Raw genomic sequence first — 72,089 nt, 5'->3', positions numbered from 1 at the left:
AATAGAAACGATGCTTTCATATGGAGCAAGTGAGAGAGTGAGAGAGCACCCATGGATGTAGGTCTTCTTTGGACCGAACCACATTAAAATATTGTATGTTCAATTTATTTTTTTCTTTTCTTTTAATGAAAATGTGAAGAACTCTCATAACTGTCCATGAATGTAGATCTCCCACTATATAAATCACCACCATAGTGTGATAGAGTGCTATAGGTGTGATACCAGTTTCTCATGCTCTCTGGAGTTCAAGAGTCCTGCTCACCTTTTGACTTGACAGCTTGGGCTCATCGAGGATGTTGATTGGCTGAGAAAAACATTGATAACCCACCTCCATCGAAGCATCGTTCGGATAGACAATGGCCGCTCCTTATAAGTGGTGTTCGCCCCGGCCCTTTACTCTAACAAAAATGCCTAAAAGTAAATGCAATTGGCAAAAATTCGACACGATCCAAACAAAATTACAGTCAATCGGTCAATTCTGTCATCTAGCCTGGGTCACTAGCAATGACAGAGATATCAAAACAATGAGAACATGAGAGAAGTCAAGGAAGAATAAAGGATGGAAAAACTGAGATCGAAGGGTCTGATTCCACCGCAAGGTCGGAGATCGACAGCAATCGCACCTTGGCATCGTGTTTGTGTCGCTTCTCCCCTCCTTTGCTTCTTAGGATTTGCGTCATCTTCTGCTTCTTCTTGGGAACAATCAACGGCTACCAGTTTGGGGGAGATGGAAAGGGCTAGTTGGGGTAATTTTCAAATCTTCAACCAAATCTTTCCCTCCAAATAAAATATTTCAATTTAGGTTGGTCGTGGGTCCCACACGACAGGTTGGGTGTTAATTAAATATCTTTGAAAATCTGGGCAAAGGAAAATCTTGCGATAAATTGGAATTTTTGTTTTCTTTCTCAAAAAAACTTGAGAAAAATATGAGTATATTTAAATTTTAAAACTATATTAAAATATAAAATTATAATAAAACATTATATTCTCAAACTAGACGATATTTCAATTATTGTGTTCTCGATATTATGTTAGTTTTTTAACAACTCACGGTAAGATGGTGAGACTTTAAAAAATGGGCGATATTTATGACTATGCGCTAAAGCTATTAACAACCCACGTTTTTTTTTGTTTTGAAAACCTCTCATAAAAAGTACATATTATCATAAAATTGTGACATAGCAACAAAAATGTTACTTCATGGAATTTTTATGATATCGCAGTCTATTAACTGTTCAAAGTGCGTTCCTATAAAAAAATGTATTTTAAAATACGTGTCAAACATTTGCATGCTTTACGATTTTTTCCAAAAAAATTGTGAACATTGTCGCTATGCTTGTATCAACGGCATATGACCCAGATCGAATCTGAGAAGCCCAGATCGAGTATAATGAAATAGGATCCAAGTATTATATGGATCCCGAGTATAATTTAAAAATTTTCATACTAGACCTAGATCAAACTTGAATTTTTATTAAATCTACCATTTTTCAACGTCAAACCTTGAAGTGTAATGTGATTGCACCTGATCACTCAGGCACACCAAAAGTGTGCAATCACCTTGCACCTGTGATACTACCCTTACTGAAAAGATGACTGAAGTACAAGCTGGATCAAGCCGAGTAGGACAGGAACGGGTGGACAGGTTCAGTTGAGTGGAAGGACAGTATGAGCAGTATGAACCGAATAGTGTTAGTCAGCCAGAATAACAGTGCAGCGGGTCAACAGTTGAGAGCATTCAGCATGTGCAGCAGCCCAGTTCACGGTTTCAGAGTTGAAGATAAGGTCGTCACCAGAAGGATTCGATACATGGGCCGCCCAAAGTGGTTTTGGCGCTATTAATGTATAGCTATAAATAGTTTGAGTTCTTTCTAAAATGGGAGTCAGTCATTTTGTAATCTGGAGATTCGATTCAATAAAATTTGAGGTGTTGTTTTGGCTCCATACTTGGAGAAGGCCTCCTAGAGAGGAATCGACCTCACTAGACTTGTCATCATCTAGTGAAGGATCCATCTCAATTCCAACAATCTCATTCACTGTTTTATTGATCTAAGCAATATGATCAGACGAGCAGTTCTTTCTATCTCACAGTTGTCGATGATCACAACCGATTATGATTTGTGATCCCTGACGACAAGTGACCGATGCATTTAGAGTCGTCTGCTCTAGATCATCGTGTACTCGACTTGCAGATAAGTGCATGATAATCAGAGTTTTGTTTGTATAAGTGCAGCTTCATACTTGTTACGCAGGTGATTCACTCTCAGATCTGCAGCCAAGGAGTGATGTCGGACCATCCAGCGAACGAGAGATCGGTTACATTTACTCATTCACCACCAGTGAACTCGAGCACTTGCTCATTCACTGCTAATCGGAACCAGCTAAGTGCATAAACACTTAATTGATTTCCTGATTGCTTAATTCTATCTTAAATTTGTTTCCCCTCTTTTGACCGCAAAACGTGACAACTAGCCTTTCTGGTGCACTATTGAATGTAGCAGATCGTGGAAGCCGATCAACATAGCCGAATCGCTAAGACCGATCTTAATTCATTTTGCTATGAGCCTCACTAACTAACAAACTTCTACGTGCGGTTTCTTGTGAATTCTGTAACTAAGCGCATTGTGCGCGAGGATGAACTGACTGAAGCACCTATACGTGCTCAGTCCTTGACACCTGCGAGTGTCGCTTGAGATAAGAGTTTGTAATATCTTGTAATTCTGGTACAAGAGGCATGTGGCGGTGAAGATCCATAGAGCGCACTCTAACACCTAAGCCTTCCTCTGAGTTGAAGGTGCATCACAAGTTCGAAACTGTCAAATTAAAAATGAGTTTTTTTATTAGCATGCCAATTGCACATAGCTAAAAGACAGTGGCACACTACCAATGGGGGCTCCACTTGTCAGCTAGTGCACTTTAGCTTGTGTTGGGACGTTGCAGGTTCAAAACCCAGTGGTATAGTGTAACTGGTAGGCTCTCTAACAAATATCGCGAGAATTATAAAAAAACTGGCAATAAATTTCCTGAAAGTTTAAAATGGCAATTTTTTGTGAGACTTTCAATCCATGACAAATATCGCGATATTTACCATTTTAGCAGGTATTTATAGTGAGATTTTCATTTTTAAATGTGTTTTATTTATATTTTTTTATAAAAAGTAAATTTTTATATATTTTTTATTTCCGAAAAAAATATGAAATTTATGAAAGAATTCAAAATCTCCCGAGTTTTTGACGTTTTAAACTTTTGTCACTATGCTGGTAGGGGTCTGCCTAACCCAACTTGCCTTTCAAGGAAAAAAAGGACAGTGGCACACTATCCTTGTGAAGTTTCTCGTTAAGAATAGTGTATGAGAGGACAACAATGGAGTAAATTAGAGTTTCCTATAACATTGCCTGCTCGTATAGGATCTGATCACATAAACAAAAGAGTGATGACTTGAATATGCAAGTAGGGCTGGCAACCGAATATGAGGTGTTCAAGCTGGATCGGCTCTTTTTTGCAGCGACTCGAGCTGAGCTTGAGCTCATGACAAAGCTCGATTTTAGTGATCCAAGCTTTAGTTGGCTCGTTTATTGAAAAAAAAGAATACTTCGGTTTCAAACATAGAATAGGATTTGAACTCTAGACCTACTGAGGCAAGTCAAGCTGACTCGTTTAAAAAAAAACAATTTTTAGAGAGAGAGAGATTCAAATTAAAAGGCTAATCACGTAACATAGAGAAATATGAGATGAGACCTTCCCTACAGGCACTCGCATTTGCAGTCCACGTTGGTGGGACAAGTACCTACCTGATCGCCAAGCTCATTATAAAAGCTCTGCTCGTGGCCCCCTCGAGCTTTATTTTTTTGAATTTATAACCCGAAGAAACCGCACCGGAAGACTGGGTCACGCTGGTTCAGTTATGGAGTTCCCCAAGCATTATTTGGAACTCCATAAGGATTTCCAAAAATAAAGAGTGAAAATTTTAGAAAAAAATGCACAGGATCGGTCCACCAATTTGGAGAGAGATTGTTTTGGTTGGAGTGGAGGGTACAACAAGATAAAGAGCAAGAGCGAGAGGTTATGGCAGATCAGGTGCAATCACATTGCACACTTTATAAGTATGCCGCGGAACCTAATCTGCCCTTAATCTTCTGTTGGGTCCCAGGCTGTACTCCAGAGATGGAGGGCAGTCAGGTGTGTGATTGCACCTGATCTGCCCTCAAGAGAGTAAAGCTCTACGACTACGAGCGCTCCTAACCATAGTGACAAATATAGCGAGATGTATGAAAATCTCGTGATAATACTGCAATAAATTGGCTAAAAGTTTAAAACTGAAATTTCTCGTGAGAATTTTAAAATATAGTGACATTTATGAAAAAACAATAAATACTGTGATTTAAACACGATATTTAAGTTTTTAACGAATATTTATTATGAAAAATCATGTGTTTTATTTTTAAATATTCTTTATTCATATTTTATTATAAAATTTATTTTTTATTGTCAAGATTTTTCCAAAAAAATGCGAGATTTATGAAAAAATTCAAATTCTCGTGAGTTTTTGAAAAACGATATTTTGCCATGTTTAACTTTTGTCACCATCCTCCACAAGTGACGAGTATCAAACTCACACCGTCCTTCAAACTGGAAGGTCTTAAACTGATCCACCTGGTCAGTTGTGTGGTGTCCTTGTTTTCTTTTTTTAAAGGCAAGTTGGGGTTTAGTGTGACCCCTATCAATTATACAATTATACCATTGGGTTTTGAACCGTTGGTGTCCATGCGAGCTTTACCAAATGAGTTAAAATGACAAAAAAAGCGCAGGCACTACTTCCAAGTTTTCTTGGAGTGTATTTTTGCATCAATTGTTACCTTTATTAGCCTTCAAGTAGTATGGATATATTTGTGATTTTGAGTTTCTCTTAAACGAGACAAATATACAAATTATATACTTAAGGCAAATTCAATTATAAAAAAAATTTTGTTGACTCTAATGGGTTTGAACACGAAACCGAGGCTAATTCATTTATTGTTTCTAAGAGTTTATTTAGTCAATAAATACTAATCATAACAGCTAGACATGACAAAGACTAAGAATACTTAAGTTAGCAACCTTTCCTAGGTTGACTTGGCTTAATCACTGCATAGTTTGAGGTTAAGATCAAGGTTTAGGGGGTATATATATCGAGTTAGAATTGTGATTAATATATGGTATTGATATTTTTAAAAGTAAATAGTTTATAAATAAATTACAACATGCAAGTAGTTAATAAATAAAATAATGGTTTTAGGTGGTTTAGACAAAGTTGGGGTTGCCTTATAGGGTGTGGTTCAATAAATAGTTTATAACTTCATAGTCATTTGAACATTGATTGGAGTGCTCATTTTTTAACATATCAATAGTTCACATTAAATATATTATTTTTTGCGTTTGCTTGGCCAAAGCTATGGTTGAACTTAGTTAAATCTAAAATAAAATGGCACAAAGTATAATTATATCACTGCATGTCATGCATATTTCTGTTCTATGATCTTAACATCATCCTAAATATCAACTAGAAAGGCGCTTAGGCCAGCCTATCTTAAACAAAATTCATGAAAGATGACTTGATTACAAAAAAAATAAAAGGGTCGATTGATTTTTGTGAAATACGATGTATTGCATGAAATAGTTTTTTTTTATAGGCAAGCTGGGGTTAGGCAGACTCCTACCAGTTATACAACGATACCATTGGGATTCGAACTTGCAACGTCCCAACACAAGGTGAAGTGCACTAGCTGCTCCTACCAAACAAGCGGAGGCCCCCTTGGTTATTGCATGAAATAGGTGATCATGAAAGGAATCATCAAGCTGTAAACTGAATAAATTCATGAAATAGTTTAAAAAAAAAGGAGGCATCAACATATTTTCCATAAAAAGTTTGACAGGGAGCAAGGTAGGTCAAGGGAAAACCCCCCATCAATGACTGCACATTGTAGGGCTTGGTAAAACTCTTCGCTCATCTTGGATCATGTGGTAAGAAACCCACTCCATGGGTTTTAAACTCATGATGTCTTGTCAACTTGGTGACTTTAACAAGAGGGAATCCTTGTTGGCAAAAAATGTTGTTTCAATTTGATAGAAATAGAGAATATGTGTATGACGTAGTTTATCATCGGCAAGAGTTTAATTTATTAAAGACCCAAGGGGTTTGGTGTAGTGGGATGGGGCCTAGGCCGTTTGACAGGCAGCCTAGCTAGGTTCAATTCTCATGGGCAACACCCCTGCGTAAGCTGAAGCTTGGCGACTCTCTGGGGTTAAGGGTAACCCCTCAGAGTTTTATGCTGACAGGACAGCGATAGTAAGTACGGCAGGCTGAGCCAGCGGGGTTAGGTCTCTGTGCCTGGGGCGGTTTCTTAGAGATAAAAAAAAGAGTTTGGTTTATTAAGAACTTAAATTTGTTGAAAAAGAATACAGTGGGAGCCTAAGACAGTGACAAGTTGTGTGATCCGTTAAGAGGAATTAATGTCACCAATTTTAAGGTTAGGGTTCTAGTCTTGCACTACCACTTCTTAAGCCATTAAATCACTGACCAATTTTATGGTTAGGGTTCTACTCTTGCACTATCACTTCTTAAGCCATTATATCACTGAGACACTGTTTGATATGCGGGACAATCTCGCCGTGAGGACACTGTGGCCCATGCAGGACTACTTTGTTCCTGCCTGCTATAGACAAATGCCACCCGGTTTGTTCAGTGCATCAAACGCGCTTTAAAGACACTTAAGATGGCCGAACCATCACAAAGTGGCAATAAACATGGGGCATGCAACAAAACATTGCTGATAGGCAACAGAATAACACACCACTCTTGGCATTTTGGCAATGGAAGAGTAGCCAAGCACCTCCCACGAGCAATGGATTTTATTTAGAGATTATATCATGCCTTGCATCTCAGCACCGGCACTATGGGAGATAACTGCAAACAATAGGGTTTGCTGAACTGCGGCCAATAATCAAAGATTGCCGCAAGGAAGGATAAGCTGCAATGAGATTGTACACTTTTGGTGTGCTGCTGCACCTGATCACGCACCATCTGTTGTTGGGCGCCACAGCTAGCAGGCTATAATCCTTAAGATGGAGGGTGATTAAGTGCAGTAGCACATTAAAAATGTGTCATTAGATTGCACCTGACCATTTCAAGGATGAAGTCAATGGGAAACTATCTACAGTGAACAGAGGAGACTGAACGTGGAACTTTACAGTGTGGGATACTGAAACAGGGCCATGTTTAGCGTGCCACCTCTCGGTCCATAATGGAAAGTCAGGACCAATTAGTGGTTCCTCCTCATAAAAAAAGTGTAAAACGAACCAAAATTATATTTTAATATGACTGATGCATGTTATAAGTCAATTAAGTTATCTTTAGACATGTATTATATATAATGATTGTAGTCCTTAAGCATAATAAAAACTAGCATTTACAATTTTCTTATATTTATATGGAAAAACCGCCCTCAGGATCATAAACCTAGCCGTGCTGGTTCTGTCTGTCATATCACTGTCCCAACAGCATGAAATTATGTGGGCTTACCTCTTTTCCTCAGGAATAGGGATGGCAGTGGACTTGGGGAAAGTGGCCCCCCGCCCGCCTTGCCCCTTTTGGACCGGGGATGAAGGGTATGAAACGGCGATGGAGGCGGGGACGAAGGTTAAAATCCATCCCCATCGGGGATGGAGGCAGGGATGGACGTACCCTTTTCCCCACCTCATCCCTGCCCCGCCCCACCTCATCCCCGTTTGAACCGGGAATGGAGGACATGAAACGGGGATGAAGGTGGGTGTGGAGGTTAAAATCCATCCCTGACGGGGATGGAGGTTCTAATCTTGAAGAGGGGCGGGGGTGGAGACCTTGTCCCCCGCCCTGCTTCCATCCCTACTCAAGAAGTCGCTAAGTTTTGACCTGCACAAGGGATGATGCCCATCGAATTTGAACCTAGACTGTTTGCCTAGTGGCCTAGGCCCCATCCCACTATACCAAACCCCTTTGGGGCTGTCAAAAAATGTAAATGAATAGTTAACAACGGAGAGAAATCCCGTGTCCCCTTTCTCACATTTTTTTATATTTTTTTGATTTATTATTTAAAGAAACCAACTCCGCATATGTATAACTGTTTAGTTATGCACTGTCGGTCCCAAGCCCGGATAAAGGAGGAGGGTTGCGGCAGGCCTGTGACAACCAGCATAAAAACTTAGTCATACCCTATGAATATGAACCAATATGAGAATTTCGTTGGGGCGTTCTCTACTGAGCGACGTGTTGTACTCTATAGGCCCGGAGGTAATGATAAATGAGCAAGGGTTGCTAGGTCGTTGCTCGAAAGCGATGCGTCACACCGGCGCCCGGGTGTGGTGTCAAATAGGCAAAGGTTCACTCACTTTGTTGGACAGGTGGGGGTAAAGAAGTTAGTCAAAGACCATAAAATTAGATTAGCCACTTTGAACATAGGGTCTTTAACTGGTAAGTTGGTAGAGTTAGTAGATGTTATGTGTAGGAGAAAATTTGATATTTTATGTCTACCACAGACCAAATGGGTAGGTGAGAAAGCAAAAGTGATAGAACCTTGGGGATATAAGATTTGATATACAAGAATAAATAGGAATAGGAATGGAGTAGGGATTGTTATGAGTCGTGAGTTTATAGATAATGCAGTTGAGGTCCGTAGGAAGGGTGATAGAATTTTACTTATTAAATTAGTATTAGGTACGGATATTATTAATATTATTAGTGTTTATGCACCTCAAGTAGGTTTAGATGATTCCATTAAGCGTCAATTTTAGGAAGATTTAGATGGAGTAGTACAAGGGATATTTTATGGAGTAAAGCTTTTCATCGGCGGTGACCTTAATGGGCATATAGGCATTAGTAGGGATGAATTTGAGAGTATTCATGGAGGCTATGACATAAGAGAAAGAAACAAAAGTGGAGAAAGAATTTTAGATTTTGGTTTGTCCTATGATATGATCTTAGCAAACACTTGGTTTAGGAAGAGGGAGTCTCACCTAGTAACATTTAAAAGTGGGGTTGATACGAGTCAGATAGATTTTTTCCTACTTAGAAAGAGAGATAGGGGTTGTTGCATCGATTGTAAGGTTATACCGGGAGAAAGTGTAGCTACACAACATAGAGTCTTAATTTTAGATCTTAGAATTAAACAATGCCGCAAAAGGGATAGACATAGGATAGATCCTAGAATTAAGTGGTGGGCACTGAAAGGAGCTAAACAAGGAATGTTTGTAGAGCGGGTAGTTAAGGAAGTTGATTGGTGTCTCGAGGAGGATTCAAAACCAATGTGGAATAAGATAGCGGGTGTCATGAGAAATGTGGCTAAGGAGGTATTGGGTCAGTCTAAAGGCGGTGCACCGCTAGGTAAGGATACATCGTGGTGGAATGAGGATGTCAGATTAGCTATTAAGGTTAAAAGAGAGTGTTATAGAAATCTAAGTAAGAGTCGTGATAATGAGAATTTAGAGAAGTATATGATAGCAAAGAAGGAAGCTAAAATAGTAGTTCAGAACGCAAGGGATAAGGTATATAAGGAGGTTTATGACAAGTTGGATACCAAAGAGGGCGAGAAAGATATTTATAGGCTTGCAAAGATGAGAGATAGAAAATCGAGGGATTTCGGTATGGTTAGATGTATCAAAGATGAAACGCAAAGGGTTTATTCAAATATGAGGAGATTAAGGAGAGATGAAAATATTATTTCGATAAGCTTTTTAATCAAAGTCATGCTTAGGATCTTGGAGACTTCTCCGTTCCTTTTCATGAGATGAATCATGACTTTATGTGCAAGATTCAAAAGAAAGAAATTACAGAGGCTTTGAAGAAAATGAAATCAAGAAGGGTAGTTGGCCCAGATGGTATTCCTATCGAGACTTGGAAATGCTTGGGAGAGAAAGGTTTAAAATGGTTGACAAATCTTTTTAACAAGATTTGGCGGACAAATATGATGCCTTATGAGTGGAGGAAGAGTACTTTGGTGCTTCTATATAAGAATAAAGGTGATATACAAGATTTCACAAACTATCGTGGTATAAAACTCATGAGTCATACTATGAAACTTTGAGAGAGGGTGATTGAGTCTAGGTTGAATAAGGTTGTCATGATATCGGAGAATCAATTTGGTTTTATGCCTGGAAGATCAACTATGGAAGCTATACATCTTCTTAGACAACTTATTGAGAGAAATAAAGAGAGGAACAGAGATTTGCATATGGTTTTTATTGGTTTGGAGAAGGCATATGATAGAGTACCTAGGGGTGTTCTCTGGTGGACAATGATGAAGAAAGGTGTCTCTCCAGTACATTAGTATAATTAAAGATATGTATGAAGGAGTAGTAACCAATGTCCGCACTTGTGGAGGGGTGAGAAGCAATTTTTCTATAACAATTGGGTTACATCAAGGATATGGTTTAAGCCCTTTCATATTTGCTATAGTGATGGATGAGCTTACGAGACCAATTCAAGAAAATGTGTAGTGGTGTATGTTGTTTGCTGATGATATTGTTTTGATTGATGAGTCTAGAGTTGAGGTTAATGCTAAGTTAGAATTATGGAGATAGACATTGGAAGCAAGATGTTTTAAGTTGAGTAAGAGTAAGACATAATACATGGAATGTCGGTTTATTAAGCAACGAAGTAGTGATGAAAGTGTAGTGAAGCTTGGTGAGCAAGAAATACCAGTGGATGATTGTTTCAAATATTTGGGATCTATCATTCAAAAGTATGGAGAAATTGATAGAGATGTAAATCATAGGATAAAGGTTGGGTGGATGAAATAGAAGAGTGCAACTGGAGTGTTGTGCGATTGTAGAATGCCATTGCGGTTGAAGGGAAAGTTTTATAGGACGACTATTAGGCCCGCTTTACTATATGGTACGGAATGTGGGGCTGCCAAGAGACATCATATTCAAAAAATGAGTGTAGATGAGATGCGTATGCTGAGATGGATGTGTGGAAATACAATAAAATATAAGATTCGGAACGAGGAGATACGTAAGAAGGTAGGCGTTGCACCAATTGAAAATAAGATGAGAGAGAATCGTTTACGATGGTTTGGACATATTCGATGAAGGCCTAATGATGTTCCAGTTAGAAGGATGGAGAAATGGGAAAATATATTAGTTAAAAGAGGTCGGGGTAGGCCTAGGAAGATATGGATGGAGGTGATAGGAAAGGATATGAATGCTTTAAACCTCACCGAGGACATGGCATTGGATAAAAATGATTGGAGGAGAAGGATTCATGTGGAAGACCCAGATTGATTTTCTTTTTTGGTTCATATCGCCAACCCCAATTGTTTTGGGATGAAGGCGTTGTTGTTGTTGTTGTTGTTGTTGTATTTAAAGAAACCCTTAAAAAAAAAAAAAGCAAGCTGGGGTTAAGCAGACCCCTACCAGCTATATAAGAATACCATTTGGATTTGAACTTCCAACGTCCCAACATAAGGTGACGTCCACTGGCTGCTCCTACTAAACAAGTGGAGCCATCTTGGCTCAAATACCTTACCACATTGGCTTAGCCTGCTATATATACAATCGTCATACCAAAAGCTAAAACCTTGAAGCTAAGACCATCTCTCATAATCTACATTGGCGTCGGACTTGTTCAATGGTGGTGGGGTACCTGAGGAAATCAAACCTAGACTGCTCTTCTAATAGCCAAGGCCCAACCCCTCGTCGTTCCATCCCCTTCCTCTCGTATCCCGGTGTTAAAATCATCTTTCCAATTTCTAAATGCATGAGCATATCACCAATTCACACTATACAACTCATTTTTAATATTAGAACTAGAAACATGAGAACGCCCCGTGAATTGGGCATTTTCAGGTCACGGTGAATTTGCTAGGAATCAATAGTTGGATAATGTATTTTTTGATAAAAATATATATTATGATTTTTAAATGCTTTAATATTTATAAAAATTATGAACCGTTGTTTTTTAAAGCCTTAAAGAAAATATTGTGTATATACATCATTGATGATTCAAGAGCTGGTTCTTATAAAACCAAGCGTGTGGATCACACTCTTACCGTCAGTTTTAGATTTAAGAGAAGAGAACAAAAATCAATGAAAAAGGCGGTTCACGCGATAGTTCTCGTATTGTAGTGACTCTTTAATACCATTCCTTTTAATATTTGTTCTAAACAAAATTTACGGTATCCAAATTATCCAGCGACCTTTCATTCAATTTCGGGATAATAGGACAGAGAGGAAACGCATATGAACAGCCCTCTCCGCTCTGAAACGCGACCTTTTTCACTAGCTACAGGAAAGGACGACGAAGGGCGAGGAGAGAAGGATGGTTAGCTAACCGAACCCCGAGAAGAAGATGAAGAAACACTAAGAAAACCAGACGCCCTTCGTTTGGTCTGCCGGCCGTTTCTTAAGGGTGAAAACCGGCCATTCAGACGGCGGTGCGAGGGAGAAACTCACCATGGACGAAGAAGCTGCCGTCGACGTCTGCCGCCCTTTGGAATTCGACGTTTTGCCGCCTCCGGAGCTGGCGGAGGATGAGAATTCCGTGCTGGATCCAGGTTTCCGGCCTTTCGAAGGCGTGGACTTGGAGGAGCTCGTTCCGTCTCCCGTCCGCGAAGTCGGGGACTCGGCGGTGGAGGACGCGCCTCCGGATGTGGAAATGGCCGTCGCTGATGCGGTTGAAGCGGTCGAGGATGGTGGTGCCCCGGAGTCGAGCCGGAGCGGGAGCGGGAAACGGAAGAGGGGGAAGAAAGGGGCGCGGGCTCAGCCGAAGGCCCAAGCGAAGAGGAACGAGGAGGAAGACGTGTGTTTCATTTGTTTCGATGGCGGAAACCTTGTGCTCTGTGACCGAAGGTAACTCCTTCTCCTTCTCTTTCTCCTATTAGGCCACGCACGCCCTTCCTTTTCTCCAATTGTTTTCTTGTTTGACATGTTTTCTTTCTCTTCCTTTTCTCCAATTGTTTGCTTCTCTCTGCTTTTTTGTTTTCTTTAGATTCTGCTCGAAGGCTTACCACCCAACGTGTGTTAATCGCGACGAGGCCTTCTTTCGAAAGAAGGGCCGCTGGAACTGCGGTTAGTCCTCTCTCTCTCTCTCCATGTTGTGAACTGGAAATTTGATATGGGTGTTCTACATTTTAATTATTTTTCTGCATGATTAGGGTGATGAGCCTTCTATATGTTCTTCTGCATTTGTTAATTGCTTATTAATTTTCCATGAAGAGCGGCTGGGAGAGTCTCTGTTTAGTTGGAAATTGCAATTGCTATTTTGATCTTGATTTTGTATTTTCATTTTTTTAAACATCTTTTCCAACTGGATTCAGTAAGAAGTTAACAATAAACATGGGAGTTTATATTTTGTTTGTCAGCAATGACAATTTGGTCATTTATCGGGTCTTTTTAATGTCAGATTTGTGTGTTGCGGTAGTTGTAAAAAATTAGGACACGGGGACTAGGCCCTACACACATATAGATGTATGTATGTGCAAAAAACATGAATTCTAAATTGCTATACTTAGCAACATAAATAATTAATCTAAGTTGAAATTGAAATGTAATGTAATTGATGACAAATTTTAAAAGAAAAAGAATTCAAGTGAATGCAAAATAAGTAATAAGATCATAAAAGAAATGGATAAAATTAACGAGACAATGTTAACTGTGTGAAAAACTGGTTTTATTGAGTCCATGAAATGTCGAGTGTCATGGCGTGTTGATTCAAGATATGCATGCTTAGTGAAGTGTTTGTGTGACATAGAAGAAAACATGCGAACAGTTAAGTGTCCGATCCTATCATGGCTGATCCATGATAGGTTACACCTGGGTCATTTAAGTACTGCTCAAGCATAGATGTCCTTCCATATGAGGTATTGAACAGTAGAAAATGTTGATCCCCACTTAACCTTTAAAATTCGGATAAAAACGGAGGTAGATGCCCGTGATCTTAAGGACAAAAAAGGGAATTATATGACATACAGTTTCTTATTGTATTTTTTACAAATCAAACAGCGTTTTATCCAGTCTACTCCTACATCTACTTGATATGTGAAGATAATCTCTCTCTCAATGATGAAGTTATAATCTTTGTCATTTTGCATTTTTTGTATTAGATTAGCACTGTGGTCCTTTTAGGGTTCTGTTTTGTGGATTTCCCTTGATTGTTTGGGTACAGTGGCATTGACTGATATTGATTGTGGTTCCATCTGATGCAGGTTGGCATCTGTGTAGCATTTGCGAGAAGGCAGCCCATTTCATGTGCTGCACTTGTACATACTCTCTCTGCAAAGGATGCATCAAGGAGGCTGATTTCTTTTGTGTACGGTCAAACAAAGGTTTTTGTGTTAATTGCAGGAGATTGGTTGTACTCATAGAAAATAAGGACACAAACAAGGAGCCGGTATGTTCTTGCTAACGTTGATGTGGCTGTCACTACTTTTTTTTTTTTGTGGTGTAAACAATATAGGATATAATAATGCAATAATAATTTTTTTCCTGAATATTAAATCTGTGGGCATGTTTTCTTATCATATGCTTTGTCTGGTTTTTGCATTAATTGTGTGATAATGGTTATACTCATTGAAGATGAGTCTGCAAGCAAGGAACCAGTATGTTGCTATTATTGGTGTGGCTGGCATTACTTTTTGTAGTGTAAATCATATAGGAAACGATAATGTAACAATAATATGTTCTCTTTTCTGCAGATTACTCCTATTGTGAGCATGCTCACTTATCATATTCCTTTTTTGGATATGGCCTACTTTTTCTTCTCGTGGATATTATACTAATATGGATTTCCCTGTGTTTTTCAAGTTTTATCAATCGGTTGTTTAATCAAAAGCTTTCACTGAAGAGGATGAATTCATTCAATGTGGATAGTTTCTTTGATGGATCCTGAGAGCGTAAGGTCTCTCAGAGGCCTTGTTTTGATTGAAAATTGATTCTTGAGAGCAGGTCTTGTTCTGCTGGAAGATTTATATATATATCAATGTGTAGTGTATGTGTATGTTATACATGTGTGCGACTTAACGTTCTGGTAATATCTTGTCACCTAGGGGTTCTGTTTGTCCTATGTACTTATCTCCTGCTTTTTGAGTCTCCTACTCTTTAATAGAGCTTTTTTTCTTTCAAAAAAAAAAAAAGATTTTAGGTAGTTGTACAGGTATTGGCAAATGCTTTTCTTTCCTTCTGATTAATGTCTTTTCTTGTCAATCTGAAAAGGAAAAGGAGACAACATGAAAGGTTATTCACTAGTCCTTGTCAAGCTAGGGTTGGATGTCATCACTGTATCTTAACCATAATATCTTCAGAGGCCAATACTTTCATCTTACTGCATATCTGGTGTCACATATCTGCCTATAGTAATTCACTTGAGCAGTGTTTGTTAACAGGTGCTGCGGTTTCTAATGGATTAATTCAACCCAGCTTGCAGCTATGACCACCCTTCTGCCCATTCCCTTGAGCAGTGTTTCCTTTAGGCTTAAAGCCTAAAGGTTATAAGTTATAACTTTACCCTTCTGCCTTATCACTTTGAGATTAAGTGCCATCTAACAAACTTGGGTTTCATCCTTGTGGTGGAAAAGCATGTCCATCAGAAAAATCATTTTCATGTAAGGGATGCTCTATTACCTGTAAAAATCCTTCTTCCATAGCAACATTTGGAAGAAGGTTTTTATGGTTTTGGCAATTTTATTGAGAGAGGCCCTCTTCATTGAAAGTTTTGAAGTAGCTTGGCAACAATGAGAAGACATTCACTCTCCCATTTTCCCTGAAATGTCTTCTGGAACATGCAAATCAGACATGCCCTATTCTCCTTACCCAAAGCTTCTTCAAGTTTGACTTTTAATTGTAAGGCGAGCCTAAACTTTGTAATGTTCAAAGCCTTAATCTCATGTGGGGACTAGAACTACAATGGATTAATTCATATGTTTAAAAGGACAACATTGGATTGTAATTCATGGAAAACTTGTGCTAATCCTCATTATAATCATTCCATAAGCACATGAGAAGCAGGTAAAAGGTGTAAAAATATCTTCAAAGATGTGCACTACAAGCACAAGATCCGCAAAGGGATACATGTACAAAGACACACCAAGAACACTTGAATAAAAAGTACACAAAGGTACAAAGAGAACACTTGGAATGCAAAAGATTGAATCTATTGAGCAAAGGTGAGCACAAAGGCTCCCAAAAGAATGAGTTACAATAGTGGGGATAGACCCCTATTTATAATACAAGAGGAAACCAAAAGGAGGGGCTCCTACTAGACGTTGGAGCCCCTCCAACGATTAGAAATCTAACCGTTGGAGGGGGGTCCAACATCTCCCCCTCCTTTGACTTTTAGTCAAAAAAGTAGAAAGAAAAAAAGAAAAGGAAAAAGGGAGAAAGAAAAGAGAAAAATAAAAAGGAAAAAGAAAAAGAAAAAGAAAAAGAAAAAGAAAAAGAAAAAGAAAAAGAAAAAGAAGGAAAGTTACATGCACATTCACAAGTGTGAATATGCGTAAAATAGAAAATGATAGAAATGCCCCTGGGGCTACATAAGGATATATATATATATATATGTATGTATGTATGTATACATGAGTTGATACAATTTAACACCCTCCCTCAAACTTAGGGCGTGATGATCAAAAGTTTGCCAAAAAGAAAATTAAATCTGGGGGAACATAGTGCCTTTGTGAAAAACTCTGCCAACTGGTATTCTGAAGTCACACAAGGAAGATCTATGATTTTCTGTAAGTAGGCTTCTCTGACATAGTGGCAGTCCATCTCAATGTGCTTGGTGCGCTCATGAAAATTGTGATTTTTAGTAATATAGATTGCACTTTTATTATCACAATACAATCGTGTAGGTCCTTGGATCAGTACTCCCATATCCTGCAACAATTGATGAATTCACACAATCTCCATAGTCGTGGAGGCCATGGCTCTATATTCTGCTTCTGTTGATGAAAGAAACACCTTCTGTTGTTTCTTGCATCTCTATGAGATCAGTGATTCACCTGAAAAAATACAAAAACCAGTAGTGGAGTGACGGTTATTTGGGTCACCTCCCCAATTAGAGTCAATATATGCAATCAATTCTAAATTAGAAGACGAAGAAAGAAATACTCTCTTGTTTATTTTGCCCTTTATGTATCTGACAATACGAAGTACCACACTTATATGAACTGAAGTGACGGCATGCTGAAATTGACTTACAGTATGCACAACATGAGATATGTCTGGCCATGTGATACTAAGGTACATAAGTGATCCCACAAGCTGTCGATATGGAGTAGGATTTTCCAAAGAAATTCCATCATCACCCTTCATTTTTGAGCCCACAACTTTAGGGGTCTCGCAAATTTTTTCATCTGTAATGCCGGATCTGTCAAGAATCTCGCAAGCCAGTTTAGTTTGAGACAAAAAATAACCTCTATGAGAGTAAGCAACCTCAATACCCCTAAAATATGTCAGATACCCTAAGTCTGACTTTTCAAACCTTTCTTTTAGAGTGGATTTGATATTTCTGATTCCCTTAGTATCATTGCCTGTTATTAGCATATCATCAACATATAACAACAAAATTATAATTCCTGTATCAGACTTTTTGACAAAGAGAGCAGTGTCAGTATAACAAGAATTGAATCTAGTTTCAACCATTACTTCATTAAATCGATCGTACCAAGCCTTTGGGGCTTGTTTTAAACCATACAAGGCTTTTCTAAGCCAAAGAACTTTACCCTTTGGTATATCCATGCTAGGGGGGCCTCCATGTAGACCTATTTGTTTAAGTCCCCATTTAGAAATGCATTTTTAACGTCCATTTGATATATGTTTCATTTTTTAATTGATGCAATACTGATTAAACATCTCACAGTGACCATTCGTGCTACAAGAGCAAAGGTTTCTTCGTAATCAATACTATGTTCCTGGCTATAACCTTTTGCTACTAGCCAGGCCTTATATCTCTCAAGAGTCCCATCACTCCTGGTCTTAACCTTAAAGACCCATCTACATCCTATTGTCTTTTTTTCTTCTGGAAGACTTTAAAATTCTCAAGTTTTGGCTCTATTAAGGGCACTAAGTTCATTATCCATAGCATCTTTCCATTCTAATCTTTCTTTAGCTTCTTTGAAGTTTATGGGTTCTTCATACGAGTGGATGGCACTAAGGCAAACCCTATGTTTTGGGGAAAAAGATTCATAGGATATAAATCTGGAAGGGTTTCTCCTAGGTCTTTCAGTTCTTCGTAAGTTGCCATCTTGAGAGGGCTCACTAAAATCACTATTTCTTTCCATCGCACTTCTAAACGTATTTTTATCTCTATGTGAATATGTAATCGGTTCATTTACTACTTCTTCTACCGATTGAACAGACGGGGGAGCTTCATTATCAATGTTCTCATTATTTGTCTCATCATCACTAAAGAAATATTCATTCATATTTAGTAATTCAAATAAAAAAGGAATAATCAGCATTATCGGGGAGAGTTGTGTCCTCAAAGCCACTTTTATTTTTCAAAAAAGTGACATTTCTTGAGACGTATAGTTTATCATTTTGAAGATCATAACACCTAAAACCTTTTTGTGTTTCTGAATAACCAAGAAAAGCACAGGGAATGGCTTTAGGAGATAACTTATCATTTTTATCAGTGAAAACAAAACATTTGCAGCCAAAAATTCGTAATCTATTATAATCGGGTTCTTTTTTATATAAAACTTCAAAAGAAGATATTTGGCTTAAATTTTTAGATGAAAGTCGATTTATTAGATAGACAGAGGCCAGGGCAGCTTCGACCCAAAATCTTTTTGGAATCTTTTGAGAAATAAGTAGAGTCCTTGTAGTTTTAATAATATGTTTGTGTTTTCGTTCAGATAAGCTGTTTTGTTGAGTAGTTTTGGGACAAGACCTTTGATGAATGATCACATTACTCTATATAGCTTTTAAAATCATTTGAGAGAAATTCACCCCTGAATCTATTCTAAAGATTTGCAACTTCCTATTGAATTGGGTTTCTATCATTACATGAAAATTCTTAAAAGTGGAAAAGACTTCATGCTTATGCTTTAGAAAGTATATCCAACTGTATCTCGAATAGTCATCAATATAAATAACATAATATGAAAAACCTCTCTTAGATACTACAGGTGTAGGTCCCCATACATCCGAATGCACAATTTTAAAAGGCTTATTTAAAAACATAGATCTTGAACCAAAAGGTAAACTTCTCATTTTTTCCATAATACAATCATTACAATTGAAATTTTCTTTACATGATGTTTTAGCAAAATGAATATAAGAAAGCTTGTCAATATTTGGATGCCCAAGGCGTTTATGCCAAACATTTATATCTTTATGTTGGACAATGTTACAAAAAGAAGTTTTTGAAATTTGAAGAAACTCCATGAAATAGAGGTCACCCCTCCTAGAGCCTTCCCCAATCAACTTCTAAGACCGGCGATCTTGTATCCAACATTTATGTGATGAAAATTTTATATCACATCCATGATCCGAAAGTTAAGAGACGAAAAGCAAATTCAAATTTAATTTTGAAATAAATCTAACTTTAGGGACAAAAAATTCTTGTTTTTCAAAGTCTCAAATTCCTTTAATTTCAAGAGAAGCCCCATCCGCAGTAGAAACAAAGGATGGTGAGAGGTTTTTAGAATAATTGGTCAGTGTAAAAGCATTTGGAGTCATATGAAAGGATGCGCCCGAGTCTAATAGCCAAAGAATTTTACCTGGAGGAGAGAAGGAGGACGCAGCGGCTCCCGAGATTGATCCCTTGAGGAGTGGTTGAAGAGCTTCAATAATTTGATTTAGAGATAGATTGACATTGTTGGAGGTAGACGGTGTCTCCTCTTGGAAGGTCGTCGACATTGCCATCATCTTTTTCCATTTGGGACACGGGTTTTATGTGCCCTGGTTCTTTACAAAAATGACATGATTTTACTGTAGTCTCTTCTTCTATAATGTCCGTTATTTTCTCTTTCTCCTTGATTCTTGTTGAAGTGGGGAGGTTTATAAGATTTGACATTGCTCCCCGGTCTAAATACAACGTAAGCTCTCTCATCCTCGCTTTTAGAGGGGACGACCAATACATTTTGATTGGTTTTATTCATTCTCAATCTAGTTTCTTCTTCACTTAATTTGGTAAGAACATTTTCTAAAGGTGGAGAAGAAAAAGAAGATAAAAGAGAGGATCTAGACTGTTCGAACTCGGGTCTAAGCCCATTTAAGAAATTAAAAAAGTGATCCTCTTCAAGTTGTTTTTGCCTCAATTCGATTGCCTCTCCACTCCATTTAGGTTCAAGGAGAGCAAGTTCATCCCAAATAGCCGATAATTCGGTAAAATATTCTCTAACCGACATCTCTCCTTTATGAAGAGTTAAAGCATTTTTTTGAAGGTAATATTTATGGGACAAGTCTCTTGACGTATACATTCGTTCAAGATACTCCCATACTTGATATGCTTTCTTGAATTTCAATATATTGGCATTAATCTTTGTCTCCACCGAAGAAAAAAATCATGAAAGGATTTTGTAGTTTTTCATTTCCCATTCTTCATGCCTTTTATTGTATTCCTCAAAAGCTTTTTCTCTTTCTTCTCCGTCAAGAACCTTAATCTCCCCCTTCTCAAAGATAGTGATTTTAGGTTCGGGTTCAGGAATAGTTCCTTGAACATATCCCCAAAGACCCTTTTCTTTGATATGGGCTTCTATATTCCTGGCCCATATATGATAATTAGATCCATTCAATTTGAAGCCAAGAGAGAAGTGATAGTCCTTTTCGCCCATTAGAGAGAAGAAAAAAGAGAAGAAATGCGCACCACAAGGAGATATAAGGTCCTACTCGGTGTAGGATGCTTCTAAAATATTGAATGAAGAAACTAATCTTTATCTAGATCACCAAAACTTGATGGCATGCTTTTTTAGGCACCCAATAAAGAGAACAAAATACATGATCTTCTTTTCTCCCAACCTTGCTCTGATACCATATAAAAATATCTTCAAATATGTGCACTACAAGCATAAGCTCCACAAAGGGATACATGTAAAAAGACACACAAAGAACTTGAATAAAAAGTACACAAAGGTACAAAGAGAACACTTGGAATGCAAAAGATTGAATCTATTGAGCAAAGGTGAGCACAAAGGCTCCCAAAAGAATGAGTTACAGTAGTGGGGATAGACCCCTATTTATAATACAAGAGGAGACCAAAAGAAGGGGCTCAACGTCTCCCCCTCCTTTGACTTTTAGTAAAAAAAAAAAAGGAAAAAGGGAGAAAGAAAAGAAAAGAAAAGGGAAAAAGAAAAAAGAAAAGAGAAAAGAGAAAAGAAGAAAAGTTACATGCACATTCACAAGTGTGGATATGCGTAAGATAGAAAATGACAGAAATGCCCCTGGGGTTACATAAAGAAATATATATATATATATATATATATACATGTTATACACTGCCGGTCCCAAGCCCGGATAAAGGAGGAGGGTTGCAGTAAGCCAGTGACAGTCATCATAAAAACTTAGTCATACCCTATGAATATGAACCAATATGAGAATTTTGTTGGGGCGTTCCCTACTGAGCGACGCGCTGTACTCTATAGGCCCGGAGGCAGTGATAAATGGGCAAGGGTTGCTAGGTCGTCGCCCAGAAGCGACGCGTCACACCGACGCCCGGGTGTGGTGTCAAATAGGCAAGGGTTCCTTCACTTTGTTGGACGGGTGGGGGTAAAGAAGTTAGTCCAAGACCATAAAATTAGGTTAGCCACTTGGAACATAGGGTCTTTAACTGGTAAGTTAGTAGAGTTAGTAGATGTTATGTGTAGGAGAAAGATTTATATTTTATGTCTACAAGAGACCAAATGGGTATGTGAGAAAGCAAAAGTGATAGAACCTTGGGGATATAAGATTTGGTATACAAGAATAAATAGGAATAGGAATGGAGTAGGGATTGTTATGAGTCGTGAGTTTATAGATAATGTAGTTGAGGTCCGTAGGAAGGGTGATAGGATTTTACTTATTAAATTAGTATTAGGTACGGATATTATTAATATTATTAGTGTTTATGCACCTCAAGTAGGTTTAGATGATTCCATTAAGCGTCAATTTTGGGAAAGTAGTACAAGGAATATCTTATGGAGTAAAGCTTATCATCGACGGTGACCTTAATGGATATGTAGGCATTAATAGGGATGAATTTGAGAGTATCCATGGAGGCTATGGTATAGGAGAAAGAAACAAAAGTGGAGAAAGGATTTTAGATTTTGGTTTGTCCTATGATATGATCTTAGCAAACACTTGGTTTAGGAAGATGGAGTCTCACCTAGTAACATTTAAAAGTGAGGTTGATACGAGTCAGATAGATTTTTTCCTACTTAGAAACAGAGATAGGGGTTGTTGCATTGATTGTAAGGTTATATCGAGAGAAAGTGTAGCTACACAACATAGAGTCTTAATTTTAGATCTCAGAATTAGACAATGCCGCAAAAAGGATCGACAAACGATAGATCCTAGAATTAAGTGGTGGGCACTGAAAGGAGCTAAACAAGGAATGTTTGTAGAGCAGGTAGTTAAGGAAGCTGATTGGTGTGTCGAGGAGGATTCAGAATCAATGTGGAATAAGATAGCGGGTAGCATGAGAAAGGTGGATAAGTTGGTATTGGGTGAGTTTAAAGGCGGTGCACTGCTAGTTAAGGATACATCATGGTGGAACGAGGATGTCAAATTAGCTATTAAGGTTAAAAGAGAGTGTTATAGAAATTTAAGTAAGAGTCGTAATAATGAGAATTTGGAGAAGTATATGATAGCAAAGAAGGAAGCTAAAAAAGTAATTCGAAACACGAGGGATAAGGTATATAAGGAGGTTTATGACAAGTTGGATACCAAAGAGAGCGAGAAGGATATTTATAGGCTTGCAAAGATGAGAGATAGGAAATCGAGGGATCTGTGTATGGTTAGATGTATCAAAGATGAAACACAAAGGGTTTTAATCAAAGATGAGATTAAGGAGAGATGGAAAGATTATTTTGATAAGCTATTTAATGAAAGTCATGCTCAGGATCTGGGAGACTTCTCCATTCCTTTTCATGAGATGAATCGTAACTTCATGCTCAAGATTCAAAAGAAAGAAATTGCAGAGGCTTTGAAGAAAATGAAATCAAGAAGGACAATTGGCCCAGATGGTATACCTATCGAGGCTTGAAAATGCTCGGGAGAGAAAGATTTAGAATGGTTGACAAATCTTTTTAACAAGATTTGGCGGACAAATAAAATGCCTAATGAGTGGAGGAAGAGTACTTTGGTGCCTCTATATAAAAATAAGGGTGATATACAAAATTGCACAAACTATCGTGGTATAAAACTCATGAGTCATACTATGAAACTTTGGGAGAGGGTGATTGAGTCTAGGTTGAGGAAGGTTGTCATGATATCGGAGAATCAATTTGATTTTATGCCTGGAAGATCAACTATGGAAGCTATATATCTTCTTAGACAACTTATTGAGAGATATAGAGAGATGAACAAAAATTTGCATATGGTTTTTGTTGATTTGGAAAAGGCATACGATAGAGTACCTAGGGACGTTCTCTGGTGGACAATGATGAAGAAAGGTGTTTCTCTCAAGTACATTAGTATAATTAAAGATATGTATGAAGGAGTAGTAACCAATGTCCGCACTTGTGGAGGGGTGACATCCAATTTTCCTATAACGGTTGGGTTACATCAAGGATCTGCTTTAAGCCCTTTCCTATTTGCTATATTGATGGATGAGCTTACGAGATCAATTCAAGAAAATGTGCCGTGGTGTATGTTATTTGCTGATGATATTGTTTTGATTGATGAGTCTAGAGCTGGGGTTAATGCTAAGTTAGAAATATGGAGACAGGCATTGGAAGCAAGAGGTTTTAAGTTGAATAAAAGTAAGATAGAATATATGGAATGTCGGTTTAGTAAGCAACGAAGTAGTGATGAAAGTGTAGTGAAGCTTGGTGAGCAAGAAATACCAGTGGATGATTGTTTCAAATATTTGGGATCTATCATTCAAAAGTATGGAGAAATTGATAGAGATGTAAATCATAGGATAAAGGTTGGGTGGATGAAATGAAAAAGTGCAACAGGAGTGTTGTGCGATCGTAGAATGCCATTACGGTTGAAGGGAAAGTTTTATAGGACGACTATTAGGCCCGCTTTACTATATGGTACGGAATGTTGGGCTGCCAAGAGACATCATATTAAAAAAATGAGTGTAGCTGAGATGCGTATGCTTAGATGGATGTGTGAAAATACAATAAAAGATAAGATTCAGAACGAGGAGATACGTAAGAAGGTAGGCGTTGCACCCATTGAAAATAAGATGAGAGAGAATCGTTTACGATGGTTTGGACATATTCGACGAAGGCCTAATGATGCTTCAATTAGAAGGATGGAGAAATGGGAAAATATATTAGTTAAAAGAGGTCGGGGTAGGCCTAGGAAGACTTGGACGAAGATGATAGGAAAGAATATGAATGCTTTGAACCTCACCGAGGACATGACATTGGATAGAAATGATTGGAGGAGAAGGATTCATGTGAAAGACCCATAATGATTTTCTTTGTTGGTTCATATTGCCGACCTCAATTGTTTTGGGATGAAGGCGTAGTTGTTGTTGTTGTTTCTTGTGTTGTGCATACACTTAATTTAATCTTCAAGGATTTGGCACATGAGTTTCATAGGTTGGGAGAAACATATTTGCAGAGTAAAAAAATTGTGAAGTATATCACAAATCATTCAAAAGCTCTAGCAATCTTTAGAATTAATGAAAAATTATAGCTAATAAATATTGCAAAAACAAGGTTTGCTTCACATTATACTACTTTGAAGCACTTGCTTGATGTGAGGGAGAGCTTGAGGCTCAAAGTCATTTTAGATAAATGGAGCGAGTGGAAGCGATCATGCACTGATAAAACTATGAAAAAAAGGGTTGTTATAACAGAAACAATTGTTCTTGATGAAAAATATTGGGATTCTGTTCATTTAGCATTATTGATTACAAAACCCATATATAAGATGATTACATTTTGTGATGAAGAAGACCCTATAATTGGTGAAGTATATGAAGACATGAACAACATGTTGGGGAAAATCAAAGACAATTTAAAAGGACAACCAGATTTGTAAGAAAAAATTCATAAGATTGTCTCAAATAGATGGGATATAATGAATGTGCCTCTCTATAGTCTAGCCCACATGCTTACTCCAAAATATTACGAGTCAGAGTATCTCAAGATCCCAGCAGCAGGAGGGGTCAAACGAGTTTCTCCTCGTAAAATTTTTATTCTATCTATTTAATAAAAGATAAGATTCAAAACGAGGAGATACGTAAGAAGGTAGGCGTTGCATCCATTGAAAATAAGATGAGAGAGAATCGTTTACGGTGGTTTGGACATATTCGGCGAAGGCCTAATGATGCTCCAGTTAGAAGGATGGAGAAATGAAAAAATATATTAGTTAAAAGAGGTCGGGGTAAGCCTAAGAAGACTTGGATGGAGATGATAGGAAATGATATGAATGCTTTGAACCTCGCCGAGGACATGGCATTGGATAGAAATGATTGGAGAAGGATTCATGTGGAAGACCCAGAATGATTTTCTTTGTTTGGTTCATATCGCTGACCCCAATTGCTTTGGGATGAAGGCGTAGTTGTTGTTGTTGTTGTTGTGTGTAATGAATCAATGGTGCACGAATACAATGCCAACAAAGGGCTACACAAGTACACAACAAAACCGTGGTCTCTAATGGACCAAACACAATCTCATAAAAGACATAAGGAATATGAACTTTCACAATAACACAAAGGCACAAAAGCTTATATAAAAAAGGAATTTTATAAACCTCACACAATATGCTTTTTAGAGCATACTTTACAAGAGTATAGTGAGGCTCTATTTATAGAGCCTCACTTGAAATGAGGGAGGCAGTCCAACGACTAGTTGGACTGTCTCCCAACAGTCACATTTTGCATTAATTACAAAATACAAAAAATAAAAAGACAAAATTACATGTCAAATCCTAATGGACTGTACTAAATATAAATACTTAAAAAGACCAAAATACCCCTGATTGATATACATGTATCAGTCAAGTATATATATACAATATTTTAATAATACTCCCCCTCAAACTAACTATGAAATCACCGAAAGTTTGCTAAGAAGATACAAGAATCTGGGTATAAGAAAAACTTTGGTGAAGAAGTCCGCAATCTGAAACTCGGATTGAACATATGGCAAAGTAATCGTTCCCTTCAAATATTTTTTGTGAACATAGTGACAATTCATCTAATATGTTTTTTTCGCTCATGAAACATGTGATTGCTGACTATATATATGGCGTTTTTGTTATCGCAGCATAGTTTTGAAGGTTTTTACACATCAACACCCATATCTGAAAGTAATGCTCTAGTCCACACGACCTCTGTGGTTGTTGTAGCCATCGCCCTATACTCAACTTTCGTGAAAGATAAAGATACTTTTTGTTCTCTTTGCATCTCCAAGAGATGAGAGAATCACTTACAAACACACAAAAACCTGTAGTTGAGTGACGTTTATTGGGATCACCTCTCTAGTTAGAATCAATATAAGCAATAAGATTTAAAGATGATGAAAATGATAAAAATAACCCTTTAGATATATTTTTCTTGATGTATTGAACTATTCTTAATACTGCACTCATGTGAACCGATGTGGGTGCATGTTGAAATTGACTTGCAGTGTGTACAACATGTGCAATGTCTGGCCTGGTAACAAATAGATAGATTAATGATTCGATAAGTTGTCTATAAGGAGTTGGGTCATCTAATAACACTCCGTCTTCAACTCTCATTTTTTGCATTTATTACTTCAGGAGTATCGACATATTTTGTGTCAGTGATTCCCGAACGTGCAACAATACAACTGCAAACTTGATTTAAGACAAAATGTACCCTCTTGGCAAGTAGGCTACTTCAATTCCTAAAAAATGTCTAAAAAAACCAAGGTCAGTCATATCAAAAGATTTTTTAAGCAAAATTTTAATTTCTTCAATTTTCTTCTAATCATTCTCAATGATGATCATATCATCAATATATAAAAGGAGAATTATAAGTGAGGTACCTGTAGATCTTACAAAAAGGGCGGTGTCAGTGTAACAAGATCTAAATCCAAGATTCAATACAGTACCACTAAACCGATCATACCATGCTTTAGGGGCTTGTTTAAGTCCATATAAAGTTTTTTAAAGACGAAAAACAATACCATTTTCAATAGTCAAACCAGGGGCAGGATCCATTGATACTTCATTTAAATTTTCATTTAAGAATGCATTCTTAAGATCTAACTGATATATAGGCTATTTTCTAATAGATGCTACTGCAACTAGAGCCCTAACTGTGGTCATACGAGCTACTGGGGCAAATGTTTCTTCATAATCTATTCCAAATTTCTAAGAGTATCCTTTCGTAACTAACCTTGCTTTATATCTTTCTAGAGACCCGTCACTTTTTGTTTTGATTTTAAAAACCCATCTGCACTGTATTGTTTTCTTTCCTTTGGGGAGAGGTTGAATTGCCCAAGTATGAGCCTTATATTAGGCATCTAATTCTATTTTCATGGCTTCAACCCATTCTTTTATGTTTTCAGCTTTGTTGTAGTTAGAGGGTTCATGATATGAATGAATGGTTAGAAGACAAGTCCTATAGTTAGGAGAAAATGATTCATAAGAAACAAATCTATTTGGAGGCCTATGTATTCGTTCAGATCTTCTGACACTAGTTTTTTCAACATTTGTTGATTGATTATATCTTTCAAGCGCACATGGATGTTCTCCATTATCTCGTCTAGAGTATTGTAGGAGATTATGAGATGATTCTCTTCACTTGAGTCATTAATAGACTCAAAATTACCAATGTCATTATCAACAATTTCATTATTTGATTTAGGTAACAAATCAAATAAGAAAACATACTCAGATTTTTCAAAAGCAAATCCATTCATTTTCACGAAAAGTAACATTTCTAGAAATATAAAGCTTGTCATTTGTTTGATCATAACATCGATAGCCTTTTTTATTTTTGGCATATCCAAGAAAAACATATTTTATAGCTTTAGGAGAGAGTTTGTTATATTTTTCAAGAAGCACAAAACATTTACATCCAAACACCCTTAACCTTTTCAAGTCAGGAGCATTTTAAAAAGTTTTTCAATAGGAGATTTGTTTTCCAATGTTTGAGAAGGCATTCTATTTATTGGATATACTGCGGTGCGGTTTGAACGATTTCGGCCCAATTTTTTTTTAGAATTTCTTTTGAAATAAGTAAGGTCCTAGTAGTTTCAATAATGTAATGATGTTTTCTTTTGGAAATGCCATTTTGTTGAGGGGTCATCGGACAAGATTTTTGGTGTACAATTCCATGTGTTTTTAGATACAATTGAAATTCATTTGAAAGAAACTCTTCCCCTTAGTCGGAGCAGAAGACTTTAATATTTGTTTCAAATTGATTTTTAACAAGATTATGAAAGTTTTTAAAGCACGAAAAACTTGAGATTTGAGTTTGATGAATTATATCTAAGTATGTCTGTTAAAATCATCTATGAATGTTACATAATATGAATAACCACCTTTTGATATAACGGGAGCGAGACCCCATACATCCGAATACACTAATTCAAAAATTTCATTAGACAAGGAGGTTCTAGATCCAAAAGGTGTCATTTGCATTTTTTTTCAAGTATACAATCTTCTCATACAAAATTTTTATCTTTACAAAATTTTTTCAAAAATGAAAAATGAGATAATTTGAATATACTTGAATGCCTTAATACTTTATGCTAAAGATCTAAATTAATGTGTTTGACATGATTAAAAAAAGAGTTTTTAGGTAAACACAAGGAATTCATATAGTAAAGATCTCCTTTTCTATAGCCTTGCTTAATCAGCTTCCCTGACTGGAAATCCTACACCCAACAAGCCTTAGATGAGAAAAATACTTTATATCCACAATTAAAAATTTGAGATACTGAAAAAGATTTAAATCTAATTTTAGAATAACCCTCACTTTTGGGACAGAAATTTTTTGAGATATTGTTGAGGTTTCCTATACTTTTAACTTTTAAATAAGTATCATCGGCGGTTGATACACATGAAAAATATGAATTAATGCAATCGGATAATAGAGACTCATTATGAGTTATGTGAAAAGGCACCCGAATACAAAATCCAAGAAGACTTACCTGAAGGAGGAGATGGTGACACCATATGTAGGAGTGACCTTAAGAATTTATGAGACAGCTTCTGCTATTTGGGCAATGGTCAAGTCATTGAAGTTGCCTCCTTTCTTTGATTCTTGAGGTTCTTCACTTAAAGCGGCCACTTTCTTAAATTTGGGATAATCCGGTCTTATATGCCCCGGTTCCTTACAATGATGGCAAATGATTTTGTTTTCGTATCCTCCTCCATTATGTCGTTCTCTATTGAATTTCTTCTCAAAGTGAGATGGTTTATACGTTTTTATAAAATCTTTGGGTCTTGCCATGGCAAGGACCTCATCATTAGACTTGTGCAATCGAAGTATTGTTTCCTCTTGAAAAATTTGAGCAAGAGCTTCACTTATAGAAGGAGACGAGGTCCTATGAAGCATAGAAGACCTAACTTGCTCAAATTTCGGCCGGAGGCCATAAAGAAAAGAAAAAAGATTTTTTCTTTCTATTTGAGATCTTCTCATTTCAATAGCCGAACCTTCCCATTTTGGTTATAACATGTCTAGTTCATCCCAAATAAGAGATAAAATACCGTAAAAATCTTTTACGCTTTTATCCCCTTGTTTTGCATTACATACTTTATCTTGAAGATAATATAGCTTAACCATAACTTTTTGGATGAAGGTACTCTTTAGAAAAATCCATGAATCACATAATTTTTTAAACTTGATAATGTTGGTGGTGATTTTGAACTCTATGGTATTCATAAACCATGAGAGAATTTGAGCATTGCTCATTTCCCAATCCTCCAACTTGTTTTGATATTCTTGCAAAGCTTTCTCTCGGACAAAGCTTTGACTTGATCTCCTTCTCTCCTTGTCAATTTTAGTTGTGGTTGATTAGTGGTACCACTAACAAAACCCCATAACTTCTTACCTTTGATGTGGTACTCCATTGTCGTCGCTTACATCAAGTAGTTGTTTTCATTGAGCTTGTAGGAGATGACGGAGGCAGAGTATCTTTCTCCCATAATGTATTTCAAGAATTTTGAGTAGAGGAGTTGGAGGAGGACCAAGAGTTGAGGGGCACCACCACAAGTAGAATAATCCCGAAATAACTTTTCACTTATTCAAGAGCCAAGCTCTTATACCATGTAATAAATCAATGGTGCATGAATACAATGCCAACAAAGGGCTACACAAGTGCACAACAAAACCGTGGTCTCTAATGGACCAAACACAATCTCATAAAAAAGATAAGGAATATGAACTTTCACAATAACACAAAGGCACAAAAGCCTATATAAAAAATGATTTTTATAAACCTCACACAATATGCTTCTTAGAGCATACTTTACAAGAGTATAGTGAGGTTCTATTTATAGAGCCTCACTTGAAGTGAGGGAGGCCGTCCAATTCTAGTAGTCATATTTATGACCATTAGGGGTTGTTGGACGGCCTCCCAACAGTCACATTTTGCATTAATTACAAAAAACAAAAAATAAAAAGACAAAATTACATGTCAGTCCCTAATGAACTGAACTAAGTACAGATACTTAAAAAGACCAAAATACCCCTGACTGATATACATATCAGTCAGGTATATATACAGTATTTTAACAAAGGGTTGATCTTGGTTAATGCCTTTTCGCTTTTAAAGGAAAAGGTTTATTAGTGGAATATGTTATGCGTGTCTTGAATTATTGGCCCGCTTTGTTTCATGATCCTATCCTATTGGAGAAAACTTTGAAGGGGAAATTTCATTGAGGTTTGTGGTGGTAGCAGAGAACTTGTAATCTTTGCACATGACCGAATTAGGGCTTTCTTTTCTTTTCTTTGAGAGAGGCTAAGGTGTGTTTCAAGTATATTAGGGTTAGGGGTTTTCTTGAGAGTTTTCTTTCCATGGTTGTACACTTCTACTGTTGATAGTGGATTCCATGCTCCTCCTTTGCCCATGGATGTATGCCGAAGGCTAAACCATGTACATTTGGTGTTTCCCCCTTCTCTCTTCTCCCTTTTTCTCTTCTCAATATCTCTGTGTTCTGCCTCATTTTTTCGGTTCTTCGCAACAGAGTTTACAATTAAACATAGGTTATTGGTTTATTTTTTTTATTATCCTTAGTTTAACTGTTTATTCTATGGTTATGTTTAGAATTTCTAATTCTTTGCTTTGTTGTCTTTTATAGTTTTAAATTACATTTTTTTCAAATTCTTTTGAGCCTTAATGTCATTTCAGTTCAGCTATTTTTTGTGACTGGACTGATATTCTTCTCCAATCCAAATGGTCTTGCTTGATTCATGATGTGAGCTTTAAAACTTATTTTTTTAGCTCAAAAGATCCCAACTATTGCGTTGAGGGTCCTTGGACAGTTTAGACAACATGATTCATGAGACTATTCTTCAGATGTCAGTGAACTTTGTAAGTTAGCATCATAATGATACATGTGTTGTCCTACTAATACTGTGCACACTTCTTTGCCCAAGGGGACATAATGAAAACATAATGGAAGTGGCCGGTGTACTTGACTGACTAGATGACCATGCTAATATGAATAAAGATTGGAAAAGAGCTACAGAAAAGGTTTATTGGGATGTATTTTTGGCATGTTAGAAAACCTTCTAAGCAGATGTGGGCATGGGATGTTAGCTTATAGTTTAGGGTGAGAAGGGTCAAAAAAGCATACAAGACATGTACTGTTGAATAATAAGCCTTCTGTTGTCCGTTCATGTATGGAGAACTTGTGTTCTTGGAGTTGGGGGCTTCTGATGATTGAATAAGCGAAGATCTTCCCTTGTCTGCATTTTTGTAGAGGTGCAAAAGCATGTCTCATGGGTTTGTCTGCAGCTGGATAACTGTTAGAATTTCATCTGCACCTGCATTAAGAGAGAAAACAGAGAAAGAGAGAGAGAGAGAGAGAGAGAGACGAGAAGAGAAAACCAAAAGGGGCCTCTACGGCTGTCACGATTTCTGTATCTCAGAAATCGTGACCTAATGCATTGTATAAAGCACTTAAGTGTACATGGGTCGGGTCGGGTCTAATATAATATCCGAACCCAACCCAAAAAAAAGAAATACATTTAAGTTTTTCAATGAACTCGGGTCTGGTATAGGATCCCGACCCGAACCCGAAACAATATACACTTTTTCACCCCCCCTCAAGTTGAGCATGGTTGTGAATCATGCACAACTTGCCTTTGAGCGTCCAAAAACGATCCTTTGTTAATCCTTTCATAAATAGGTCCGCAACTTGTTGTTCAGTATTGACGAACTCAGGCTCAATCTCTTTTTCTTCAACTTTTTGTCTCACAAAGTATTGGTCAATCTCAATGTGTTTAGCACGACTGTGATGTACTGGATTGAATGACATGTTAATAACACTTTGGTTGTCACATAGCAAGGTAGTGTGGGAGATCTTTTCTCCTACTTCAGTCAGTAGATGTCTGATCCATGTGACTTCGGCAATGGCAGCAGCCATAGATCTGTATTCAGCCTCAGTACTTGATCTAGCGATAGCTTTTTGTTTTCTACTGCTCCAAGAGACTAAATTTCTTCCAATGAAGACACAATATCCTGATGTAGATCTTCGTTCATCAGGATCCCCAGCCCAGTCTGCATCACAATATACAGTGAGTCCATGCTCATCTTTTCCATATGACTGTGGTGAGTATGTCAATCCATCCCCAATAGTTCCTTTCAGATATCTAAAGATCCTCTTGACAGCTTCCATATGTCCAGTACGTGGCGCATGCATAAATTGAGATACTTGATTAACTGAATAAACAATATCTGGTCTAGTGAAGGTCAGATACTGTAACATTTCTATTATGCTTCGATACCTGGTGGGATCATCACACAAATCTCCATCATGAGCACTAAGTTTTTGATGCAGCACACTCGGAGTTCCCAGAGGTTTGCAGTCTTTCATACCTGCCTTGCGGAGAACATCTACGGTGTACTTGTGCTGTGTGAGTGTCAAGCCATGAGTTTGATTATCAACTTCTACACCAAGAAAATAGCGTAGAGTTCCAAGATCTTTTATTTTGAACCTCTGGCCTAGTAAGTTTTTCACTTCTTGGATGTGAACCACAGAGTTTCCTGTGATAACAATATCATCAACATAAATTAATAACAGAGTGGTCACAGTCTGACTTCTAAAAAAGAACAATGAGTGGTCCAGCATGGAACGCGAAAATCCATGTTTCTGAATCTCTAGTGAGAAGCTATCAAACCAAGAGCGAGATGCTTGTTTCAAACCATAGATAGCTCTCTTTAACCTGCACACATGGGGTTTACAATTTTGTTCTTGATATCCAGGGGGTTGCTCCATATACACTTCCTCCTTCAAGTCCCCATGCAAGAAGGCATTCTTTACATCAAGCTGACTCAACTTCCAGCCATGTTCAACAGCCAGAGAGATAATAATCCGAATTGTTCCCATTCTTACAACCGGACTAAAAGTCTCATCATAGTCTTGCCCTGCTTCTTGAGTGAATCCTTTTGCTACGAGCCTTGCCTTGTATCGCTCAATAGTTCCATCTGGCTTGTACTTTATCTTGTAGACCCATTTACATCCAACAACATTTTTGTCAGGCGGTCTGGGAACGACTTCCTAAGTTCCACATTCATGCAAAGCTTGCATTTCATCATTCATAGCTTCTACCCACTTAATAGAAGTGGCTGTCTGGTAGTACATAGTGGGTTCATCTTCTTTATTGAGAGCAGTTAAAAACAGCTGAAGATCCAAGGAGAAGTTGTTATAGCTGACCCACCTGTCAATGGGATGTCGTATGCGACTTGATTTTCTGATCTCAGGAGTGTGAGAAGGGGTCAGATTGTTGACTGAAGCATGATCTGAATGGCTTGATGTCATCGGTCTCTGTCTGGAATAGACAATGCCTTTATATCTACCAGGTATTTTTTCTAAATTCTGTGACCCCGACGTCTCAGTGTTTTCAGACATCTCTTATTCTTGCTGCACACAATCTGGTGAACATGCTTCGCTGGCGCTAGCAAAAAGTTCTGAACTCAACCAAGGATAGTAAACTTCAGTTGGTATATTGGTTGCATCAGCTTTGTCATCGAAATTTTGCTCATCAAAGACAACATTTCTTGAGATTCTGATGCGTTTGTTGGTGGGATCATAACACCTATATCCTTTGTAGTCATCTGCGTATCCCACAAACCTACACTTTTGGGCCTTGTCTTGAAACTTGTTTCTCAGGGACCGATCAACATGCACATAGCAAACACATCCAAAAACACGCAGATCATGATAACTAGGATGAGTTCCAAAGAGATAGTGATAAGGAGACTTGTTTTCCAGAATGACCATTGGCAATCTATTTATCACATGCACGGCAGAATGAAAGGCTTCTGTCCATAGGTTGGTGGGAAGATTGCTGTCATGAAGCATACTCTTGGCACTTTCAACGATATGTCTATGTTTTCGTTCAACAATCCCATTTTGTTGAGGAGTGTGAGGGCAGGACACCCTTCTTCCTATTCCGTTATCTCGAAGAAAAGAAATAAAATCATGGGATGAAAATTCCCCACCTCCATCACATTGGAAAAACTGAATGGACTCAGAAAATTGGTTTTTGACCAAGGAAAAGAAGTTTTGAAACAAAGAGAAGACTTCTGACTTATTTTTTATGAAATATATCCAAGTGTATCGAGAATAGCTATTAACAAAGATTAGATAATATCTGCTTCCAGACCAAGAGACAATTGGGGCGGGTCCCCACACATCAGAACAAATGATCTCAAAAGGTTTTGAAGCTCTCTTATTAATTGAATTGAAAGGCAATACATGACTCTTGCACAAAAGGCAACTGGAACATTTATGACTACTCTCATCCCCTTTAAGACTTTCTTTTGGAATGAGATTATTAGAAACAAGTTTCTCAATAAAATGACTCCCACAATGTCCTAACCTACTATGCCATAAGGATGGCTTATTGCATTCAGAGATACTAAAAACACTAGCAGAAGAGGAGGAACATGACTCTGATGAAGACTTCGAAACCAGGTGGGAAGGGCGAACATCACGACATGGAGCTTCTTCAAAGACATACATGTTGCCTCGTCTCTTTCCTTCAGCGAATGTTTCCCTCGTGCATAGGTCCTTGACCTGCACAGAGAAGGGAGTGAATTCAACTGAAGCATTATTATCATCAATAAGTTTAGAGACGGAGACAATATTTTTCTTAATGTCAGGAGCATGAAGAATGTCAGAAAGAGTAAGAGTGGAATGTGACATGGGGATAACAGTCTTTCCAACATGGGAAACAGGATGGTGGGATCCATCTCCAGTGACAATCTTACTTTTTCCAAAATAAGGAATAGGATTAGAAATTTTACCTGCATCGCCTGTCACATGAGTCGCTGCCCCGGAATCGACAAACCAAGTGCCTTCATCATTCTGCTTCAATTTTAACTCTGACAAGGCAGATATCAACAAATCTTTAATCTCTCCACTGTCTCTGGTATTTGTGAACCTTCTCTTGATTTCTATTTGTGGACTCTTTCCTTTATTCTCTGGATTATGCCAACAGTTCGCCTTGATATGTCCCTTTTTGTTACAAAGGAAGCAAGTAGGGATGGATCTTGTTCCTTGCGCATGAGTAAACGTGTTTGGAGTGGGAAGCAAACCACGCCCTCCGTGTCCACTTCGCCCTTGTCCTCCTCGTCCTCGTCCTCTACCATAGGTCACTCCTGTAGCAAAAACTTCTTGAGAATTTGAATGATTATGAGTTTCTTCAGAGAATCCCTTCAGAGTCATTTCATATTGGAGCAATTTGGCTCGTAGCTCATCAAAGGTAGGAAGAACAGGGAGACACAATAGTGAAGTGACTATCATGTTGTAGTCAGATCCCAATCCACTCAGGGTTTGTTGCACCATGTCACTGTCACTAACGACACACCCTATAACTGCAAGTTGATCTGTAATGGTCTTCATCTTGTTCAAATATTCCATGATGGTCATGGAATCTTTCCTTAACAACTGAAATTCTCTTTTTAAAAAAACTACTCTTGTTTGAGAAACCTGTGAATACGTCTGAACCAGTCGTTCCCAGAGTTGTAGAGCTGTACAATTGTCAGGAATGGCAAGTAGGATCTCTTGAGACAGGGTGGATGTGATGTATGCAACAACTGACTGGTCTTTTCTTTCCCAATTGAGGAATTCAACATTTTTGACATACACGATTGAACTCACCCCTTTGTCATCTTTTTCTTCTCTCGGGCTAAATTCTGGTGGAATTGAAGTGGTTCCATCCAGGTGACCTAAGAGGCCTTGACTCCTTATGAAAGGAATAATCTGCCTCTTCCAGATCAAGAAATTTGCGGTATTCAACTTCTCAGAAACAAGTTGGTTGAGAAAACTTGAGGAAAGATTTGATTGAGGATGGTAGGGATCCATAGAGAATAAGAATCAACAGACAAAAAATCAACCTTCTCCCAACACCTTTTTTTTTTGCTGTCAGAGAATCGTAGTCTGTTGAAATCAGAAAATGAAGAAACTTTGGTCCTTTCTGTGCACCAAAAGAGGCTTGCGCGAAAAAAAAAAAAATCACACGTTAAGAAACCCCTTCTTTGACTGTTTCAGCAAAGGGAAATCAAGAATGATAAGGTGCAGCAGAGCACAGGGAATCAAAGGGAAGCACTATAACATCCGAATATGCAGAGATATTTTGGAAAAGACAATGAAAAGAGAATCAAACAATTAATAGGAAAAATTTAATATCTTACGTGAATCAGTTCACGAATTCACGTGAAGAGACGTTAACCCACGATCTGGGAGAAGACCGATGCTTCACGTGAACCAGTTCACGTGAAATGTAGTCAATCTACGATCTGGATTCACGTGGATAGAGGGCCCGTGAATCACAGATTCACAAAAATGTAACTCACGTGAGGTGTGAGTACACAGGAAGATTCAGAAAGGGGGAAAGAAAAGAGACGAAGGGGAAAGAAGAACAGAAAGAGAATGAGAAGGGAAAAACCTCAAATTTTTGATCGTGGTCACGAGCCAGAGTTCCTTTTTGCCTCTAGAAGGATCTACGCTCTGATACCATGTTAGAATTTCATCTGCACCTGCATTAAGAGAGAAAACAGAGAAAGAGAGGGAGAGAGAGAGAGAGACGAGAAGAGAAAACCAAAAGGGGCCTCTACGGCTGTCACGATTTCTGTATCTCAGAAATCGTGACCTAATGCATTGTATAAAGCACTTAAGTGTACATGGGTCGGGTCGGGTCTAATATAATATCCGAACCCAACCCAAAAAAAAGAAATACATTTAAGTTTTACAATGAACTCGGGTCTGGTATAGGATCCAGACCCGAACCCGAAACAATATACACTTTTTCAATAACCAACATTCAAAATTATCCTTGCATTTGATGTTTAATGTTCTAATGGTCCTTACCCTATTAACTGCCTCTTTCTTATTTATTATTGCCTTCATTGCTGCTCCTCAAGTAGATATCAATGTCATAAACGAACCTTTTCCTTTGAGAATATCATGAACCTGCTTTTGGTTCTCTACTTAATGCAAATGCATCAAGTACTTTTTTGGTGGAAGGCAGGAATAGATAAAAGGCATAGCCAGCCAAAAGATCTTTGAAGACCATGCTAATATGAATAAAGATTGGAAAAGAGCTACAGAAAAGGTTTATTGGGATGTATTTTTGGCATGTTAGAAAACCTTCTAAGCAGATGTGGGCATGGGATGTTAGCTTATAGCTTAGGGTGAGAAGGGTCAAAAAGCATACAAGACATGTACTGTTGAATAATAAGCCTTCTGTTGTCCGTTCATGTATGGAGAACTTGTGTTTTTGGAGTTGGGGGCTTCTGATGATTGAATAAGCGAAGATCTTCCCTTGTCTGCATTTTTGTAGAGGTGCAAAAGCATGTCTCATGGGTTTGTCTGCAGCTGGATAACCAACATTCAAAATTATCCTTGCATTTGATGTTTAATGTTCTAATGGTCCTTACCCTATTAACTGCCTCTTTATTTATTATTGCCTTCATTGCTGCTCCTCAAGTAGATATCAATGTCATAAACGAACCTTTTCCTTTGAGAATATCATGAACCTGCTTTTGGTTCTCCACTTAATGCAAATGCATCAAGTACTTTTTTGGTGGAAGGCAGGAATAGATAAAAGGCATAGCCAGCCAAAAGATCTTTGAAGTTAGAAAAAATAAAAATCGGTGCCATAGACCCAAAAAATCAACTTTTGAATATGGAATGTGTTGGACAACAAATTCTGGTGGAAGTGTGTGTTGATAAAGCATGATAACCCTTTATATCTTGTCCAGTAATGGAATCATTGAATATCTCATACCTATTAGAACATTGTTGTTAGAGTGCATGATGTTTGTTGATTGAAAAACATGTTACTGGTTATGTAGCTTTATCAGGAGTATTTCTAAGAGTATATCATGCATCTCTTAGGCCTGTGTTTCTACGGGGATTTGGGTTATAGCCTGCTAACTAAATGGACAAACATTTAGCATAATGAAGACGGCACTCCAGTTATGTTAGTTGTAGCAAGATAATCTTTTGTCCTACTTTGTATCAATATTGGTTTGATCCAGCACTCCAGTGAACCATTTGAAATGCGCCTTTGGTTTGAACTTCTGCTATCAATGTTGTATGTATATCAATTCCCATGTATACATGCATCCTTTTTTAAGCTGATTTTGCTTTACCATTGTATTGGTATTCATTGACCCGACAGATAATATGATAGAAACTTTGACACACATTCTCATGTGACAGGAGTTGCCAAAAAAAACTCTTAACTGTGTTCATTATCTGGTCAGTTTTGGTTTTGTTTTTGTTTTTCCTATGAGTATGTTTATGGATCTATCACAGTTTCACTTTGATTTTATGATAATTAATTCCTTAAAGATGCCCTTCTTTTTTTTTAAACGAAAGAAAAAGAAAAGGCCAACAGAGTACTTCATGAATTAGTTAGGAAAGCTTATTTGATTTGTCAGGGTGCACACTTGATAGCATGCACGTTGTTTCTATCTCTTGTTGAATATCATATCATAATTGCGCGTGCACATTTAGATTGGTTCATTATCTTATTGAGTTTGTCATGTACTTTTGCAGCCTGAAGTAGATTTTGATGATAAAAGTAGCTGGGAGTATTTATTTAAGGAATATTGGTTAGATGTCAAGCGGAAACTATCTTTCACTCCTGAAGAGATTACTCATGCCAGTCATCCATGGAAGGGATCAGGCGCTCCTGCCCATACTATGGCTTCATCTGATGAGTTATATAATGCTAACAGTGATCTGATTTCCAGTTCTGATAACTCTCCAGGGCACCTAGAAATGGGCAAATCAGCACCTAAGAGGCGATCAAAAAGGCAGAGGACCAATGCTGTTGAGGGGGTGACTCCAAGCATATCACAGGATATACCGAGGGAAGGGGTTACTGAACCAAATGACACCAAAGAATGGGCTTCAAAGGAGCTGTTGGATTTTGTTGAACACATGAAGGGTGGTAAATCTATCTTATCTGTGTTTGATGTTCAGTCTCTCTTAATGGATTATGTAACTAAATACAAACTTCGTGACCCTCGTAAGAAGAGCCAGATAATTTGTGATGCAAGGCTCCAAAATCTTTTTGGGAAGGCTCGTGTTGGGCATTTTGAAATGTTAAAACTTATTGAGTCTCACATTCTTATAAAGGAGACCTCTTCTCAAGTGCCAGTGAATGAAATCCAAGGAAGAAATGTAGATGATGAGACTGCGCAAGTGGAGATTGAGGGAAGTGCAATGGCTAAGACAGGGTCAGATAAGAAACGTAGAACTAAGAAAAAGACTGACGAGAGTATTCCACAGTCTAATCTAAGCGATTATGCAGCAGTGAATGTGCACAACATAAACTTAATTTACTTGAGACGGAACTTGGTGGAGGATTTGCTAGATGATCTGGAGAAATTCCAGGACAAAATTGTTGGTTCATTTGTGAGAATCAGGATTTTTGGTTCGGGTAATAAGCAAGACATGTACAGGCTTGTACAAGTTGTAGGTAATCTTTCTTTCATTGTCAATGGATGTTTTGAACTTTGTCATTTGTTGATTATCCATTTTACAATTGTTTTATGTACCTAAAGAGAACATGGCATAATTGCTGATGCTGTTACTACAGGTACTAACAGGGCACCCAGAGCATATAAAACTGTCAAGAAATCAACTGATGTTATGCTGGAGATATTAAATTTGAATAAAACAGAAAGTGTAACTATTGATTCTATTTCAAATCAAGAGTTCTCTGAGGTAAGGGAAGGTTTTTGTCTTAAGATATTTTTATACTCAGCTGCATTTGTGGGCTTCAATAACTAATCATTTATCTAATGCTTGATGTCTTGAGCATTTTGTGCAAGTGACTGGATGGTTTATCTCTTGTTGTCTTTATCTGTTTAACTTCTTGCGTTTCTTATACGTAAGATTCTCTCTCTCTCTCTCTCTCTCGTGTGCGTTGAGAACCGTTTCTGATGAGATTTTTGTATCATTACAAGTTTTTTGTCCTTTATTTTTTTTATATGTAATGATGGGAAACCTCGGTTCAGGTGGTGGGGCTGGGGAGAAATTGCTGCCCTGCTGTATGGCCACCCTGAAGCAGTTAAAACCATAGTCACCGATATCGCCAATATTATGAAAATATCACAATATTTATCGTTATTTCAAGGCCAGTCAATATTTTCTCGAGATTTTTCTGATATTTTCAAAATATCGCAATATTTTTCTGGGATATTTTCAAGATTAAAGAAAACATCCTTTTTACTTATTTTAAGTATCTTTTTTTGTTTCTTTTATATTTTGAAAACTTTTCTAATCGTTTCTTTATATTTTTGCAACAAAAAATGCTATAAAACCTATTACTTATCTTTTTTATTATTATTTATATTTTTTCAAATTTTAAAACTTATGATATTTTCCCAAAATTTTTCCGAAAAAAACTTATGGGAAAAACCTTGCCGAGAACAATATTGGTGACTATGGTTAACCCCCCCCCCCCCCCCCCCCTTGTGCACGAAGGAGCCTGATGTTTCGGCCTCAAGGCAAAGGGCGCACACCTGGGGTATCAGGCTCTTGATGTCCTTCAACTTGAACGCCTTAAGCCAACTCAACCATCCAGGTTACAGTTTTTATCCTTGTTAAAGGGAAAAAGATTTTGTTTTTATTCTTTTATTCTTTTCTTTTTATCTAGTACATTAATGATTTTGCATGCACTTATTTTTCACCTTTCTTTAATATCTTTTTGTTTTTTGGGTTTGCTTTCAGTTGGGTTTGTGATCACTCTCATTAAATTGCATTGAGAGTAAAGGAATTTTTTTTACTAATCTGTTTCCCCTAGTGGTATTTAGTGCTTGTTTTGCCAAAACTAGCCATCATCAGTTCTAAATTCACCAATTGTTTTCAAAAAACTTTTGAAGCCACCAAGTGCTTGAAGAAGCGTGTACATTAGGTTAGTGTCTTGTGAATTGTGGTCTTATCACAATTATCAGGTTCTCCTATTTAGGTTGTGATCTGAGACCCACTGCCCAACTTTTCAAGTGTACTGAAGTTATACACACACACACACACGCATGAAATGCTGAATTTATTTTGACATATTGGAAAGGCAAGAAAAGTACTTTATTTTGTTTGTTACTCATTTGTAGATCAGCACAGAAGTCACTGTTCAGTGATGAATAAATAAATAAATAAGTATATATATATATATATATATATAATATAAGGAATATATTGGCTACAATCAATTCTAGGTACAATCGACCTAAGATCTCAGGTTGGAAGTTGTTTTTAGTGAGTCTAACATAAATGTGTTTCCATGGTTGATTTGCTGTGAATCTAACCTTGGATTGTATTTTTTCAATGAAAAAGAAAAGCATGCTCCAATGTTGGAATCTGGCGATCTGAATGCTGATCCCCATAAACAGGGCATATAGATCACATCTATAGGATTAGATTTGTGAAAAAAACAAAAAATAAAAAAAGGTTTGCTTGATTGTTTGTACATACAAATGACTGCAGTGACAATGACCACAACTTGTTGATTTAGGGTTGAGTCTGGTAGTTTTGTGATGTATACTGGACTTGATTCTGGTAGCACACTTTTTAATTTTATATGTATATTTTTATATTGAACAGTGTCACTGGGAAACAATCTTCTGAAAGAAAATGGTTTCAAAAGCAACTGCATGTTTGTGATGTGCTTCTCAGTGAACCGTTCTTCTGATCATGAATGGAACTTTTACCATAGTTTTGGCAGTTATAGACTCTTCTATTGACAATTGGGTGTGCATGCAGGAAGAATGCAAGCGGCTACGTCAAAGCATCAAATGCGGATTCATTAGTCGATTAACTGTGGTAAGGTTATATTTGGCTATGATTTCCATCCTTATTAAAATTTCTTCCAATTTATTTGTTTTTTTATTTGTTTTTGTTTGTAGGGTGAGATTCAAGAGAAAGCAAAGGCACTTCAGCATGTCAAAGTTAACGACGTGAGAATTTTAGCTTGCTCAGTTTCTACCAGTTTCTTTCTCTTAATTAAAAATTTGGGACCAAACTGTCATATTTCTTTTACGTGTTCATCATGCAGTGGTTTGAAACAGAGCTATTGAAGCTGAGTCATCTTCGTGATCGAGCTAGCGAGAAAGGTCGTCGAAAAGAATATCCTTTACTAGGTTTTTTATGTTTGCAGCTGTATTCGTAGTTAAACTTGTTTTTAGCAAGAGCATTTGAGAGCTTCTTCATATGTGCATATGTAAATCCTTAAGTTTGGGGCATGTCCATAATGACTACTTGGGTTTTTGTGTTTGCTGCTTTAGTTATTGGCCTTGTAAACATAGGGTAGTTAAACATCTTTGTAGCAAGAGCATTTAGCAGCTTTCTTAGTCATGTGCATATATAACTCTTTAGGTTAGCCTTTTAAAGCACTTTTGAGGTGTTGATGGACCCCTTTTTGGCTCCACAGAAGCTCTGCAGGATTATCACCAATTGGGACTGCTATGAAGGGGGAGGAAAAAATGATGAATTTGTGATGCTAAAACGCGAGTGGTGGAAATTTCATATTTAGCAGATGGAGCTGATTACAGTTAGAGCAAAAACAAATCTCTCATGGGCCAAGCATAGGAGAAACTACGAGAGTGAGGAATAACTAGAAGCTTCATTAGAATATCAAGAGGGCTAATACACTGCATATAGGGAACGATCCCCTTTAGTTGCAATTTCTTCTTGACAAAGTACCCTTAAACTAATAACAATAAGACTTTTACATGTAGATGGTGTGCACAGTGACTAAGCTACCCATCCTATACGAATAAATGATTAAATAGTCAGTAAGATACAACATAGTAATACATGACCCTCATTAACACTCCCCCTCAAACTTGAGATGATGTGAACATGATCATCCTGAGTTTGGAAAAAAATGTCTGAAGTGGTCTAAAGAGCAAACTCTTAGTGAAGCAATCAACAACTTGTTGGGTTGAAGTACTACTAGAAGCTTCTTAGTTTGGTGGAAACTGGGAAGTATTGGAACGTGAACCTGGAGATTCAGATTTGGATCCAGTTGAGAGCCCAGACCCAAATCACGTTAAAAAGAGTCATTATGTTTTAAACTTTCATGTTATTCTTTTGCCCCTTATTTGTATTACCTCAGAGATAAAGGTTGGGGGCAATATTGTAAAACTCAAAATTTGTTATTATAAAAGGATACAGTCCTCACGTCTCCCTCAATTAGGGAGGAACATTCTACAGAAAGAATACCTGTCCATCTTATTCTTCTTTTCTTTCTTTATCCTGTGGTAAACCTGGTACAAAGGATTGTGAGCCATATTCTCATATGGTATCAGAGCAGGGCCGGTTGATCGGATTCCTTCCAGGTATGTCCTTATTAGATCTTGATCTGCCTTTTGGATGTCCCTTTTCTAAATCAATTCTTCTCTCTCTGTGGATTCCTCTCTTGTTCCTGCGTCTCTTCTTGATTGTTGTGATATATATATATACTTCTTGGATCTTCATTTCTGTCTCCCTCTGCATCTGATTATCAGATCTGACCCTTTGCATTTGATTATCATATCTGCCGTTAACCTCTTTTCTTTCTCCTGGTATCAGATCTGATGTTAAATCAGTTTCTGATTTTTTTATTCTGTTCTTGATATCAGGTCTGATCAGATCTGAATATCATGAGTTCTGGTGGGCTCGACCTAATTTTCTCAAGATTCTAAAACCTTTTCTTGATTTATCTTGATATCAGTTTTCATTAAATCTGGATATCATCAACCTTTGACTATTTCTGGAGTGGTCTTTTTCTCCTTTTCTTATAACTCTGTTATATATATATATATATATATATATATATATATATATATATATCATCTTCTTGTTTTGACCTACTTCAATATATATATCATCTGTTCAAGGCTTCATTTGACAGCAAAGGATATTTGGTACTTGCTTTTTTATGTATTCTACTTTACTCGATCCCTAAAAAAAGATCCCGTTTATGTCTTGATATGTGTTTAAAGTAGGTCATTTGTCTGATTTTTTTTCTTCTGCAATATATATCTATTATTATTGCTTCTATCCTACCATATTGTTTAAAAGATCATTTGTAATAGATTTGGGTTCCTTCTTATCTCCAAATCTGTCCAATTTTCTTTCACAGCTTGTGTTTGAAAAACTCAATAACTCTAATTTCCTGATTTGGAAAATGCAGATCACTCCCTTTAGAAAGAGTCATGATATATCTGGGCAATTGGATGGGTCTGTCCTGGTTCCACCAGAGTTTATTTTGCAGAATAAAAATGATGAGAAAGGATAAGTCATTTCTTCATCTCAGATCAGGAATCCAGAGTTTGTCAATTGGATGAAAAGAGGTCAAGCCTAGTAGCGTATATTACTTTGACCCTGTTGAGAATAGGTGGTTTTAAGTGAAGTCCTTTTATATTAGATGCTATTTGTATTTTTGCTTTTATAATGGGGCTTGATTGTAATTATGCTTTTAAGCCTCTCTCTATTTAACATAGAGAGAGGCCCTAATAACGATATCGAGTTCTCTTTTTCTTGTGTAGCCGTCTCTCTCTCTCTCTCTCTCTCTCTCTCTCTCTCTCTCTCTCTCTCTTCTCTCTCTATCTAGGGCTCGGTGCATCTTCTACATGGTATCAGAGCCTAGCCGATCGTGGGAGCGTGATCGAGTGTGATCAAAGCACAATCGATCGTGGAGGCTTTCTTGATCGTGATCAAATTTCGATCCAATGAATACTTTCCAATCAGGTCAGCGATTAAATTTTTTTTTTAAGATCTGATGACAGATCTGGGCGTGCTGCTGGTCGTGGATGCTTGCTGTGGGTTTCGTAGCTCCTCGGTGTTGTTTTTTTTTGTTCTCGTGACTACCTACGCTGGGAGTTCTCGTGACTACCTACGCTGGGAGTTTGATTGCTGTTGGTGATTCTGAAAATGTTGGTTGCAATTTCGCTGTGAGTTCTCGTGACTACCTACGCTGGGAGTTTGATTGTTGTTGGTGATTCTGCAAATGTTTGGGCCCAGTTTTTTTTTTATCGCGTGAGATCTTGATATCGTGGACATGGGTACAGTTTGCACTGAACCACGTTAGCTCCTGTGTGTTACTCTCTGTGCTTTCTGATCTGCAGTGAATGTGTGAAAGATATCAGTGCTTTTATTTCAGCCGTGATACCCTGATTTTTGGGCCCTGAGTTTGTTTTTATCGTGATTTCATGCCGCGACTTCCTGTTTTTTTTTTAGAAACAACAATCCAACTCGTAGTGGTGTTGCTCGTGATTGAAAAATGACTGATTGTCGAGCTGTATATGTCTGGGGAGCTGCCCCTGTTATGAAACAGGTTCTGCGTATGCAGAAGTTATGTTGGTCGTGATTCACTGACGTGTTGAATTTTTTTTTTTATGTTTGTGGGCTGCTGTTCACTACTGTCGTGGGTTTTTTTGTTCGTGTGTGAACAACTGCTGATTGTCATATCGGTTGGTGTGTGAGTGTAACACACGCTTTTCCCTGTGTTGATTGGAGTCTGTCTAGTTTTTTTTTTTGTTGAACCAGAAGTATGGTTGAATCTTCGAAATGTGATTCAAAATTGGGAAATATTCGAGAATATAAGGCATTTGCCAATCCATTTTCGTACGGCTCGTCTGTAAGGTTGAATGAAACTAACTATGCCAGGTGGTCCAGAACATTTATGATGTCGGTATCCGGACATCGTAGAAAACATATCTTGTTGGAAGACGAACCCACTGAAAAGGTGAGAAAATATGTTACCTGGGATGAAGATAATGACATAGTTATGTCATGGATTATGAATAGTGTCGAACCCCATATTGCAGATGATTTAATTTACTATAATACAGCCAAACAGATTTGGGACAATCTTCGAGATACGTACTCACAAGAGACTAATGTGAGTCGTATCCTGCAAGTTGAACAGGAAATATATAATTTACAACAGGGAGATCAAACCTTGGCTCAGTACTATGCCTCTGTAAAAGCTGCCTTTGAAAGACTTAATGCTCACAGACCCCTCTGCTGTTCGAAACAAAAGGATCATCAAGAATAAACTATGGTTGCTCGGTTTCTTACAGGTTTATCTTCAGAATTCTTTGTTGCAAAAGTCCAAATGTTGACTGGTTCGGATGTACCTACTCTTGCTGAGGCATATAATCGTCTGAGTAGACTTGCGATCTCTCTTCCACATTCTCAGCCTGTGACTCAGTCATCTGCCTTAGTTGTCTCATCTGGTTATGGGCGTGGAAATCTTCAGAACATCAGAGGACGAGGTCGCGGACGAGGTGTGGGAGGCAGATGAAAGCTTCAATGTACATTATGTGGAAAATCTGGACATTTAGAAGATCATTGCTGGGATAAGCATGGCCGGCCAACCTCCTCTTCATCAAAGTCATATGCTCCTAAAGCAAATGTTACTACTCTCGAGGCAACAAAGGCACAGGAAAATATCTCTGCAAGTGACAGTAGTATCACCCTTAGTCGTGCTGAATATGATGAGCTGATAGCTCTTCGTCCTTTGAGTTCCACCCCTCCTGTAGTTGGTGTTGCCTATTCTACCGAAAATCATCTTCATCCGACTGACAATAAGTGAATTATTGACTCTGGTGCATCCAGACATTTGCGTGAAAATTCACTTGTTTTTTCAGATCTAAAAGGATATTAAGGCTCAACTTGGAGTCTCATTAGCCGATGGGAGCTCCTCCTCGGTTGTTGGTCAGGGAAATATTTTCTATATCCTCCTCATTACAGTTGAAAAATGCTCTTTATGCTCCAAAATTTCCTCAAAGTTTACTCTCTGTTAGTTGCCTTATAAAAGAACAAAACTGTAGAGTAATATTTGATCCAATGGGTTGTCATTTTCAGGATTTGCTGACGGGGAAGAAGATTGGTGGAGGCTATGAAGAAAATGGAATTTACTACCTACATCATCCAATGGGTACTGTTCATGCTACAGTGGAACATTCATTCAGTCCTGTTCAGTGACATCGTTGTCTTGGTCATCCTTCATTGTCAAAGCTCCGTTCGGTCTTTCCTCAGATTTCTTCCACCACACATTTCAGTGTGAAGCATGTCAGCCGGGCAAGCATCATCGAAGTTCGTTCCCTTCGAGTCAGAGTCAGTCTAGTAATAAAGTCTTTGAACTTCTTCATGCAGATGTATGGGGGTCCTAGTAAGATTCCTACTAGGACTTAATGTCGATACTATTTAGTTATTGTTGATGATTTCTCTAAGTTGTCATGGGTGTTTTTAATAAAGGAACGATCTGACGTTCCAAGTATTATCAAATCTTTAATTCTTGAAATAAAAACTCAGTTTGAATCTAGTGTCAAGATTGTTCGCACTGATAATGCTCTCGAGTTTAAATCAAAAGGTCTGTTACAATTTTACCAAGATAATGGCATCCAACCCCAAACTTCCTGTGCCTGTTCATCTCAACAAAATGGGGTGACTGAGCGAAAACATCGTCACCTACTTGATGTTGCTAGGACCATTATGATTCAATCCAATGTTCTTGCGTTATACTGGGGTGATGCAATTACAACTGCTTGCTATCTGATCAACCGCATGCCTTCATCTTCTGTGGGTGATCAAATTCCAATTCATATCCTAAAACCCAATACCCCCCTCTTCTCCCTCTCGCCCAAAGTATTTGGATGTGTTTGTTTTGTACACAAACTTGGCCCTGACCGTGATAAATTAGCTGCTCAAGCTACAAAATGCATATTTATAGGTTATCCCAAAAATCAAAAGGGATATCGATGTTATGATCCTACTTCTCGCCGAGAGTATGTCAGTGCGGATGTATCTTTCTTGGAATCCACTCCATATTACTCTAGTACCGGTTCCCCGCTGCAGGTTGATCCAGCTGAGTCTTGTCCATTACCTATACCTCCTTTTCCTTTGGAATCCGTGCCCTCATTCCCGAACCAAACTTCATCCTCTTCCAGATTTCATAATCCTCCATTGGTATATGTGCGTAGAGATCCACCTCCGCAAGTGCCTTCATCTTCTTCTTCCACTGAGGTAAGTTCTACTGACAATAGTGATCTTCATGATGATGATAACAGGTCTATTGCTTTACGAAAGAGGACACGACAATGTACCTTATATCCCATATCTCATTTTGTCTCCGATGCCAGAATTGGAAATCAGATGAAATCTTTTATTTCAGCCTTATCTGCTGAAACTATTCCTCTGAACTATCAGCAGGCAGAGCTTGATACTCGCTGGAAGCTGGCTATGCAAGAAGAAATGGATGCTTTAATATCTCAGCATACATGTGATCTAGTTGATTCCCCAGCAGATGCCGACATTGTTGGATGTAATGGGTATATACCATAAAGTACAAATCTGATGGTTCTATTGAAAGGTACAAGGTCAGATTAGTAGCCAAAGGGTATACTCAGACATATGGTATTGATTTCTTTGAAACTTTTTCTCCTGTTGCACGGATGGGTACCATTCGTCTTGTTCTCTCAGTAGCTGTTAAGCATGGTTGGAGCTTGTACCAATTAGATGTGAAAAATGCATTTCTATATGGGGACTTATCTGAGACCGTTTACATGCAACAACCTCCAGGATTCGAGGTTGAGGGGGAGTGTCAGAAGGTGTGTAGATTGAAAAAGGCGATTTATGGCTTGAAACAAAATCCTCGTGCATGGTTTCAAAAGTTGTTTGAAGTGATGTCACGCTTTGGCTTTAATAGGTCAGCAGCAGATCATACACTATTTATAAAGAAAACTAGCTTTGGCATAGTTGTTATGGTGGTATATGTGGATGACATCATTCTTACAGGAGATGATGTGAAAGCTATTGAAGCCACAAAGGCTCATCTTCAAAAACACTTTGTTACAAAAGACCTTGGTTCACTCAGGTATTTTCTGGGTATAGAAGTTGTCAGGAGCCGTGAAGGGATGATTTTGTCTCAACGGAAGTATGTTCTTGACTTATTAAAGGAAACGAGAATGTTGGGAGCTAAACCAGCAAATATTCCCGTGGACCATAAAGTTCAGTTGTCTGAAGAAGGGTCAAAACTGGTTGATAGCAAAAGCTATCGCTCCCTAGTAGGGAAACTACTGTATGTAACTGTGACTAGGCCGGATATTGCTTTAGCAGTAATTAAAGTTAGTCAGTTTATGGACAAACCAACTGAGGTACACTGGAATACAACTATTATGATTCTCAGATATCTAAAATCTTCTCCTGGAAAGGGGTTATTGTTCAGGAAAGGTGGAACTCTGGAGATAGTGGCCTATTCTGATGCTGACTATGCAGGATCTGTAGTGGATAGAAAATCTACCACAGGATTCTGTGTGTTCCTGGGAGACAACTTGATCTCTTGGAGAAGTAAGAAACAAAATGTGGTTTCTAGGTCGAGTGCAGAATCAGAATATCGGGCTATGGCCCAAACAGCTGCTGAATTGATGTAGGTTCGTACTGTTCTTCTTGATCTTCAGGTGAAGGTTTCCTCTCCCATGACCATGATGTGCGATAACAAAGCTGCAACATATATAGCGAACAATCCTGTATTTCATGAGAGAACAAAGTACATTGAGGTTGATTGCCACTATGTAAGGGATATGGTTCAAGCTGGTCATATCACTACCAAATTTCTAAAGTCGGAAGACCAAGTTGCAGATATGTTTACAAAACCTCTTGCTAGACCAAATTTCTCAAAATATTGTGACAAGCTGAGCATGATTGATATCTATGCTCCAGCTTGAGGGGGAGTGTTGAGAATAGGTGGTTTTAAATGAAGTCCTTTTATATTAGATGTTATTTGTATTTTTGCTTTTATAATGGGGCTTGATTGTAATTATGCTTTTAAGCCTCTTTCTATTTAACATAGAGAGAGGTCCTAATAACGATATCGAGTTCTCTTTTTCTTGTGCAGCCGTCTCTCTCTCTCTCTTCTCTCTCTATCTAGGGCTTGGTGCATCTTCTACAGACCCTTTCACAAGAAGTTTTGATCGGCATCCCAATTGATTGCCCAGCTATGCAGTTATGAATGTATTTGGCAGGGACTTATTCTCAGATATCAGAGTCCATGGTAATATTTTTGAAGAGTGAATTTCAAAATTTAAAGAAAGACAACACATCTATCATGGACTACCTTAATAAGATTAAGCGCATAACCAATCAGATAGCTCTAATCGGGTATGAGGTATCTGACAAAGATAAAGTACAACAGCCCTTAAATGGTTTAGGGCCAGAGTACCATATGTTTTCTACCACTTTGGAGTGTGTTGAAGCTCTTCCTACTTTTGAACATCTGACAGTTACTTATGAGATGTCTCTTAAAGGCCTATCAGATAGTGTGAACAAATGACATGGAGATTCTCAAGATGTCCTTTATACTGAATCTTTTCGTGGGAGATGTTGCAAATTTTGTGGAGGTAGAGGATATGGTAGAAATAATGCAGCAGGGAGAGGTTTGTTGCTTACTCTGAATATGCCTTTTTTAAACAATCAAGGAGGAAGAGGGTATCTCTACCTACGTGTGCAAGGAAACTGGGCACATAAAAATGAATTGCTGGTTCAAGGATGATCCTAGGTATAATACTGAGCTGGATATGGTTCAAAACAAGCCAGAAGGTGGAAATTAAGGATAACAATAGAAAGCACAATCCAGTGAGACCAACAATGCCACATTTGATAAAAATGTGTTATTAGTTGCTCTCAATGGTTTGAACATGAAGCAGAATGAATAAGGGATATGATAGATCGACTTTGGGGCAGCCAACCATATCAGTGGTGATATGGGTAAGTTTTCTGACTTAGTTCCTTATCATGATAAAGGCAATGTTGTTATTGGAGATGGAACTCATCACCCCATATCTCACGTTGGTCAAGGCTCCATTCTTATTTCTAGTTTTGAAGTCTTTTCTTTATCCAATGTTCTTTATGTTCCCATTATCAAGAAAAACCTGATTTTTGTTTCTAAACTTGTTGATGATAAAGGGGAAAGATGCAGAAATATGTATGTCTTCAGGGATAACCAAGTTGAAAAAACCACCACCTCTAAAGTTCTGCCAAAACTGAAATTGTTGCCACTTTCGTCATCTTCTTTCATTTATGTCTTTAGTGTTGATGAGTCAAATAAGCCTGAAATATGACATAGTCATTTAGCTCATTGTAATATGTTCTTTGTTGAGGAACTTGTCTCTAATCATCTTATTCTCAAGTCCAGTTTATGTCAAATGTTTAAAGGTTCTCTATGTTCAAGTTGTCAAATATGCAAGAGTCGTGTTTTGCCTTTTTCTTTGTCTAGTAACGATTCTTTCAAACTTTTTGAAATCATTCATTCTAATGTTTGGGGTCTTGCACCCAAGAATTCGTTGTCTAGAAATAAATATTATGTCATATTTATGGATGACTTCACTCGTTATACCTAGATATTTTTTATGAAGCACAAATCAGAGGTATTCAACATATTTCACAAGTTTCATTTGTTTGTTAAGAACCATTTCTCTAATCCTATCCTTAGTTTTCAATGTGATGGGGATGGAGAATTTTGTTCAAAGGAATTCATTGACTATTTGAATGATAAAGAAATTAATCGTAGAATATCTTGTTCATATACACTTCAACAAAATGGCATTGCCGAAAAGAAACATCGTCATATTGTAGAGAGTAGTCTTGCTATGATTCATGCTAGCAATATGCCCATGTTTTTATGGACAGAGGCCTTTAATTCTGTTGTTTTTGTGATAAACAGGCTGCCAATGAAAAGGTTGGGAAATAAATCCCCATTTTATAAATTATATGGGAAAAATCCGAACTATGATGAATTAAAGGCATAGGGAAACACGTGTTATGTGCACATAGATAAGTCTTTAAGGACCAAGTTCAATAAAAGGGCTTATGTATGCAGGTTTGTTGGGTATGCAGATAACTATAAGGGGTACCGTTGTTATGACCTTGTTGCAAAGTGCATTATTTCAGGACATTACTAAAGATAATTCTATTTAGAATACGCTCAAATATACTTCACATACAGTGTATTATCGGTCGTGGCTGAATGCTTAACTTTTTGCTTTTCCCAACCTTGAACCCAACCTTGAATATTATTCACAAGAATGCACTAAAGGTTCGTCTAACTTGAATGTTGGAGAGATGCAACCTAATGTGCAGGACAACGATCTTAATGATGGACAGCCACCAGCTGAATTTCAAAGGTACAAAGGTGTTGTGTATACAAGAAGGCCCAAAGAATCAAGCACAAAATCAACCTTATGAGAAACCACGTATGTTCCAAGTGATATTGTTGAGTCGAGATCAACAAGAATTCGTCATCCAGTTGAAAGATGAGTAAGTTATGACAGTTTCTCTGCAAAACATCAATTATTTTTTACTAAAATAGTTAAACATGATGCACCAAAATATTTTAGTCAAGCAATTAAACACAAAAGATGGGTAGAGGCTATGAATGAGGAGATGAGTGCCTTACAAAAGTGTCAAACATGAGATATAATACCAAGACATGATAAAAACGTTGTTGGTTCAAAATGGGTATATAAAATAAAATATAAGCCTAATGGTACTATAGAAAGATATAAAGTCAAGCTCGTTGCAAAGGGTTATACACATAAATATGGTTTGGATTATGATGAGACCTTTAGTCCCGTCGTTAAAATGTGCATTGCCCGGTTAATTTTGTCCCTTTTCATTTATCATAATTGGGCTATGAATAAGTTAGATGTAAATAATTCATTTTTACATGGTGACATGAATAAAAAAGTTTATATGGAACAACCGGTGGGTTATGATGTTATGAATCCAAGTACTCATGTTTGCATATTGAAAAGGGCTATATATAAATTGAATCTAGCCTCAAGATCCTGGTTTGAAAGCTTTTCTTTAGAGATCCTGAAACATGGTTTTCAGAAATCTTCCTTGGATCATTCCTTGTTTATTTTCAAGAAAGATGTGCTAATTACTTTCTTATTTATGTTGACAACATTATAGTTACAGAAAATTCAGAAAGTCATGTTAAGAACATCAAACTTCTTTTGAGCGTAATGTTTCATACGAAGGATTTTGAGAAATTGAAATATTTCCTAGGTGTTGAGGTAGACAGAAAAGATGATGGTGGCCTTATTTTGACTCAACATAAGTACATCATGGATCTTCTTAGCAAGACAGGTATGAAAGACTGTAAGCCAATATCAACTCCAAGTCCCATACATCAAAGGTTGAGTAGTGCAGATAGAGAGTTATACAGAGACCCTACTGAATATAGATGTTTAGTCGGTATGCTTCAATACCTTACCTTTACTCGTCCTGATATTACACATGCAGTTAATCAAGTGTCTCAGTTCATGCATGGGCCAAAGGTCACTCATATGGAGGCAGTGAAACACATAATAAGGTATTTGAAAGGTATAATGGGAGATGGCTTTAGCGTATAAAAGGTTGCAAGGATAAAATATATTGTCATTATTAGCATTCTCTGATGTTGATTGGAGATCCAGATGAAAGAAAATCCATTTTTGGTTATTGTGTGTTTATTAGCAACAATGTGATATCATGGAATAGTCAAAAATAAAAGGCAGTTGTCAGGTCAAGCATCGAAGCTGAATATAGAGCTATGGCTGCAGTTACCTCAGAATTGACATGGATCAAGTTTCTCCTGATAGAATTGGGAGAAAAAATCTCCAGATCTGTTTTGTTTTGTGATAATCAAAGTGCAATCCAAATGTCAATAAATCCATTACAACACAGTAGAACCAAACATATTGAGATTAATAAGCATTTCATTGGATAGAAGATTGAAAAAAAGGAGTTAAGACTAAATTCGTTGGAAATGAAGATCAGATTGAAGATATCTTTATAAGGGGCTTGACAGTTTAGAGATTTTGGTACTTGAAGAACAAGTTGTCCATGGTGAATACCATGTACAACTTAAGGGAGGCTATTAAAACGTGAACCTGGAGATTTAGATATGGATCCAGTTGAGAGCCCAAACCCAAATCGTGTTAAAAAGAGTCCTTATGTTGTCAACTTTCATGTTATTCTTTTGCCCCTTATTTGTATTACCTTAGAGATAAAGGTTGGGGGGCAATATTACAACAAACAACAACAACAACTACGCCTTCATCCCAAAACAATTGGGGTCGGCGATATGAACCAACAAAGAAAATCATTATGGGTCTTCCACATGAATCCTTCTCCTCCATTCATTTCTATCCAATGCCATGTCCTCGGTGAGGTTCAAAGCATTCATATCCTTTCTTATCACCTCCATCCATGTCTTCCTAGGCCTACCCCGACCTCTTTTAACTAATATATTTTCCCATTTCTCCATCCTTCTAACTGGAGCATCATTAGGCCTTCGTCGAATATGTCCAAACCACCGTAAACGATTCTCTCTCATCTTATTTTCAATGGGTGCAACGCCTACCTTCTTACGTATCTCCTCGTTCCGAATCTTATCTTTTATTGTATTTCCACACATCCATCTCAGCATATGCATCTCAGCTACACTCATTTTTTGAATATGATGTCTCTTGGCAGCCCAACATTCTGTACTATATAGTAAAGCGGGCCTAATAGTCGTCCTATAAAACTTTCCCTTCAACCGCAATGGCATTCTACGATCGCACAACACTCCAGTTGCACTCTTCCATTTCATCCACCCAACCTTTATCCTATGATTTACATCTCCATCAATTTCTCCATACTTTTGAATGATAGATCTCAAATATTTGAAAGAATCATCCACTGGTATTTCGTGCTCACCAAGCTTCACTATACTCCCATCACTACTTCGTTGCTTACTAAATCGACATTCCATGTATTCTGTCTTACTCTTACTCAACTTAAAACCTCTTGCTTCCAATGTCTGTCTCCATAATTCTAACTTAGCATTAACCCCAGCTCTAGACTCATCAATCAAAACAATATCATCAGCAAACAACATACACCACGGCACATTTTCTTGAATTGATCTCGTAAGCTCATCCATCACTATAGCAAATAGGAAAGGGCTTAAAGCAGATCCTTGATGTAACCCAATCGTTATAGGAAAATTGGTTGTCACCCCTCCACAAGTGCGGACATTGGTTACTACTCCTTCATACATATCTTTAATTATACTAATGTACTTGAGAGAAACACCTTTCTTCATCATTGTCCACCAGAGAACGTCCCTAGGTACTCTATCGTAAGCCTAGTATAAAGGATTGTGAGCCATATTCTAATAGGAAGTGCGCTTCCCAAAAACTTGCTTCGAAAGCGCGATACTCCTCGCTTCCAAAACTTCATGGGAATCTCGATTCCCCCATGCTTCTTCTTGGACATGTTGACCAAAGAAAGATTGAGTAGGAACATCTGATGTTTTGTCACTATTGGTTACAATCCGTTCTTCTCCACTTTAGTATTCTTTAGGATCCGACATCACTATCTTATAATATGGCATATGCTCCACAAACTCATCATGTCTAGATGTCCAAATTCTTTTGCCACAGATTTATAACAATGATAACCTTTTTGTCCTTCAGGGTGTCCTATGAAACAACACTCCACAGTTCTAGAAAACAATTGATCTCTTTGCTGAGGAGGAATTAAGACAAAACAAGTACTCCCAAACACTCACAATGATTCATGGTCAGGTTTTCTAATAAACAACTTAAGGGGAGAACTTTTACCAAGAACACTTGAGTGCTTCCTATTAATTTAAGTAAACAACACCACCAACAATCTCAACCCAAAATTCCTTTGACATACCACTATTAAACAACAATGTTTTGGTGGTCTCTGTAGAAGTTTCGATGAGATGCACAGGAACCTAGGCAGAGAGAGAGAGAGAGAGAGAGAGAGAGAGAGAGAGAGAGAGAGAGAGACGGCTGTGAAATGAGAAAACACGTTAACTTTGATTAGGGCTAATCTCTATGTTAAATAGAGAAAGGCCAAATATAAAAATTACATATGAGTCCCTCATTAAACAAGAAATCTCAAATAACCTACTTTTAAGAAACCTTAAACTTAAAAACTCTTTAATCTCAACACTCCCTCTCAAGCTGGAGCATAGATATCGATCATGCTCAGCTTGTCACAGCATTTTGAGAAATTTGGTCTAGCAAGAGATTTTGTAAACATATCTACAACTTGGTCCTCAGACTTTAGATATTTGGTAGTGATATGACCAGCTTGAACCATATCTCTTACATAGTGGCAATCAACCTCAATATGCTTTGTCCTCTCATGAAAGACATGATTGTTTGCTATATATGTGGCGGCCTTGTTATCACACATCATGGTTATAGGAGAGGAAACCTTCACCTGAAGATCATTCAGAACCGTACGAACCCACATTAATTCAACATTTGTTTGGGCCATAACCCTATATTCTGATTCTGCACTAGACCTAGCAACCACATTTTGCTTCTTACTTCTCCATGAAATTTGGTTATCTCCCAAAAACACACAGAATCCTGTGGTAGATTTTCTATCCACTACAGATCCTGCATAGTCAGCATCAGAGTAAGCCACTATATCCAGAGTTCCACCTTTTTTGAATAATAACCCTTTTCCAGGAGAGGATTTTAAATACCTGAGAATCATTATAGCTGCATTCCAGTGTACCTCAGTTGGTTTGTCCATAAATTGGCTAACTTTGCTTACTGCTAAAGCAATATCCGGCCTGGTCACAGTTACATATAGTAGCTTCCCTATTAGTGAGCGATAGCTTTTGTTGTCAACGGGTTTCGACCCTTCTTCAAACAACTGAACTTTATGGTCCATGGGGATATTAGCTGGTTTAGCTCCCAGCATTCCAGTTTCCTTTAATAAGTCAAGAACATACTTTCGTTGGGACAAAACTATCCCTTCACGACTCCTGTCAACTTCTATACCCAGAAAATATCTAAGTGAGCCAAGGTCTTTTATAACAAAGTGTTTTTGAAGATGAGCCTTTGTGGCTTCAATATCTTTCACATCATCTCCTATAAGAATGATGTCATCCACATATACCACCATAACAACTATGCCTGAGTTGGTTTTCTTAATAAATAATGTATGGTCTGCCACTGACCTATTAAAGCCAAAACTCGACATCACTTCAAACAACTTTTGAAACCATGCACGCGGACTTTGTTTCAAGACATATATTGCCTTTCTCAATCTACACACCTTCTGACACTCCCCCTCAACCTCGAAGCCAGAAGGTTGTTGCATGTAAATTGTCTCAGATAGATCCCCATATAGAAATGCATTTTTCACATTTAATTGACACAAACTCCAACCATGATGAACAACTACTGAGAGAACAAGACGAATGGTGCCCATCCGTGCAACAGGAGAAAAGGTTTCAAAGAAATCAATACCATAGGTCTGAGTATACCCTTTTGTTACTAGTCTGGCCTTGTACCTTTCAATAGAACCATCTGATTTGTACTTTATTGTATATACCCATTTGCATCCAACAATGTCAGCATCCACTGGGGAATCAACTAGATCCCATGTATGCCAAGACAATAAAGCATCCATTTCTTCTTGAATAGCCAGCTTCCACCTGTTATCTAGCTCTGCCTGTTGATAGTTCAGAGTTATAGTTTCAGCAAATAAGGCTGAAATGAAGGTTTTCATCTGATTTCCAATTCTGACATCGGACACAAAATGAGATGTGAGATATAAGGTACATTGTCGAGTCCTCTTTCGTAGCGCGATTGGCCTGTTATCATCAACATGAAGATCACTGTTGTCAGTAGTACTTACCTCAGGAGAAGAAGAAGATGAAGGCACCGGAGGAGGTGGAGCTCTACGCACATATACCAATGGAGGATTATTAAATCGTGAAGAAGATGAAGTTTGGTTCGGTAATGAGGGCACATACTCCAAAGGAAAAGGAGGTATAGGTAATGGAAAAAACTCAACTGGATCAACTTGCATCTGGGAACCAGTACTAGACTAATATGGAATGAATTCCAAGAAAGATACATCCGCACTGACATACTCAGCGAGAAATTGGATCATAACATCAATATCCTTTTTGATTTTTTCGATAACCTATAAATATGCATTTTGTAGCTTGAGCAACTAGTTTATCACGGCCAGGGTCAAGTTTGTGTACAAAGCAAACACATCCAAATATTTTAGGTGAGAAAGGGAAGAGTGAGGCATTAGGTTTTAGGATATGTAATGGAATTCGATCTCCCACGGAAGATGAAGGCATGCGATTGATCAGATAACAAGCCGTGATAATCGCATCACCCCAATATACCGCAGGAACATTGGATTGTATCATAAGGGTCCGTGCAACATCAAGTAGATGCCTGTGTTTTCGCTCAGCCACACTATTTTGCTGAGATGAATAGGCACAAACAGTTTGGGGTTGGATGCCATGATCTTGGTAAAATTGTAACAGGACTTTTGATTTAAACTCAAGAGCATTATCAATGCGAACAATCTTGACAACATATTCAAACTGAGTTTTATTTCAAGAATTAAGGATTTGATAATACTTAGAACTTCAGATCTTTCTTTTATTAAGAACACCCACGACAACTTAGAAAAGTCATCAACAATAATAAGATAATATCGACACTGAGTCCTAGTAGGAATTTTACTAGGACCCCATACATCTGCATGAAGAAGTTCAAAAACTTTATGACTGGACTGACTCTGACTCGAAGGAAACGAACTTCGATGATGCTTGCCCAACTGACATGCTTCACACTGCAATGATGTAGTAGAAGGAATTTGAGGAAAGAAACGAAGCTTTGACAATGAAGGATGACCAAGACAACGATGCCACTGAACAAGACTCGAGTAGTGGTCCACTGCAGCATAAACATTACCCACTTGATGATGTAGGTAGTAGACTTCATTTTCTTCATAGCCTCCACCAATCTTCTTCCCCGTCAATAAATCCTGAAAATGACAACCCATCGGATCAAATATCACTCTACAGTTTAGTTCTTTAGTAAGACAACTAACAAAGAGTAAACTTTGAGGAAAATTTGGAGCATGCAAAACATTTTTCAACTGTAAGGAGGAGGATATAGAAACATTTTCCTGACCAACAACTGGTGAGGAGCTCCCATCAGCTAATGAGACTCCTCGATGAACTTTAATATCCTTTAGATCTGAAAAGAAAAACGAATTTCCACGCAAATGTCTGGATGCACCAGAGTCAATAATCCACTTACTATCATTCCCTGTTGAGTAGGCAACAACAACTACAGGAGAGGAGAAGCTCGAAGGGCGAAGAGCTATCAGCTCATCATATTCTGCTCGACTGAGGGTAATACTGTCACTTGCAGAGGTATTCTCATGTGCATTTGTTACCTCTAGTGTAGTAACATTTGCTTTTGGAGCATTTGACTTTGATGAAGAAAAAGAAGGTCGGCCATGCTTATCCCATCAACGATCTTCTAAATGTCCAGATTTTCCACAGAATGTACATTGAAGTTTTTCTCTGCCTCCTATACCTCTGCCACGACCTCGTCCTCTGATTAACTGAATATTTTCACGCCCATAACCAGATGAGACAGCGAGAGCAGATGATTGGGACACAGGATGAGATTGTGGAAGAGAGATCGCAAGTCTACTCATACGATTGTATGCATCAGCAAGAGTAGGTACATCGGATCCAGTCAGCATTTCGACTTTTGCAACAGAGAATTCGGAAGATAAACCAGTGAGAAACCGAGCAACCATAGTCTGTTCTTGATGATCCTTGTGTTTCGAACAACAAAGAGGTCTGTGAGCATTGAGTTTTTCAAACGCAACTTTGACGGAGGCATAGTACTGGGCCAAGGTCTGATCTCCCTGCTGTAAATTATATATTTCCTGTTCGACTTGCAAGATACGACTCACATTAGTCTCTTGTGAGTACGTATCTCGAAGATTGTCCCATATCTGTTTGGCTGTATTATAGTAAATTAAGACATCTGCAATATGAGGTTCGACACTATTCATGATCCATGACATAACAATGTCATTATCTTCGTCCCAAGTAATATATTTTCCCACATTTTCATTTGGTTCATTTTCCAACAAAATATGTTTTCTACGATGTCCAGATACCGACATCATACACGTTCTGGACCACCTTGCATAGTTTGTTTCATTCAATCTCATAGAAGAACCATACGCAAAGGGGTTTTCAAATGCCTTATATTCCCCAATATTCTCATTTTTGGAATCAATTTTCGAAACATCACCCATAATGAATAATACTTAACAGGGAATGAGATATTTGATGCTAAAACTGCTACAAAAGGAAACAGATTCACTCTCTTAATCACTTATGATAAAAAAAATTTAATGTTCATCAACCACAAGCCAACTAACACAGGAGCAACATATTTCATAATCTTGTGTCAGTCAATTTCCACGACCACCCAAAGCTGTTCAACCCACATCAGGGGTAAAATCACGTCAGCAAAGAAAAACAATGTATTTCATCCTCATACGACAATTTCTTTCACAACTACATAGGGTTATTTAACCCAAAACAGATATCAGATCAGATCAGGCAATGAGATCTGAAAAAAAACTTGAACCACGTCGAAACTCGGCATCCAGGTTCACGACCACAAAAAAAGCACAAGAAATGAGATCTGAGAAGAACAGAACCATGTCGAACTCGGCATTCAGATTCACAACCAAAGATAATATGAGCAAAAACAAAAATTACGGCCGCTGCTCCCAGACACAGAAATCACGGCAGCTGCTCCTAAACACAGAAATCACGGCAGCTGCTCCCAGATACAGAAGTCACGACAGCTTAGAAAAAAATTCCACAACACAAGGGTTACAACAACTGCTCCCAAACACAGAAATCACGACAGCTGCTCCCAGACACAGAAATCACGACAACTTAAAAAAATTCCACAACACAGGGGTTACGGCAAGATACCACCTTTCACATCCAGATCCAACACTGACAGGGGTTACGGCAAGAGACCACCTGAAGACATGCAGTCACCGTGTCCTTTAGATCTGATGACAGATCTGGGTCATGACCTTAGTCAGACACCAAATTTGTTATCAGATCTATGCAAAAATAAATAAATGTGCACACCTGGTTCCAACTTTTTCTTTTCGTTGGTGTAGATCGATCACGATCGATCACGCTCCCGAGATCTACCGCTCTGATACCATGTAGAAGTTTCGATGAGATGCACAAGAACCTAGGCAGAGAGAGAGAGAGAGAGAGAGAGAGAGAGAGAGAGAGAGAGAGAGAGAGAGAGAGAGAGAGAGAGAGAGCTGTGAAATGAGAAAACACGTTAACTTTGATTAGGGCTAATCTCTATGTTAAATAGAGAAAGGGCAAATATAAAAATTACATACGAGTCCCTCATTAAACAAGAAATCTCAAATAACCTACTTTTAAGAAACCTTAAACTTAAAAACTCTTTAATCTCAACAGTCTCAAGTATGTGTTTGTTATTTCTTTTTGCAACACCATTCTGCTTTGGAGTTTAAGAGCATGATTTTTGTTCTATTATCCCTTTCTCATGTTTTGTAGCTTATGCCCTATTTACTCTACCCCTGAATCTGAGCAAAGAATCTTCACTTTGATTGCAAATTGAGTTTCAACAAGAATACAAAATCATTTAAAGTTCAGGTAAATCATTTATATTTTTCTTAAAATATATCTATGTATGTCTTATACAATCATTAATGAAAGTTACAAAATATGATGACCCCTCTCTCTTGACACTATAAGAGAAAGTTCTCATACATCTGAGTGTACAAATCAAATGCACTAACAGACTCAATCTCTCTGTGTCTAAAAGGTAAAGCATGATCCTTAGCTAACCTACAACTTTCACTACATTTAATTTGATTTGGCACTCCATACCTAGACTCACTAAGAACACTAGAAGGCAAAGCATACTTAACCTAGAAAGAGGTATGCCCCAACCGGTGGTGCCACAAGACAGGCAACTCATAAAATACAACACCCAAATTAACATTTAAGGTACTCTGGGCCTGTGATTTAGATAGTCCAAGAAGTAGAGATGTCTTTGCTTATGCCTAGTTCCGATCTTCCTCCCTGAAAACTATTCCTGCACAAAGCAACAATCAGGAGTAAAGGTCTAGGAGACAAAAAAAATTCCAACTTTAGAAACACTCATGGTTGAATCATTTCCAATGTAAAAGACACTACAACATGATTTCCAATTGTTTAGTATAGATTCATTGGTTGTCATATGATATAATGTCCTGAGTCTATTAACCAACCTGAACTAGCTACAAAGGCAGTACCAAAGGTACTAGAAGATGCAACTGAGATGAATAACTGGGCAAGAAGCTACCAAATCTGTTGTGGTCACTGTTCCCTTCTCGCTCACAATGGCACTGGATGCAGTACTGCCAGCCATCTTTATACCCTTTTTTTTCAATGTTAGACATGTTCGCTGTATAAGTCCCTAAGTCACATGGGTGCGGGTGCGGGTGAGGGTGAGGGTGCGGGTGCGGGGATGCGGCACTTTAAAAAACCTTGGTGCGGGGGTGCGGCAGGGCAAAAATGTACACACACACACACACACACACACACACACACATATATATATATATATATAATTTTGAAGTTTTAACAATTAACAACAGTAACACTATTATATATATAAGGGAACCTTGACAGTTTCAAGGTTGGCATAGTCAGATAGACCATTTTCTTAGTCAACTATATGTCTTGAACTGGTCAAAACAGGGGTACATTAACCAGGTTATATGAACATATACATGCTTGAGTGATTCAATGTAACTTCATATTTCTAACATTAAACCTTCCACAGCATGTGTCATTAAATGAGTTATGAAACGAACTGCGGCAGAATTATGACCACCCAACAGAAACTAAAATCGAGTACAAACACATATAAGCATACACCTGTATGAAGAGCAACCAGCAAAAGAACTTGAATGAAGAGAATACCTTGTGTTTCTTGAAACAGGAAAGTGAGCAACTGCACCTTAAAATATTGACAAATCAATAACTTCTGTAACTTGGTAGATCTTATAATCCTATGAACTGAACTTAGATAATGAATCAATCCCAAAACAAATAAATTAAACCCATTACATGCCCATAACATAGCAACACATTTTAAGCAATGGTTGATAGAACGACTTTTCAAAAAAGATGAAAGTAACATTTGACCTTAAGTCATCAAGCATAAGCAACTAATAAAATAGATTGTAAACGAAATAAAAAATCAAGAAGCTCCACAAAACCCATTTTACCATAGAATCAAAAGCCCCAAAATCAAATAGTCAAAGATCCCCAAAAAATAAATACAAATTTCATTAACTATATACCTCTATATAGCATCATTAATTCATCGAAAAATTTCGGAATACCCAAACCCCCCAAATAACATTATTGAAAAATTTTCAGAATGCCCAAAACCCCCAAATAATATTATTGAAAAAATTTCGAAATGTCCAAAAAGCCTATTAATAAAAAGTTAAAAACCCTAGATGCTAATGACCCACATATAATACAATCAGAGAGAAGAGAGACACTAAGAGTGACGAAGAGCGAGTGAGAGCGAGCGCGAGTGAGAGAAGAGAGACTATGAGAGAGACAGAGAGAAGAGAGACCGTGAGAGTGACGGAGAGCGAGTGAGAGTGAGAGAGAGAGAGAGCAAGTCAGAAGGAGACATACCTTAGAACTGAGGAGGAACGGCCGGAAGGAGTCAGAGATCGTCGGTGTCGGCATCGGCTTCAGGCTTCAGGAGGATTTTCCCCTAATCCTCCTTCTTTCATTCGCTTTTCATCAGGCGAAAAAAAAATTAGTCTAAAAATTGGACCTAAATGACCCTGGGTGCATTGACCGCACCCAGGGTCGTGTTGACCGCACCCGGTGCCGCACCCGCATCGCGTCGACGCGGGTGTGGCACCTGCTTTGCCGAGTCCCTGTGACTTAGATATGTCCCAATTTTGTATAGTAGTGGCATGTCACACAACTCATGTCACCTTTATGTGGGCATGTTGAACCCAATTTTCTTCACCATATCCAGCAGAGTTCTTTTGAAAGGAAAGTCCTAAAAGACTTCATCTTACTTCAGTAGTAAGCTCTAAAAGATCCTGTGCAACAGTGAGGATAGTGGCTTTATGAATCATAGTGTTTCTCATGTTATCAAACTCAAAACTTAGTGCTATGAGAAGCTCTATCACCTTGACTCCTTGGCCTTAGTATCCATTTTTGCACACGTCTTACAATCTTTACACTTTTCACACTTGTTGGATTTTATCAAAGCAAGAGAATCCCTTAGTATCCATGTATGCACATGTCTTACAATCTTTACACTTTTCACACTTATTGGATTTTATCGAAGCAAGAGAATCCTGTAGTTGCATTTCTGTATAGAAATCTTGAATAGGCTTATTTTCTTGACTCGATGCCTTCAATTCTTTTATCAGCTGGTATTATTTTTTCCAGTTTTCTTATATACTTGTTTCAGAAATGCCCATGCATCTTCGGCATCCTGAAACTCGGAAAGATTCATAACAATTCTTTGTTCTACAGACCCAAGAATCCACGACTTCACTTTCACATTCATCATCTTCCATTCCTTCAACAACTTGTTATACTATGTGTCTTCAGTCTTGGATTTACCATTGGTCCCATTCAAGAAATCACTCAACCCTCTTCCTTTAATGCCACCATCATGAAATGTAACCAATAAGCATAATTGTTCCCATCAAGCTTCACTGGATGTGCTGAATAATAAGTTCCTCCTTCCCATGCTTTGAGTAGCCCCTAGGTACAACATTCAAAGGTTACATAAAACACCAAACACAGCAATCCCAACAACAAATATGCTGTATATGCTAGAAAATTATCAAGATATAGCTAACAATGAGTTCCACAAACAAGAATTTCAATGACAATCCAAGAGTCAAGCTATCAGCACAAAACCCCAAGATGAACAACCATAAAAAAACTCACTATATTGATGAGTATCACAGTCAAGAAAATGAGAACTGTATAGAATTGCTGGCAAACTCAAAATCTCACCAATACCAACATAGTATGTTTAGTCAATGGCAATGGAGAAGTAAAAAGATGGGTATCTTCTGCTATATACCATCCAAAATCTCAACAAAACTCCCAAAATATGCCATATCTCATCATAAAACTGATTTCAAAGTACTCCTAAAGACAAAAACGACCAAAATAGCACTGCCCTCAAAAACTACCGATGAGAACAAATTCAATGTTTTTCTCATTTTTCTCAAATCTGGTCCAAGCTCCACATGAAACTTAAATATTAGAAAAATTGCAGAAAATCAAATACTTGTCCAAATCACATGATATTTGATTTATAGATCTTCTAAATTCACCCTCTATCAAACCCCAAATCATAACTATCAAGTTCCAAACTTCACTCCAGGCGTCTCCAATGGTGATGTCACCTGCCACAAATCCCGATGTAGTCGGATGAAGCCTTCTTCCTTCCTCCAACGTGAGTCTCTCCTAGATGAAGAAATTTGCTATGATACCATGAGAAAAACCAATCTCTCTTGGAGCAAGCATAGGAGAAACCACAAGAGAGGAACTATAAACTTCATTTGAATAACAAGGGTGCTAATAAACTACATAGAGGGGATGACCCCCTTTAGTTACAATTTCTTCTTGAAAAAATACCCCCAGACTAATAATAGATTTTTCCATGTATATGGGGTGCACAATGACTAAGCTGCCCCTCCTCTACAAATGAATGACTAAATGCAGAATAAGAATATAACATAGTAATACATGACCCCTATATGCAGTCGAGCTTTGTTGTTGGAAACCATGTAGCTGCAATTCATGGTGAGGCGAAACATTTGATTTAAGGAAATGTTGGAGAAAAGCGAACCCAAGTTTGATGCATTTTAGTGAGTTGATGGCTGCCCTTGGGAAAAACTTAAAAAAACAATATTAGAACATCTTATTTGGTTATATGTAATTACAGTACCTTGTTATTAGGGAAGTTGTGTTAGGTTAATATGCTTGGGACTGATGATATATCATGAAGCTTTTGTCCTGTCAGAGTTGATGGTGTTACCTAGTTTGGTACCAGCATAGTGACTGGACAAAAACCATTACCCAAAACCTTTTAAATGCATACTAGGATCCCTGAACTCCCTACCAGGCACACCTGAATTACAACTATGTTGGAATCAGTAACAGGCACATGCAAACTGTTTTTTCAGTTAAAACAAATTATCAATTACATTTTCTAGCATAAAAGAAAACTTTGCTGATTCAATGAAGGCAATAAACCAAATTTGCATGCTCATTTTGCTCTTATTTATAATTCTGTGTAAATTTCTCATGGTTTTCTTTGTATATTGTATTTCTTTGGTACCACCCTTGTTTTTCTCGTAATACTGGTGGTCCTTATGTTTTCTTATCATTTGCATTTTACTTTTCAAAAAAATATCGCCGACAAATATGTTGATTGTTTTGAAACTTATACCACCCTTCATTTTAATGATAAGAACATTGAAACCTTTGTTGATTCTTTTTTTGCACTGTATACCCTTGGGTATAACCATGCCTCACATCATCTAATGTTTGAACATACACCAAAACGAACAGAAAGAACTTCATCAGTAGACATTTCTGGTGCTCCTGGCTGCAATCATCTTGCTAGTTTGTGATTTTCTTACATTTTTTGTGATAACCACTCACTGAGATGCTTTTATTCGTGCTTAATGACAATTTCCTTGTGTTCAATCCTGTTCCAATTTTATAAAGCAGGATATCCTGGTCCAATTTTATAAAGCGGGATGACTCTTAACCTATTTTCACGCTCAGAGAATGTGTAGAAAAACTCCAGGTTCTTGGTGATCCTGATGAACGAGTTCGGAAGCTGCAGGAAGTTCCAGAAGTGCATTCTGATCCACATATGGATCCCAATTATGAGTCCGAGGAAAAAGAGGAAGAACCAGAAGATCAGAAAAGAGGTATATATCTGTTTTATAGGGTTTTTTTTCTGTTTTTACATTACATGCTTGATCTGTTATCTTTAGTGTTCAATATGTTTCCTTTATTGCTTCTATAGAGAATTTTACACGATCTAGAGACGCTGGATATTCTAGAAGAGGATGGGAAGCAATCTCTCCCAGAAAGGGAGCCACAAATGATGCCTTTGAAGGTTCACGGAAAAGCTCAAGTAGTTCTTGGGAAAGAAACAAGAATTCTTCTGCATGGGGGGAACCTAGAGTGGAGAAAAACCAAAATAGTGTTACTGATAATGCCTGGAGCCAAAGCAAAAGTTCATATTCTCATCATGGTGACCAAATTAGTGAGCGAACAAACAAAGCTTCATGGAATCAAGTATCTGATAGGTTGTCTTCTGGTGTTCTGCCGGAAAATCGGCCAGCTCCTCAAACTGCTGGTGTCATCGCAACAGCCAGCATCAGTGAGACAGACAAGGTGTGGCACTATCGTGATCCATCAGCGAAGATTCAAGGGCCGTTTTCTATGGTTCAGTTGCGTAAGTGGAGTACAACAGGGTATTTTCCTGCAGATCTGCGAATATGGAGATCAGAAAAGGAAGAGGACTCCATGTTGCTCACTGATGTGCTGGTGGGAATGTTTCAAAGGGAGTCATCCAAGTTGGAGCTGCAAGGAAGTTATGCACAGGTTCAGAAGGTTACCGGGGCTGGTAAATGGGATACTAGTCATGATTGGAGTAAGTCTGGCAATAATAATTTGACATGGGTGGGTGGTACACAAAGTGAAGCACTTGAACCAAAGCAAGGACAGGTTGCAAGTTTCTCTCGTGATTGGGATGCATCAAGGGGGTCCAGCACTTGGTCAAGTCAACCTCTGGGACACAGTCCCAGGCCTTCTCCATCCTATGCAGATAATCATTTACAGCAAACTAGAGAGTCTCAAGGCGGGGTTTCGGTTGGTAGGTGGAACCAGTCTGAGAACTGCGCAAATAGTTGGAACACTTCAAGACCTGCGGATGTTCAGTTGCGTGGAACTTGGAATACAAGCCATGGTTATGATAAACAGCTGGATAGTTTGGCTTCTTCACCACAATCACCAGGAGCTGGTCTAAAAGTTCAAACAGTAAATATATCTCCAAAGGAATGGACAGGGCCAACATCACTTGCAAGCCCAACTCCTGCAGAAAGTCGGGGTGCTTTGGTCAGTGGGGTAAGTGATTGGTCAGATCTACCAACACCAACTCCGAAATCTGCTGGCGGAGGCTGGTCAAATGAACAAGCATCTGAAAGTAAAACATCTTCTACTCCACAAGTTTCTGTTGAACCAATGAGCCCTGTGCATAATTTGGAACAAACTTCTGTTGCAGCAACTGAGCCTTCCATAAGACTAACAGTTGAGGATGGAGTGACACCAACTTCAGGCACATCTACTGTCCCAAGGTTGGACTTTGCTCCTTCAATGCTAGAATCAACTCAAGTGGGCGGTCTTTGGAGTACTGCTCATAATTCTGGGGTCATTTCTTGTGGTTCACCTCCTGAACCTCCAACAGGTGGCGTTCATGATGCAAATAAAAATCCAGACATTGCCCCTGCAGTTCAAGATGTACTGTCATCAGACTCCTATGCTTCAAAACATGGTCTACTGCAGTCAGTGAATGTAGATGATGCCTTTGCTGATCAAATCCCTGCTGATAACCAAAATAATGGATCATCTAAAGCTGCAAGTGGGATAGGTAGAGAGTCCCTCAAAAAAGTGCATTGTGATGGTGGTAAGGATGCTTCTCTAGCTGTTGAGTCGCTCACAGTGAAGTTTGATTCTCATGACAACCTTATTTGTTCATCAGTTACCCCTCCAGCACCAGATTTGTCCACCAAAAGTGATTTAAGTTCTGAACATGCAGAAATGGTTTCAACTGGCTCTCTGCCTGAGCCTGTGGTGACTGTAGATAATTTGCTTGTTAATCAGGACCCTGGAGGTAGTAAAGTCAGTCCAGTGGATGATTTAACTCCTAAACCTGGTGCAGTAGATGATATTGGGAATGGAGCTTTGGGTTCTGCTGGTAGTCAGCCAGTTTCTGAGTTTCTTCCGAAGGTTACAGATGTGGAGAAGGTTCAAGACTCTGATGCATCAGCTCCAAGTTATGGTTCACCTTCTCTTGTGGAAGACTCCCAGAGAACATGGTCTGAGACACCACTTCCTGGTTCAATGAAAGGTTCCATGCAAACATATGGCACAGCAGTTGATAATGGTTTGCAAAGCAGTGCTTCGGTATCTGGTGTCTCATCTATGGCAACTGCTTTTCCAGCGAATCAGGGTTCTGAAGTGATCCCCCCTGTGATGACTGGTATTTCAACCAATACAGTTGAAGGCCCTTGCCTAGAATCCGACACTAAGGGGTTGTCACATGAACCTAATGTAACTGTCTCTCAAGGAAACTTCTCCAGCAATAATTGTGTTCTGCCTCAGGTATCTAGAGAGGGTTTCCAACCAACCAACCCTTTGATCTTACATTCATTCCCAGTTTCTGATCAAGATGCTGGTGTCCCTATGACAGTGGCTGATGTAGCACTATCAATCTCGGAGACTTTTTCCATAACTGCAGACAAGGGCGTGCAGAATATTTCAGCTCCTGGTTCAAGTCATTTGCTTGTTTCAGCAGAAGGAAAGGCTCCAGCCAGTGGTGGATGGGGAAATATTCCCAGCATGGTTCAGAATTCTGAAGCATCAGGTGCCTTGATCCGAGACTTCCCTGTTCCAACAACTGCCTCTGCTCCAATGGCTTCATCCGGCCATTGGGGTATGCCAACAAACAGAAGCAGTGGTAACAATCCTATGATGCCACCAGCAGCAGTAACTGAAAATGCTTCGAGTTGGGTTGCAAATCCAGTTTGGGGTGAAAGTGGCAGAATCTCAACTGCTTCAGAAGGTTGGGTTGCAACTTCAAAAAATTCTGTGGTTTCAACCGATAAATGGGGTCCGCCATCATCGGATACAACCTGGGGATCTGGCGGGCGCATTGAACCTTCCGTATCTAGTGGCAGTGGTTGGGGCCAGCCCATGGAAAGTGCTAAAGTTGGATGGAGCCCACAACCTGGAAATATGAATGCAAGATGGGGAGTTGAGTCGGGAAATCAGAGAGGGGGGTGGGAGCAACAGAGGCAAGACTGGGACAGGTATTCTGGCCATGGTGATAGAGGTGGTTATGGTGGTCAAGGTCATGGTGGAAGGTCGTGGAGCAGGCCAACAGGCAGTGGTGGTGTTGGCATCAGCGGTGGGCCTAGGGCACCTAGAGGGCGGAAAGTGTGCAGGTTTCACGAAAATGGTTACTGTAAGAAGGGTGCTTCATGTGATTTCTTGCATCCTTGATTCACTGTGGAAACCCAAAGGCGGGGAGTAGTGTGTTAATGTACAGTGATTTCTTTTATGGGTAGCGAGATTATTGACCGCATTTCTCTGTTGAGTAACACCCTAGGTCGTGTAGTACAATTTTGGGGCTGTAGCTTTTATTTCTTCACCTTGTTTGTTGTCATCTTTTCAGGTCTTCACCTTTGTTATGTTTTCTTTTCTCGATTTTAATGGGAAAAATATCCTCCACAATACTTCGTTTTTAAAGTTACTAGGGACACTTTTGCGTTCATGGTTGATGGCACATTCACTGGTACCAATCATCCAAAAAGTGGAACTGTATCAAGATAGAGCAGTTTAGTTTTTAGTTGCTCCTAGGAGTAAAAATGAAAATGTGATACCAGATCTTACAGCTGAGTAGCCTACTGCTTAGAATGGTTGTAGAGAATATTTTTCCCTTCCTAATCATGAAGACAGGATTATATATATATATATATATATATATATATATATATATATATATATATATATATATATATATATATATATATATATATATATATATATATATATATAGAGAGAGAGAGAGAGAGAGAGAGAGAGAGAGAGAGAGAGAGAGAGAGAGAGAGAGAGAGTTTCTACTCCGAGAAACCACCCCAGGTGTAGAGACTTAGCCACACTAACTCAGCCTGCCATACTATGGCCTCTGTCCATGTCGGTGGAAAACTGTAAAACTCGAGGGCTTACCCCTCTGACCCCAGGAAGTCGCCAAGCTTCGGCTTACATAAGGATCATATATATTTTTGTGTGTGTGTTTGCGTACTCATGTGCCTGTGTTTGTAAAGGTTAAAATTCCTGTTGATTTCGTCACGTCTTGCGATGTTACTAAACATTTTTTTGGATGAAGTTGATATCAAACTTGCTGCACTGGATCTGCTTAGCCGGTTGAGCAGAACTCATCTTTGTTCACAAGTTTCTTTGCCAGGGCAAGTCGTTGTCATGGTTCAGTTGAGATCCTTTTTGGTGCTTGGGAATGTAGGCGAGTGGGTTTGCTCCATCTCAACGAAGAATG

The 72,089-nt window shown here is 38.2% G+C and overlaps 1 protein-coding gene across 1 annotated transcript; it reads left to right on the top strand.

Moving 5' to 3' along the window:
* Positions 1-12,257: 12,257 nt before the first annotated feature.
* Positions 12,258-71,269, top strand: LOC149818074 (uncharacterized). Its single transcript, XM_089986421.1, has 10 exons — positions 12,258-12,858; positions 12,998-13,077; positions 14,214-14,398; positions 39,319-40,246; positions 40,367-40,494; positions 42,532-42,591; positions 42,675-42,725; positions 42,824-42,894; positions 67,523-67,677; positions 67,776-71,269. The coding sequence occupies exons 1-10, from the start codon at positions 12,464-12,466 to the stop codon at positions 71,036-71,038; spliced, it is 5,316 nt and encodes a 1,771-aa protein (XP_089842547.1). The 5' UTR covers positions 12,258-12,463; the 3' UTR covers positions 71,039-71,269.
* The last annotated feature ends 820 nt before the right edge of the window (positions 71,270-72,089 follow it).

This window comes from Nuphar pumila, chromosome 13, assembly GCF_984573655.1.
Source record: "Nuphar pumila chromosome 13, dmNupPumi1.hap1.1, whole genome shotgun sequence".
NCBI lineage: Eukaryota > Viridiplantae > Streptophyta > Magnoliopsida > Nymphaeales > Nymphaeaceae > Nuphar > Nuphar pumila.
The sequence above is the reverse complement of the archived record's forward strand: the minus strand, read 5'-3'. Positions and strand labels throughout refer to the sequence as shown.

What these genes read in the sequence shown, in the direction of transcription:
- LOC149818074 (XM_089986421.1), top strand. Translation starts at nt 12,464, where the DNA reads ATGGACGAAGAAGCTGCCGTCGACGTCTGCCGCCCTTTGGAATTCGAC. An exon ending in TCATTAGTCGATTAACTGTG is followed by an intron (nt 42,592 to 42,674) that starts GTAAGGTTATAT and finishes TTTTGTTTGTAG; the next exon opens with GGTGAGATTCAAGAGAAAGC. An exon ending in GAGAAAGGTCGTCGAAAAGA is followed by an intron (nt 42,895 to 67,522) that starts ATATCCTTTACT and finishes ACCTATTTTCAC; the next exon opens with GCTCAGAGAATGTGTAGAAA.